Source organism: Asterias rubens, chromosome 16, assembly GCF_902459465.1.
Source record: "Asterias rubens chromosome 16, eAstRub1.3, whole genome shotgun sequence".
NCBI classification, from domain to species: Eukaryota; Metazoa; Echinodermata; class Asteroidea; order Forcipulatida; family Asteriidae; genus Asterias; species Asterias rubens.
This window is the reverse complement of record NC_047077.1, coordinates 4,507,509-4,564,791: the sequence shown is the minus strand read 5'-3', so window position 1 is coordinate 4,564,791 and position 57,283 is coordinate 4,507,509. Positions and strand designations below refer to the sequence as shown.

Here is a 57,283-nt window from a genome sequence, read left to right as displayed (position 1 = left end):
TATGCATATGTTGAGCTACACAAAGTAAGAAGACTGGTCTATGACTGGTCTATGACTGGTCTATGACAATAGTGTCCAGTGTCTTTAAGAGTGATCACAAAACGTATACTTTACCTGACAGGAACCAGACATTTATGAAGCATTATGACTGAACCATGGAAGAATTATTCCTCCATGATTGAACCATGATTCATTGAACACCCATGAATCTGCAACTCCTGTGATTTTGTGTTCACGGCTGCATCACCATTAAGCTCTTTAAAAATACATGCAAACGACTGCAACTCGCCGCAAAGGTGTTTGTTTATGGTACGTTGGCCTAGTGTATAAGCTTGAGGTGTTGTAGTATACATTGCACATTCTATACCTAATATAAGCCAAAGGTGTTAACATATTTATTGCAATTCTCGTTCGACGTAATCAAAGCATAGTTATATAGTCTACTGCCAATGAGGGGAAAACACGTGACTAGATAGATTGCACAAAGCGTCATCGACCACCATATTAGTTTTTCGTAATACTATACCTAATCTTCATGACCGAGAGTCGAGTTCTCACTGGTCCATTCATCATCACGTGCCATGTGCTACATTTGCTATTGCACATGGAAGAGTAAAAATGCGCATGGCAAGTAGACTAACACCCGACTTCGCCTCGGGAACTAGTTATGTCAACTTCGGCTTTGGATTCGGCTCAGGTTTAGCTTGGACCCGTGGTTGTTTAGACAATATTGTGCGTGCTTTGCGTGCTTAGGGCTTCAGACGAGAGGGTGGAGCCTGAAGCCGAATCAAAAGCTGAACTCGTGGTTTCGAAAACGGCCTTAGAGTGTAGTTCTGTCGGATGCGTTTAGTTTTCCCAGTTCGAATCCCACCTCGGACAGAGCTTCGCTTGTTGGTTTTCTCTGACTGGGCCCCAATTTCAAAGGGCTGCTTAAGCACAAAAGTAGCTAAGCACAGCTTACCAGATTAAGGTTACCAGCCAAAATACCATGTCATGTGTACAGTTTGTGACTGGTATACTGCCCATTTTTGTGCTTATCACGAAACTGTTAAGCCAAATCTTCTGCTTGAGCAGCTCTGTGAAATTGGGCCCTGGTTGCATGGATTGTATTGAGGTTTCCCACGTCTAAAAACCGACTAACTTCTCAATCATTATTCGCAGGCACTCGGGTTACAATATGTTTAGTTACTTGTGAGCACTTCGTTTAATAAGTGAAAGAAACATTTAAAAGAAAGTTTTAACCACTATTTCAAAGTATTTCTTCTATTTTATCTGTAAATTGATATATCATTCAAAATAAATCGAAAGTGTATGGTTTACTCGATATCTGTGTAAACTTAACCCATAGTGTCAAATTTAACCTCAGATTCCAATGGGGATAAAAACGTTAATCTTTCCTTCATAAGTACAGACCATAACCAGCTAACATTAAGACAACCCCGAAATTAGTTAAGAAATTAGAGTAGCTTAAGTATTAAATATGCTACACATATTACAGTGACAGATTTCTTAAAGGCACATGGACACCTTAGGTGATTGCCAAAGACCAGTCTTCTCACTTGGTGTGTCTCAACATATGCATAACATAACAAAACCTGTGAAAAATTGAACTCAATGGTCGTCGAAGTTGCGAGAGAAATGAAAGAAAAAACACCCTTGTCGCACAAGTTGTGTGCCTTCAGATGCTTGATTTCGAGTCCTCACCCGAGGGCTCGAAATCAATGCAAATATTTGAGTGAGAAAATTCTTCTTTCTCAAAAACTACGTTTTTTTACTTCAATAGCTCTCCATTGCTCATAATACCAAGTAAGTTTTTATGCTAAAAATTGTTTTGAGTAATTACCAATAGTGTCCACTGCCTTTAACGAATTTCTGTCCTGTTGTGAACACAATCTGTTTTACACACCGGTTTCCTTCATGCCCAGAGGAAATGGCTCAGTATTCACTTGTTCTTAACTCCCTATATATGGTTAAAGACACTGGACACTATTGGCAATTGTCAAAGACCGGTCTTCTCACTTTGCGTATCTCAACATATGCATAAAATAACAAACCTGTAAAAATTTGAGCTCAATCGGTCGTCGAAGTTGCGAGATAACTATGAAAGAAAACACACCCTTGTCACACGAAGTTGTGTGCTTTCAGATGCTTGATTTCGAGACCTCAAAATTCTAAATCTGAGGTCTCGAAATCTAAAATTAGAAAATTGTGGAAAACTACTTCTTTCTCAAAAACTACGTGTTTTATATATCAACACCCCTAACCAATATTCTGCCTTTTCATTGGTTATAGCGCGTCACATGATATGTCTTAGTTTTACAGGACGACAGCCGTGTGATAGTGCATCGGTTTGCCGTGTGATAGTGCATCGGTTTGCCGTGCGCTAGTCCGAAGACTATCACACGGCGTATGTATGTGTATGTATGTATTCTAAACGAACCTGTAATTTCTTAAAGGCATTATATACCTTTTTTTTAACCGATCGATTGTTTTAATCCTATGTATAAATGTAATAGATGTTACATTAATGTAAAACCTAAATTCATATATAAATGCAGTTGTTAATACAACAAAATTAACCTGTACAAATTTCATTTCTAAAGGTGTTCACGTTTTTGAAATATTGCCGAAACTGCGGAGGAAATATATTGCCGAAACTGCGAATAGACCTTATGCACATGACGTCATTTCAGTAGGGCGCCCTCACCTATAGATCAAAAGGCGGTTGTTCATTGGTCAATCGTGCGCCCCACGCGTACAATACTGTGCGTTTCGATTGTTTTTGTCATCGTATTTCTACTAAGACGGCGGCTGGATGACGTCAATAATCCCCAATATACAAAAAACCCAAAATAGTACCAACATCCTTTAAGCAATACACTTAACCAAGATGCGTCGTACTTTGGATGGGACGTAAAGCCGTCTTCTGCCCGTGTGTTGTGTAGTGCACGTAGAAGAACCGAGGGCACTTATACCCACGGGGTTCGCGCCGGTGTCGAATGCAATTGTGTCCGCCATGCAATCTGTCCGCTCCGGACACCTTTGCATATGCAATCGTGTCCGGGGGTATGCAAAAACCGTCCGGTGGACATGTACATGACTGTGCATGTATGTGCGTGCGCCAAGAAGCGTGCATGAACTGAACCTAGGTCTATGCAGCATGAATATTCACGTAATTTATGATTGCAGCGAATACCCAACGGCCGAACATTTCCCATGTCGTTCATGACATGCACTTAGCTTGTACAAAAATGGCGAACGTGTTCCGTTGACCAAGGGCGTTTAATTTACTGCGGACAGTTTTGCACGGGGCGGACACAACTGCATCGTCTGGGCGGAAAAGATTGCATATGCAAAACCGTCCGGCGAACATTATTGCATATGCAATATTCTCCTCCGGACAGTATTGCATTGATGACATAATTGCATGCGCGTCGGTGTTCACAGTTTCATTGGAAGCATATTGCCCCACAGCCCCTTGTAAACCATTACATGTGCTAGAAAAAAGCCCTATGGGAGTGTGATGAAGCGCATTATAGCATAGTGAATCGAGCTATATTACTAAATTATACTTTACACCGTGATACACGATGATTTAAACTAAAAATGACATTTCCCCAATAAGATATTTTCCCGTAACTCGATCTTCGTGTTGACTGTGCATAACCACTGGAACGGATGCAGTCACATGACGTATTTATAGCTGAGCTAACGGATTTTACACTCGGGTCTAGTAGTATACAGAGCACTGTAGAGGTTCTGCTTAAAAGAGTACATTCTGAAGTACCGAATTTCATCTCTGCTTTGTGTTTCTTTGTTTTGCTGTCCTCTTATAACACTTTTATTGTTATTAAGAGGTTATTTGACTAGTCCCAACTTGAAGTCATTGGACCCTTTCGGTAAACAGTATTGTCCAAGGCCCACACTTCGTGTATCACAACTTATATATAAAACAACAAACCTGTGGAAATTTAGGCTCAATCGGTCATCGGAGTCGGGAGAAAATAACGGGAAAACCCACTCCTGTTTCCGCGCGCTTCGCCGTGTCATGACATGTGTTTAAAATAAATCCGTAATTCTCGCTACCGAGAATTTGTATTGTTTTACCGTTTTCTCAAAAAGTAGAGCATTTCATGGACTAATATTTCGAGAGAAGTCTTTCACCATTACCTTCTGTAAACCCTGTAAATTATTTGTAAATATGTGAACTTTTCTGTTTTTCGGTACCGAAAGGGTCCAATGGCTTTAAAGGGAAGGTACACGTTTGGTAATTATTCAAAACAAATATTAACTTAAAACTGACTTGGTAACAGGCATTGGAGAGCTGTTGATAGTATAAACCATTGTGGGAAACGGCTCCCTCTGATTTTGAGAAAGAGGTAATTCCTCACTAAAATTTTGAAAGACTCTTAACTAGAAGTCGTTTATTCCTATCTGAAAGCACACAATTGTGCCCAACAAGGGTGTTTTTTCTTTCATCATTTTCTCGCATCTTCGATGACCAATTAAGCCCAAATTTCCACAGGCTTGTTATTTTATGGTAAATGATGGGATACGACAAGTGAGAAGACTCATTGGTCTCTGACAATTACCAAACGAGTACAATGCCTTTAAGCCTCGTCCTAAATAATTAGGACGCGTAACTCGTCCTAACTTGAAAAGCATTTTGAAATCGTTTGTTATGAAATGCAAATGGTTAGAGAGATAATTTAAACGTAGAAAAGGAAAACCGTGCAATTTCGAGTGATGCTTGTGTGGATCATAATTCTACTTTTAAAATATCTTTCTATTAAACATTTTTCAAACGCTTTTCAAGACCAACACGTCTGATCCAAGGCAACGTGTCCTTTAACTCTTTGTGAAAACCCACAGCAATGCCTTTAAAGGTCCACGCCTATCATCCGTTGCACTTCGTCAGTGTTTGAACCCTTCTTGTCACTTGATGATAATACACTACAGCGTCGTATGTTTTCGCAGTACGATAGTGTTGTCTCTATGTTCGGTACAGTGTTGCTACACAAAACGACATTCTATCCCGAGCCCCATCACTTCAACAGACAAGTATCTTTGGGCAACTGTAAACGCATGTCGCCAGGCGATAAGTGTCAAGAGTTGAACACCGTGCAGCGTGCATGTTTACCCGTCTCAGCTGGCATGCGGCTTGCCCCATCTGCATTCTACCCCCAGGGCCAAGTTTCATCATAGTGCATGTGCCACTTAACAAGCAGATGATTTTGCTTAACAAATTCCTGCTTTTGAGCAGAAATAAGCAGGGTACCCGTCATAAATGGTACATGTGACATTGTATGTTGGCTGGTAACCTTAATCTGGTAAGCATAATGCATTTAGCATTAGAGTCCAGCTTTCTCCAAAAGACGATCCTAGCATGATTGAAACGTCGAGTTGAAACGGTTCTTTTCAGAACCACCCCTTTATAGGTAATCACGGTGCTACCTCAAACCTTTACTAAGGGAATCAATGTGTGGTGAACAGGTTTTCAACTAGTGGTTTAATCCCAATGAGGCCTGGTTCTTGATAATTTTACCGAGACGAAGTCGAGGTAATTATCAAGAATCAGGCCTCGGCGGGTTTAAACCACTAGTTGAAAACCGATTCAACACACTTTGATTCACATTCATAAATACCTTTGGGTCAAAAAAAGCATCAAAAAGTAAAACAACTGCAAAAATTATAATTGTTCAATCATTTCTTTCTACACAACACCCCTCCAGCTATGAAATGGTAAGGCCCTCCGCCGCTCTCGGGTAAACAACTCCTTATCAGAAAATGCTGTGCGCGTCGCGCGTATCGTGTGATGTGGCACAACACTGTCCCGGCCGTTGCTCTCGACAAATAGGAATGAAGAAACTGTCTTATAATCACAAGTGCAAGCTTGCGTGTCACGCCCATGTTTCAACACTTTTTACTGGTCATAAACAAAGGTTTATACACACCCACGTGACGCGCTCTCCGCCAATAGGAATAGCGAAACTGTCTGAGGTATTTACGAATATATCATAATGTTGTTGTTAGCTCATTTTTGCAGCTCTATATGAAACCATGGAGGTAGAATATGAAACCGGGCCCTGTTCAACAACAGTGCACGCCTGAATCCCAACCTTATCATACACTCTTTCTTCATATATTCTCTTAATGATTTATGACCGGTTCGTTCTCGAGGTTTTGTTTTCTTCTTTCTAAAACCCCATTTCGACTCTTCCGTTATGCACCAGCACGATTTGAAGCACGTGTATTTAGGATGCGTGCTATTGGAGAGCTACACGGCCAAGCGTCAAAAATGGCGTATTATTTATCTTGCTAATGGTTTGTACAAGGAGAAAAACAGGTTCACCCATTAGTCTGGTGGGACTAGTCCCTTTAGTGTTTTACGTGTATGCTGCTCTTTGGGGAATTGCTGTTGAATTATTCACTACCTGTAATGGCGAACAGTGCGATGAGTACGAGACTGGAGAGAGAGTAGATTTGAAGTACAGGCCGAAACTGGGAGGGAGAGTTGTTTTTAGATGTCAGTGTTAAAGACCTACTTGGACGAAAATGGAAAGTCGTGATCTATGCTGAATTTCGTTTAAAATGTTTTCAATCAATAAGAAAATGAGTATAAACGTGTTATAATTTTTTGAATTGTTTATTTTGTATTCATTCGAATAGCCTAATTATATCCATTGCTTTTCTGGAAGATTTGCAAAGAGCTCCGTCAGTTACTTCATAGTGGGAGCTCCAATTTGTATAGCCGCTTTGTTGCAGCGTGGAGGTATAACAAAGCAAACTCCCACACATGACGTAAAAGTATTTTCCTTTCCGACGAAGTGTTTATAGTTTTTCAAACCTTGATTTTTTTAATCGATAATAACGAAAAATTCAGAAGTGTACAAAAAACATTTAATTGGTAAACAAACACGGTATAAACAAGTTTAAATATCATTCCCGTCAAAAACAAATTCGCTAAAGTACTTAATCAGAATCGTTAACGGTGATGACACGGCCGTCTGACCGAGTGCTCTCCGCTTGTGGTTTGACCGGCCCAATTTCAGAGAGCTGCCTTCAGCACAACAAGTTGCGAAGCACAATAAATATGCTTACCAGAATAAGTTTACCGGCTAAAAAATGGTTTTATATGTACAAAATGTGTCTGGTATCCTGCTTGTTTTCGCTTAGTAGAATATTGCTGGGCATAATCCTCTGCTTTAATAAGCAACTCTATGAAACTGGGTACTGACCAAAACTGGTCTTGAGCACCTTGTTTAAAAAAGTGACCGATATTGATGGCCACTTTCTACAAAATGGTGATGTATTTCGAGGCCGGGAATTTCATGTTTAAAGGCACTGTACTGTGGACACCTTTGGTAATAGTGTCACTTGGATGTATCCCAACAAATGCATACAATACGAAATCTCTGAAAACGTGGACTCAATTGCAGTCATCGAAGTTGCAAGAGAATAATGAAAGAAAAACAGCCTTGTTGCAGAACATGTGTGTGCTTTATTTAGATGCCTATCGTAAACGGCTTACAAGGCCTCACGTCTTATAATATTTAGTGAGAAATTACTTCTTTCTCGAAAACTACGCTACTACAGAGGGAGCCGTTTCTCACAATGTTTTATACTGTCAACAGCTCCCCGTTCTTAACAATTATTTCCAAAAAGTTATTTCCAAAAGTGTCCAGAGCCTTTAAAACTCTTATACACCTACAGTTATGTACAGTGACTCAGCCGATTCGCCTAGCCACCGTCACTTATAAGCGAGCCGCCCAAGCATAGCCGCCTTGCTTATAAACCCTCTCATTATGCTATCATGGTATCATGATACAGCATCCACTCTTATAAGCGAGGCGGATTTAGAACGGGTTATTTGGAAGAGTATGGGGAATGTTATCATGATACTTCGGCCTCGCTTATAAGCTATGGTGGCTATATGTGACGGTGGCTACGGATATAGGGTACAACACTTCATTCAACACTTCAGTGTTTAGAGTACAACGCTTAAAGGAAATACCGGTATCATCTCTCGCGAATGAGCTGAGCCAAACGACACTATTGGCAGATTGCATTTCAGAAGTGCATTTTTTCCTTCTGGGCGGGATCTTATAGAAAGTGTGTCTAACTGATGTCTCGGCAATATTTAGAGAAATTATACAGTTTGTAAGTGTTGAAAATTACCAAAGGAAATATTCACACTTAACCCAACCCCGTGTAATATTCACACTACCTCACCCCGTATGAGTAGCACGATGCATCGTGAATTCGATATTGGGGCTTATTCTCACTATTTGCACTACGGTGAACGAAGCGGGCGAATGATTTAAATCATTCGCGTTTAATATGGCGTGCTCGCAGCTGGATGTGTACTGGTCCGTCTCCGGTTGATGGTGTTCCCTAAAGACGACAAATAATGTGCGTCGCGTCGTGCCGTTGCGTCGCTTGTTTTGTCGCACGTCGCGTTGTGCGTCGCGTCGTGCCTTCGCCAATCGCGTCGTGCGTTGCGTCGTGCCGTTGCCAGTCGCGTCGAACCATTGCGTCGCCCGTCGCGTCGTCCGTCGCGTTGTCGCGCCATGCCGTCGCCTCGCCCATACCGATTGTTTCGATGAAGGTTTAACCTACGCAGAATTCTTTACACCAGTTCATGAGAACTAGCATAAGTATTGGCACTACAGTGCCTGCACTACCAATATAAACACTTTAATGTAATGTAGAGTCCAATACATCAGTCTAGCATAGAGTCCAACTCTAATTGTATAAATCAATAGACCGTATTGAATAACCCCTTTTTGCCATAAAAAGTCGCCATCAGTGTAGGGCAAACCGTATGCGCGTCCAAACGCATACATCATCGAAGCACGCAGCACGCAACATTCCAGGTTTGATTTCTACGGCACGTGCACGCACACCCACACGCACACGCACAGACGCCATCTTGTAGGTCAGAATTATTTGAGCCGCGTGACGTCATATTCAATACGGTCATAATCTGCAATTTGATTTTATGTAACAAGCAAACTCATTCATTTCTGACTTCATTTCAAAAGATAATAGAAATGGCTTTTGCAAACTGCTGCCAGCCAAAACTTCATGGTGTACATCATAATGATGTGCAAAATAGTGTTGCTGGCCTTCTGTTTTGATCCTACTAGCTGCGTTAGAAAAACTGAGATAATAAATCACGGGCGATGGGACGGACAACGCGACGCGGCGGACGACGGCACGACGCAATGCACGACGTGATGGGCAACGACACAACGCGACGGCACGACGCGACGGAACAGGCGTTACCAAGTAAGTTTTATGCCTACAATTATTTTAAGTAATTGCCAAAAGTGTCCAGTGCCTTTAACAATAAAAGGGTAAAATAAATATGCACACACAAAATCATAGTTAAGAAAATATAAATTTTCCATAACAGGTTTATTGAGAGACGAGAACAATTTCCAATAGTATGTGGATGCTAATATTATACCCTCTGCATACCATATCCACTTTCAAGGAATCTTTTGAATGAAGAATTCGATTTAATTTGGGGGGGGGGGGGGGACACAGAAAAATCACTTGCAGTAAATTCTTGTTGTGAATTCTTTTGATGAATGGCCCAAAGACGCGGCCGGGTGTACATCAAGAATATCCTTAGAAAGACTATCCTATTCATCTTGACTATTGGTGCAGAACGCATTGTAACAAAAGGTTACTGATTCGGCTTTCAGGCCTCTCAGCGTACTAACCTAAGATTATAGAGGGTGTTTATAATATAGCGGTTAAGAGCACCGGATTCACACTTCTTGTGGTAATGGCGTCCAGTGGGAATTCACATTTCAGCCCGAGTTTTGCATCTTGCGCCTTCGGCGCTCTATAATCTTTGGTCCTACCTCCAACAAGCGAGATTCGCCCTCAGCTGCACTTGCTTGATCTTACAGGGTGAGTCAAAAAAAAAATTGTTGACCGAGATTTATAATTTAAAAAAACCCAAAACAACAACTGACACTCAAAACCCAAGTGATGAAGCACATATTAAACAAGCATGCGTTCCTGCTTGTTAGTAAACAAGAACGAAACAAGTTGATCATTTTTAAAGGAACATTACAGAATTTGTTTTTGCTAAGAAAACAGTTGCTGGCAGTGTAGGCACTTTATGTAATCCACCATATACATAAACTGACTAATACGTTGAAGTTTGAGATCGATCGGCCATCTGGGTCAAGAGAGAATAGTGAAAAATCGATTACACATTTTGCATTGCATCGATGCCAAAATAAACATGAATAAAACGCTCACCGAGCGATAAACTCCAAAAGCGAAATTATATTATTTGTTTCTCATCAAATTTGAAATTTCAGACAGAAATATTTCAGGGATGTTTCCAATTAAAGTTTTATGTAAATTTGTGACCTTAACAATTTTTGTTTCTTACCAATTCTGTAACGTTCTTTTAAGAGAAGCTATGCCTATATTTTTACTGAAAGCACTCATGGCGGTAGCTGATGTCCATGAAATATTATAGTGCTTGACTGAATCTAATCATCTGTGTGATTATACATACACTAAAATGGTTACTTTGTTTTGTCAAGTATTCCATTGACAGCTTTCAAAATGAGTACATTTATTAAAGCCATTATACACTTTCGGAACAGAAAACAAAAAAGTTCACAGATTTACAAATAACTAACAGGGTTTACAGAAGGTAACGGTAAAAGACTTCTCTTGAAATATTATTCCATGAAATATTTTACTTTTTGAGAAAACATTGAAACAATTTATCAAATCTCGACATCGAGAATTACGGATTTATAGTAAACACATGTCATGACACGGCGAAACGTGCAAAAACAAGAGTGGGTTTTCCCGTTATTTTCTCCCGACTCCGATGACCGAAAAAATTTGATCCTAAATTTGCACAGGTTTGTTATTTTATATATAAGTTGTGATACACGAGGTGTTGAACAATACTGTTTACCGAAAGTGTCCAATGGCTTTAAAATAGACGTAACTCTTCTTAGGAATGATACATTTCGTTCATTCTTTTTTTCCACCAAGCAGGTTAAATATATGGTTTACTTAACTTTTGAGTGTCATTTGTTTGTCTTGAAAAACATCACCAATCCTGTCAATTTGGTGAAATCAACGACTGGACACCTTTGGTAATTTAACAGGTTATTTATTTGAGTTATCTGTAAAGCGCTGAGAGATAACTTTTTATTAGGCGCTATATAAATCAACTATATTATTATTATTATTTGGTAACTACTCAAATATAATATATTAGCATAATCCGCATGAAACTTACATGGTAGTGAGAAACAGGGAGCTTTTGATAGAAACGTTAGAACGTAGTGGGTGAATTAAACTCAACACTTTGAACCGGATACCTGACTAACATGATGTACCTGGCTTGTATGGTACCCTGACAACCTCTATATGGAACTACAGCAGAATCTGACTACCAGTTAGGTTTTCTGTGCTGTTTTAAATATGATTGTTTTGTGTCAAGTGACAAGAACTTTGGTATCCATCATTTTCGGAATCAGCACCCCTAGGTAAACTAGGTGTTCCCAACCGTAACTAACAAATGCCTCTCACCCCCTTCACCAGAGCCCTTTTTTTTAAAATCGGGTCTAGACTATTGTACCAATTCTGGATTTCTGCATCGTTTCTGGAGGGTCCCACCACCAACATTTAATTAATAACCCGATGTGACTAGACTCTTTTGGAATTAAATATCAAAAGTATTACAATTACGTATTATGTTATAGTATATAACTTATAAAATGAATACTTTCCAATAATATACACCAACAAAACTTGTATAAAACAAAAACGACGAAGACAAATGTTGTACAAAACAGTTTTTTTTTAAATCTCACCGCTCCCTCCAAAAAAATATCCTATGAAATAATTGCATCCAACGAAATCACTCACTGGTTTCGAAAGCAAGTACCTGTCTTTATCCTTGCGAAAAAGAAGAAGCTATTTTCAATGTAAAACTGCAACGTTCAAATTTACAAGCCCACAGTGTTACAAAAGTAGCCAACTTCGAAAAAAAAATACAAACTGCCCACAGAGTCGCTGATTTCAGGGTAAACATAATTGAGTGTCAAACCGTGTGGAAAATAATGTTCCGTTAAATTGCAAACAAAATGGTCGCAATATAGTAATGTTTTGCGGTTACACCATGTAGGGGCCTAAGGATAACCTCTAAATGAGTTGGGGTGGTTCTGAACAAAACCGTTGGTTTCAACTGATGGACGTTTCGATCAGTATGCTCTGATCGTTTTTCTTCTGGAGAAAGCAGTGGCCATTGGGAAAGTTTTTCGACGTGACGTCATGCACCTCGGTGAGCCCCAAGTGACCCACTCGACGAGTAGGACACTTGGGGCTGACCCGGGTGAGCCCCGGGATTTACGCCAAAGCTATTCATTCGAATGCGACCTAGGTCGACCCGGGGAGGCTAATCGAGCCTACCAATTTTGTTTTCATGTTCAGCCAAAATTTGAGCTTAAACTCAAATTCTACGCCAGTTGCACGGACCCATGGTAGACTTGATTCAAGTCCTGTTTTCGTGTGAGAGGTCCCTAGAAATATTGTATTTCTAAATGTGTTTTTTCTGTAAATTTTCACATTGGGGGATGCCGGCCGCGGACATTTTTTCTGACGTTAGGCGATGGGAGTGATAAAATGACTGTCACGGGATTGGAATGGGCTAACATTGAAACAAATATTGTGGCTACGGTCTCGGAACCGACCGTTATTTTGCGTGATGATGAGTTGTTTTGTTTCTCTTGAGTTTAATGAGAGTCCCTGAACAGTTTCCATTGAAAGTATTTTGTCATGTTTGTGCTTTTATTTTGTTTAATACTTCTCGTTGACGATTAAATATCTCAACTCCCTTTTCATATAATAACAAGTCCGGTCTTAATGCTCGTTGAACCTCTGGGTCATTTCGTAGTTCCAGAAGTTTCTTTTTAGTGATGTCACTTGGTGACGGTTTCCCCTTTTTGGTGACTGCTGTTTTGTTGTAAGTGCCGCCGTTGCGATGACTTCCGGAACACAGTTTGTGAATCGGTAACTTGAAAGCTTCGTCGGCCATTTTGAGCGACTCGTCATATTCGTTTACGAGCATGATGAGAGCGAACCAACGCTCTAGATTGTCCAGGCAGTATGTTAGTAGAGTCTCCTCTTCAGCTTGGGTGAGGGTCAGATTCATAATAAGCTTCTGTCGGAACCAACACGGAGCCACTCGCAGAGAGTTCTCACCCCGTTGGAACTTGTGCGGAAACGGGTCCAAGTTGATATACGGAACCCACTCTGTCCTATCACTGCAGAATTCCGGTTGGAACAGCAGCTGCCGGAAGAAGAAACTTCCTTGATGGAGTGCCCATTCGCGAAGGGACAGGTTTCCCGCCACTTGGGCCGTACACAGCTGGTCCCCTTTATTGCGTTTGCAGTACGTATGTGATGACAAGCTCCGGTCGTATGGATCCCGCATAACAGTAAAGTATGCACACGGTTTCACGAAATGATCACACCACCCAAATGAGTACCCTCCGAAGTAAGTATTGGGCGCTCCACTCCTCGTTAAGATGTTCCTGTTTTGAGCGAGGCGTAGTTCAGCGGCTACCCGGCCGCCACTGCTGAACACGGGTGCGTTATGGCGACCTTTACCTGCCTTCGAAAGTGTTTGGATACACTCTTTAGTGGTCGTCCCCGCAGCCTTATTGTGGTGCAGGAACACGAGAATGTTGCTCGCGTTGTCGAAGCGAACTTGCTTCGCCGTCGATGTTGCAGAATTTCCCCGGTACGATGTGAAGTAATTTGGAACTACGTTTTTCCGCTCAGGCCAAGGGAATGCCTTACCAGCGAATCTCACTGTGTCTACTTCCACTGCCGGGTGAGCCTGAACGAGGGGCCGTGGTGGTAGCACCAGCTCGCTGTCTTTGGTCTCAGTGTCAACCTCGTTCTTTTCATTTCTATCTCCGCTTATGTCGTGTTCTGGTGAGTGTCCATCAAGGTAAGTTTTCCTACAAGAAACAAGGGTTAACATACAATTAGCATTGTTTGAAGCTTTGCATGTTGTGGATAGTTGGGAAGAAACTATAAATAAATAGTAAACTTCGAGCAAGTTCGAGTGGGCCCATTTAGTCGACCCGTGATTGACTACCGACCAGAACCAGCAAAATGCGCAGTGACACACTCGAACGACTCCTTTGAAAGCCTAGTCAACCATCGGTACTGGCACTGGTTCCCCTCTGCGCTTTACACATTTTACAATATAACAAACTTCGAAATGGTTCTGCGTTTTTATTACCACAGGAGATCTCACCACGATGCCACCACGCTGCGCGTACGATAATGGCGTTCCCACTACGACTTTTCCCCGCGAACTGTTAGCTTCGACCCGGCTATGCTTATTTTCGCTTAATAATCTCCCAATACCTTTACTTGTTGCCAATAATTTGTGTGCCATTATATCATATGCGTTTTCATATTCAGTAAATTTAAAACAGGCGTAGGCCTCCATAATTTAAAAACTTCCATAGAAAATCTCGAGCATGTTTTTATCCCCATGGGTGATGCCAACCATTCCGTACTCAAGAATATTTCTTTGTGTTCGTTTTCATGGTAAATAATAATGGAATATCTCATGCAAGTTTAATTGAGTGTTCTCTTATATTATTAAAAGTTGAGGGGGGGGGTCTGCCAACCGATGTCAGTGCCCCTTTATGGGTAGACTTGATTCAAGTCCCGTTCTCGTTTTAGCATTATCCGCAATCAAAATGGAGCTAATGCGACAGTTTTCTTATTATTAGGTGATTAGGCAATGGGACTGAAAATAAACGGGATTAAAAATTGAGTCAAATCTACCTTGTGGTCAGAGATATCACACGCCACTGTTGCTGAGCGATGCATCATTCCTCAGTACCATAATTTTGTCAGGACTATAGAGCAGCAGTTATAATAACACTCGGTTATTATAAAGATCTTCATAAGGGGCGTATTAAAGCGCTCAGTATTTTTTTCTGCAAGGTATGTGGACCTACGTTTGAGATTTATTCCTTTAAAGCACCGTACTCAAGGCGCTTAGTATATACATGTGTACAGAAAGATGGGTTATTGAAGTTATGAATTCTAAGACCCCAGTTATATAGCTCCTTATAAGTGTTTGCTGTGGCACAATATGCAGCCAATCAAACCAGGAACACCGGGGCGAACCCCTTTCTCTTTTCGATATTAAGTGCATTGGGTTCTTTTACGTGCGTTACACAACACACGGGACCAACGGCTTTACATATCCCATCCGAAGGACAAAGCAATGGCTAAGTGTCTTGCTTATGGACACAAGTGTACAAACCGGCTCTTCTCAGAGCCGCCACTACTGAAGATATTCAACATGGTGTCACTGGGTGTCACCGCACACCTTACTTACCTGGGACATAGTTGTTTGGTTTGAGTGGCCACGTGAAGTATACTAGATGATGCCAAGTGTATAGGGCAAACAAAGCTGTATATTGAGTGAGTTGCAACACAGAGGGCCAAAGGTTTCGGTCAAAATGCAGCACAACCACCGGGCTCAATTTCAATAAGCAGAAAACACTGCTTAATTTCTTCGCTAAGCAAAATTTGAGTAGGGCAGTAAAAAATTGATGCAATTTTGGCTTGTAAAACCTGGTTCTGTTAAGCAATACTAGTCTGTGGTTAGCAAGTTTTTTTGTGCTGACAGGCTTTATGAATGTTGGCCCTGATCTCTACTATAATATCAGTATTTATATTTGTCTGGTTACGGTTGTAAAGCAGGCAGAAAGTTGTCTGATCGGTTTTTATCAAAAGCATTCCGATGGGTGCGGGGGAACAAAAGAAGGTATTTGGGGAAATTGCTACCGGAAGAGGATGCAGAAGGGCGTAGGCCCTTACGGTTCATTCTGGGTTGAGAATTCGGTACAGTTTAGAATACAGTTGAAAGTAAATGTAATATATCACACACAACAAATGTTAATGCCAAAAGCAAACCTAAAAGAGGTACAATTTTGCTGGTGCGCACAAGGTTTTCCCAGGGTGGTTTGCTCATTGAGTTTTATCCTGTGGGAGATGGAAAGTTGCCGAAAACAAAATTAGCAAGGAAGTTACGGTTTGAATGTTATTGTAAGTAAGTTATACAAAATGTCAGTCAAAGTGAATAAATAATTAGGTGCCAGCTCCAACTGGTGGACGAGCATCCTGGCAAGCCATAGGCATACCCCTATATTGGTGTAACAAATTGTGTAATTCTTTAGAGTGAGTTTTAGAGGAACATGTTGTAATAGTAGAGATCATTATGATTCAGCACAACCCAATAGGCAGAATAGTCTGGCACACTGTGATGCGTGAATGTTTTTAAAGGCACAAAATAGCTACTTAAAAAGATTACTCTCTCACGACTCTGGTGTAGGGGGACCGAGTTTCGCCCCCTCGAAATGACCGACAACTTTAAATGAGGATAATGTTTAAAATAAAAACTTTTCTTAATTTTGCAACAATTTTGTAAACTTTGATTGGTATCAACCCATTTTTTTTTATTCAAATAAAATAAACCATTTAAAATAAAGAAAGATACAAAAACTGGTGCTCCGGCGTAAGAAAAATGATCTGGGGGCCATAAAAAATGGAAGAAGCTGTTGAAGTTTAGGATGAGCAATGAATGTTGAGATGATCGTAAAGTTTGAGTAGTGGATTAATGGTGAACAAGTTGAGAAGGAGAAAACCTGGAATGCTTCTCGTTTTCTCGAGGTACCCAAGAATTCCGTTGAAATTTCAATCACCATCGAACAAACACCTCTGCTATAATTCTATCAAATTTACGGACCGGTTCGTTTGGGCGTGAAAGAAGCTTCCGTCGCCGTGCGGGTGTCTCTGGCTACAGTCTCTACATAAAGTGTCTCTTCAAGCGATCCGCGATGCGCGTCACGTGCATCGCGCACCTAGAATTTGCGAATTTCACGGATGCGGGAAGGTGAGGAAACCCAGCGAGAATTACAACAGCCTAACGGGAAAATCAAATGAATTGGAAGAACAATGTGTCTGATATATTCCTCAGGGGATTGTACACCAATCCTGGTGTAAACGTCTGCAATGGTTTAAATACAAAATACTTCAGAGTCACAATAGATTATGTAAACGGTAATATTGTAACTCGCGAAAATTCAAATATTTATTAACCGGATACAAGCAACAATTGCTTTTGGAAACACTTTGAAATACATAAAGGTAACAAATGAAGGTCATACTTTAGGCTCAGAATTGACCTGTCACATAGTTCACGTAAATCTAATTCTGAGGTCTCAAAATCAAATTACTTCTTCCTTGAAATCTGCGTTACTTCAGAGGGAGCCGTTTCTTTCAATGTTTTATATTACCAACAGCTCCCCATTACTCGTTACCAAGTAATGTTTTATGCTAACAATTATTTTGAGTAATAACCAATAGTGTCCACTGCCTTTAACATAACGCTAAATTGACAGGAGAGATATATCAGGATTGGTAAAGCTTACAAAGTAGTCGCAAACAGACCAGACAATCAGACATACACATGAAATGAAAAACCTGTAAAAATTATTGGGCCAAATCCGTTGAGCCAGTCAGAGAGAAAGGGTGAACATTCATGCACAATTTTCAGCATGAGTTCAAAATGACTTTCCCGAAAGAATCGATTGAATTTTCTTCTTGTTTTCTAACCGAAAACCCCACTGTGTTTACACGGCTTCTACGAACAGTTTGCAATGTCTGTCCTTCACAAAGTGTATGTACCAGATTAAAATATATAGCCAAGTGAAATTGTGTTTGTGATCAATAACTCCCTTTAAAGCCTTTGTTGAAATCACCAAACAAAAATATTTTGCTTCCTTGTCCAAATTTTAAGTTGTACAATTTCTGAAGGTTTACTTTCAGGCTTTACTTGAAATTTGATCCAAAGAAATGAAAGCACTTTTATGATGATGTCTACCAATTTCTCATATCTAGTAAAAATTTGATTTAATGCATTTAAGATCGTAGTGAATGTACTTTTTGTTCAGTCATCATAAATACCTATAATAAATAATACGTGCAATGAATGATAATAATTTTTAAAAAATACCTTCTCGAATCCACAATTATATTACTCTGCAATTACTTGTCCAAATTTTAAGTTGTACAATTTCTGAAGGTTTACTTTCAGGCTTTACTTGAAATTTGATCCAAAGAAATGAAAGCACTTTTATGATGATGTCTACCAATTTCTCATATCTAGTAAAAATTTGATTTAATGCATTTAAGATCGTAGTGAATGTACTTTTTGTTCAGTCATCATAAATACCTATAATAAATAATACGTGCAATGAATGATAATAATTTTAAAAAAATACCTTCTCGAATCCACAATTATATTACTCTGCAATTACTACCAGCGGGAAGTGTTGCCACCGTGTGACTTTAAATTAAGGCTATTTGCATATTCATGAGAAAGATTTTGTTGTCAAAGTGTAGATGCATCAGGTGCAATTAAGACCTGTTGTTTGCACAGGCTGAGTGCGTGAGTAGTTTTATTTATACACGTAATTACTAGATCTATTCTGCCCAAGTTAAGTCTCTGCACACAGAGGAAAGATTACACAACTTGTGTAAAATATTACCTGTTTTAGATGTAGTGGGCGAACACCATAACTATTAGGTAAAACTTTACCCAACAGGCGTTGGGTAATATCTTGCTTAATAGCTGTGTAAAAGTTTACATAAATATTGGGTAGTTTTCTTTACTGAATTGTTGGGTAAACCCACTCATGTAAAATATTACTTAATTGTGACGTAAGACTTTACCGCTTTACAATGTAAATAGTTGTGTAAAACTTTACATCAATATTGGGTATTTTTTTTTACTGAATTGCTGGGTATAAATCCACTCATGTAAAATAATTACTCAATTTTGAAGTATAGATTTTACCGATTTTTAATGTAAACTGTGTGCCTTTAAAACTGGTAATAATATACACAATGCTTGTGTTGAATACTAGCAAAGTGTTATTTCATGGAGTTTAGGGCTGTAATAAATGGACACATCATAAATACTGAGACTTGGCGACTACAACATGAATTTCAAGATAACAACTTTTTAATAAAAATTTAATGGTAATAATATTAACAATCCAAAACATCACATGTGCAAAAATGGGTTTTCTGTATGTTTCATAATCAGTCAACAATTTCAGTGAATTTAAAAAATTACAAAAAATCTACCTAATTGGCAAGGTCAGAATAAATACTTCCAGGCTAACACAGTTTAAACTGTAAGGTTGTTCCATAAATCAAAACTATCACATCTCTTATGATTTTGATACTTTATTGCAAACAATTTGTGCAAGAACTTCTTTAACTACAATGCTTCTGGAATGGTCAAATTACATTAATTGGCAAGGTCAGAATAAATACTTCCAGGCTAACACAGCTTAAAGAAGAACTCCAAGGTCAAATTCAATTTTGGGTTTGAACAATTTGTATGGGGAATTATTGGTTTATCCTAATTGTCGCTAAGCAATCAAAACGGTGTTGAATTTGACATTTTGACAAATTTGACAAAAACTGGAAGGGTATTGAATACAAATTTGAATTTGACCTTTGAGTTCCTATTTAAACTGTAAGGTTGTTCCATAAATCCAAACTATCACAACTATCACATCTCTTATGATTTTGATACGTATTTGCAAACATTTTGTGCAAGAACTTTCACTGCACCACCCGAGTTTCTGAAAACCAATTTTTCAAGATTCTTGCAGTAAACAACTGGAATCGTAGTTAAATTTTTAACAGATAGCTTAATATTTATGCACAATTTTTTACCCTTTTGGTAATGTTTGTATAAAAGTACAAGCTCCCATTGGGAACAATAATCAGCTCTCGAATATTTTTTTGTAAGGATAAAATGGACACAATAGCTTTTCAAGGCTTTTATCTGGCTCAATGGTCATACTAATTAAATGCGAAGGCGTTAGTTTTCGACAATATCATCAATCATTAATGATGAATAAATACAGTTTCCTTTGTGCTTACTAATTAGTATGAGCTAAATTATTTCATCGAAGCTAATGACGATGAAATAATTTAGCTCATACCAATTAGTAAACACAAAGGAAACTGTATTTATTCATCATTAATATTGATATTGTCGAAAACTAACGCCTTCGCATTTAATTAGTTTGAGCATTGAGTCAGATTAAAGCCTTGAAAAGCTATTGTGTCCATTTTATCCTTCCAAAAAAATATTCGAGAGCCGATTATTGTTCCCAATGGGAGCTTGTACTTTTATACAAACATTACCGAAAGGGTAAAAAATTGTGCATAAATATTAAGCTATCTTTTAAAAATTGAACTACGATTCCAGTTATTTACTGCAAGAATCTTGAAAAATTGGTTTTCAGAAACTCGGGCGGTGCAGGGACTAGAGGGTTAACTACAATGCTTCTGGAATGGTCAAATTACATTAATTGGCAAGGTCAGAATAAATACTTCCAGGCTAACACAGCTTAAAAAAGAACTCCAAGGTAAAAATTCAATTTTGGGTTTGAACAATTTGTATGGGGAATTATTGGTTTATCCTCATTGTCGCTAAGCAATCAAAACGGCGTTGAATTTGACATTTTGACAAATTTGACAAAACTGGAAGGGTGTTGAATACAAATTTGAATTTGACCTTTGAGTTCCTATTTAAACTGTAAGGTTGTTCCATAAATCCAAACTATCACAACTATCACATCTCTTATGATTTTGATACGTATTTGCAAACATTTTGTGCAAGAACTTCTTTAACTACAATGCTTATGGAATGGTCAACATTAATCAGATGCATCATGAGATGAACAGTAAGCCCTGAACTCTCGAATAGTGCTGCTCTTCACACCGCCTTTGAGTTCAAACACAACCAATTCAATGAACTCCCAAACGCCAGAACACTCCTCCTGGTAGCTCAAGTCGAAGACAAAATGTGTTTTGAAACACACATCCAGTGCTTTCACAAGGGATGACTGTTCAAATGCATTTGCTCAAAAATTACGAACACTTGCTGTGGAGCCAGTGCAGACCCACCTAATATCAGCATGGTTGCGATCTGGTGTCCCTGTTGATGTCTTTCAAATACTGGTCCAAACTTGTGTTTTCCTGCATAAAGGGGAATAATATTAAACACAATAGGTTAAATTTCAATGGGGGTGCAGTACAAATTGTATGACACGTGTATATTGTCTGTAATGAACTTAAAGTATTGTAATATTACAATTAAACCAATTTTGCTGTAAAATAATGATTTAATCTGATTGTCTTAAGGATGGGGTACACACAATGTCAGATTAAACCATTATTTTATATCAATAGTGGTTTAATTATCATATTACAACACTTCAATAGAGACAACGTTCCAGTACTGCAATGTATGTGCAATACAATTTGTACATGATGTACATGCACATAAATTTAAAAAAGTACAAATACAAATTGAAATAAAATAAAATAAATAAACAAATACATAGGGGCTTAAAAAATAAACAAATCAACAAAAGGTTCAATGATGGAGACTTGCAGTTCTGGAATAAGGTGATAGGATCCCAGGAGGAGAGATAATTTTGGTGCTATATATGCAATCCCACATAACAGTAGGCTACCTGAAAACTTTGATTTTTCTTGATCTTTATCTGATTTTTCTTTTTGTTCTTTTTCTTTCGTCCTTTTTTTTTGTGTGGGGGGGGGGGTGAGATTTCTTGAATAATTCCTTTAACAGGTTAAAATAAACAAAGGGTAGATGTGTTTGTGCGATTCCCCTCTCCCAGAATTTGCATTTTAAGTCAGTTGTATCATTTGTCAGTATCTTGTAAAGACAAAATGTTGAAAAGTTATTTGATTGTTCTTCTGAACAAATGAGAGATTAAAGTTAGCCCAATCATTGGCCTGATGCACCGTGGCTGTATGCAGTGGTGGTGCTTTAACACAGTGGCGATGTACATGTGTACAATGGTCTTCAACGATGCATGCTGTACGTGTACTATGTGCACAATACGGGGACCATTGATCAGACCTACGTATGTATTTGTGATATTCAAGTCACTGTTCAAAAGTGTTGTCAGTCAAAATATGACGTTCAACTGTCCCTTTATCTGTGCTAACTCGTGCTAACGAGTCGTGTATAGTCTATCACTACAGATAATAACATCAATACAGAAATATGTTATAGTACTTACCTTCAAACGTCTCAACTAAATGAGGGAAGTTCCACTCAAGAAGGTTTTTTTTTCATGAGATCCATTTCGTTACGTTGTGTGTGGTTACACTGTGGTACTGCAGAGCGCGACCCCAGCAGACAAGTCACACGCTGCGTATTTTGCACAATACTTGAGTAAAATATCGTGGTTTACTAAACACCATGTAAACTTTTACAACCAGTTCAGTAAAATTTGCATAATATGTGTTTAAAGTTGCTAAGTTATGTAAACTATTAGTTTTACTAACTATTTGAGTAGTTTTTTATTTACACAAACATTTTGTTTAAATTTTTCATTAATTTTTACTTATGTTAAGTATTTTTTCACTTAACACATTTAACATAACTTTTTTTTACCATTCTTTTTCTGAGTGTGGTGTATATACAAAAATACATTTTCTGAAGGTTTAAATGCTGTATTTCAAAAGTTTCACAAATGCAACTGCAACAAGGCTCAGGAAGGAATTTTTATCCAACGAAATAAAAGCACTTATTATGATGATGTATACCAATTTCTCATATCAAGTAAAAGTTTTATTACTCAAAATATGAGTGTACTTCTTTTCAGTAATCATAAATAGTTATAAATATCACGTACAATGAATGTTAATAATTAAAAACAAATACCTTTTCGAATCTACAATTATATTACTCTTCAATATTACCAGCGGGAAGTGTTGCCACCGTGTGAATGTAAATTAAGTGAAGATGCATCAGGTGCAATTTAAACCTGTTGTTTGCACAGGCTGGGTGCGTGTAGTTTTATTTATGCACCATTAGTACTAGATCTATTCTGTCCAATTTAAAGGCAGTGGACACTATTGGTAATTACCCAAAATAATTATTAGCATAAAACCTTTCTTGGTGACAAGTAATGGGGAGAGGTTGGTGGTATAAAACATTGTAAGAAACAGCTCCCTCTGAAGTGCCATAGTTTTCGAGAAAGAAGTAATTTTCCACGAATTTGATTTCGAGACCTCAGGTTTAGAACTTGAGGTATCGAAATCAACCATCTAAACTTCGTGTGACAAAGATGTTTCCTTCTTTTATTATTATCTCGCAACTTCGATGACCGATTGAGCTCAAATTTTCACAGGTTAGTTATCTTATGCATACGTTGAGATACACAAACTGTGAAGGCTAGTCTTTGACAATTACCAATAGTGTCCACTGCCTTTATGTCTCTGGTGTCACATTTTAAACAGAAAGTGTAATTACAGAAAGTGTAATGGAAAGTCCCATCTATGTCTGCTTTGCCATTGAGACTTTTCTGTTTCCGATTTTGTCTTGCCTCTTTTGAGGTTTTACAAGTGTCTATTATGTGCCCCATTTGATAAAAACCTGTTTTAGCATAAAGTTCTGCTTGACAAAATGTTCTGCTTGAAGCAACAAGATAGTGGGGTACCAGTCGCAACAATGTAAACTTAATGTAGTTTTGGCTGGTACCTGTTTATACTAAGCAAAACTATTCTGTGGTTAGCAAGTTTTTGTGCTTACAGGCTGTATGAAATTTTGCCATGTATAAAGCAAAGCAAGAACCACACTATAGAAAAGAACGCACTAAATTTCCATTACGGTTGTAAAAAGATATGACAGCTTGCTGAAACCTTGGCGAGCATTTCAATGGAAGCAATTGGCGGTACTCATCATTAATTCATACGTGGTGGGTAATTGAAAGTGCATTACTCTTGATTTGAATTATTTATCCACAAAAAAAACCTTCGAGGCTTTGAACAATTATTTCAAGCACAGAAAAAATAGGCTATTATAAAAAATAAAAAATAAAAATACAACTACAAAATACAAATATTAAGTAATAACCCAAATTAAAAGACCAAAAAAGCAACACAAAGTACAGGGTTTGTAATAAACACAAATTTAAACATAAATCCTCCAGAGAAAAGTATCGGACAGAAAGTCTTCAAATTGTCATAGATGGTGCTCAGTAAAATTGTATCCAAAGCTTTCCACCATTAGCCGTTTTAAAGTTTAGTGGACTCAGTACAAGTGCATTGTTTAGTTGGGTGTAGGCCTATCATAGATTTTCTTGTGAATAGTAGCTGTGTATGGTTCATGGTTCGCTGAATAATGTGGCAATAACAAATTAACCCAAAACCTAATAGCTGTCATATCATTGTGTCCATCAACTCAGGCCTATAGGGTCGAAATAACCCCCATTCAAAGGGAAACCATTTGTCGTTTTCATCACTCAGTGACCTCCGAATTTACTTAAATTTTCCCCAGTTGATTGGTTTGTGTTTTTCATGGGAAAGGGACTTAAAGGCATTGCCAAGGACACTACCGGGTATATTACTCAAAATAATTGTTTGCATAAAAACGTACTTGGTAAGGAGCAATGGAGATCTGTTGATAGTATAAAACATTGTGAGAGACGGCTTCCTCTGAGGTAATGCCGTTTTCAAGAAAGAGATCATTCCTCACTCAAAAGACGTCAGGTCTGAAACCTTTTTAGGCATCCGGAAGCACACACATTGTTGTGCAACAAGGGTGTGTTTTTTCCTTTCATTATTCTCTTGCAACTTCGATGACCAATTGAGTCAAAATTTCCAAAATTTCCACAGGTTTGTTATTTCATGCATATATTGGGATACACCAAGTGAGAAGACTGGTCTTTGACATTTTCCAAAGGTGTCCAGTACCCTTTATAGGAGATAATACAGTTACTCTTTCCATCAACAATGCCATCTTAAGTGCTGACTCCACACCTAGCCAAAACATCGCGCGTATGGAACGCCAAAGAGGCATTTAATCATCGGTGATGGTCTTTTGCAACCGGTGATCAAATTTGTCATCGGTGGTGGTCCTATGCGATCGGTGATCAACTTTAAGCAATCGGTGATAAAACACGATCGGTGGTCCATTTTAGCGATCGGTCATGCATATTCATGATCGGTGATGGTATATAGCGATTGGTCATGCATATTCACGACCGGTGATGGCTTTTTGCAATCGGTGGTCAACTTTAGTGATCGGTGATGGCTTTTTGCAATCGGTCAACTTTAGGGATCGGTGATGGCTTTTTGCAATTGGTCAACTTTAGGGATCGGTGATGGCATTTTGCAATCGGTCAACTTTAAGGATCGGTGCTGGCTTTTTGCAATCGGTCAACTTTAAGGATCGGTGCTGGCTTTTTGCAATCGGTCAACTTTAGGGATCGGTGCTGGCTTTTTGCAATCGGTCAACTTTAGGGATCGGTGCTGGCTTTTTGCAATCGGTAAACTTTTGCAACCGGTGATGGAATTTTGGGATATCCGAATTTTGCGTCCGGTCGGTGCAGGCCTACTTCAAAATCTATGATTGTGTAGATTGTTGTTATTTTCTAGTTCACACCACCATGGAGGAATAAATTACACTCACCAGCGGGTTGACTGACTTGCCAAACATTTTTAGAAGAGTACCATTTTATAACTATAAGGGGGAACGCAACAAACATCAAATTAATTAGCTCTTTCTAACAAATAATAATAATAATAACAAAGGGGTAGGAGAGGGTGTGCAAGCGGATCTATGTCCCACAATTGGTTGTTGTCTTCCGGAAATGGTGTATGCCGGGGGAAATACAAATAGTAATATTCAGTGAAGGGAAATGTTTTTTAACAGGAGTCTTTACCGATAGTTTTGTGTGTTAGGGGAAATCTGAAATCATACAAGTAGCCCTGTGTAAACAGACCCGGAGGTGAGAACATTATGACCATTCAAAAACCGTTTTTGATCGAAAAAACATAATTTTTATGTGCATCTTATGAATGTTTTTTTTTAGGACAAGCACAGATATAGTAAAACCGGGACGCACTCAACACGTTTTATAAAAGGCTAGGTAAAGTATTATACAAATATTTCCTTTTAAAGGGAGAGGCATGTATTAATTGAATCCAAAGTGAAAAACGTACTGTATAAAGTTCTTAATTTAGGGGGGGGGGGCAAGGCGAAACAGGTGTTATAAAGTACTAAAGCGGAAATAATACAGGAGCGAGAAATTCTCAACCAAATCCAGTGTCAGGGGGGTGGAGGTGTTTGGAAAAGGAAAACATGTTATCGGTGTGGTATCTGACTGTTTGAGTCATTGATAACATAATCATAAAAAAAAAAATGTTTACGTTAAAACCTAATTCAATAGCATTGGCAATTCGAGAAAATCGCCAAACTCTGACGTGGTATGACACTCTCATGGGGGACTGTACTTCACTGAATATTCATTCACTTGACCAGTTTATCTCATAGTTTATCTCCCAATCATGGAGGAATGTCCCGATCAACACCCATCTCTGGACGTCCCCAGCAGGAGTCTTTCTGTGTCCATGTACTGTACTGTAGTATAGGTATCTTTAACCACCTGGCTGCATATCATTTTTGTTAAACCGTACCACGTTTTAATAAGAACTAAGCTTTAGTGCAGTGGCTATGGGAAACAATAACTTAACAATACCCAAAGGCGTGGGGACAACTTGAGTGACTGGTCTCACTTCATTGATCATCTGTATGTCTATATCCTCTAGAATTTGGAAATCTCCAGTTCAAATACTCATACAAAAACTAGTGATTTCCTTTTCCAAACTCAATCTGTAAGTTTCAACTTCTCCTCTGAACAAAGCTAACTTCTCCTTTGAACAAAGGGGCAAAATTTCATTCCCTGAACTATATGCGCACAAAGACACACCAACCATGGCCAAACAAAAGCGAATATGTGAGAAATCTGAGTAGGGTCCCTTGTCAAACAAAATGAGAGTATTTTGTCATAATTTCATAGAGCAATCATGAAATTCAGAAAAATTATCGGTACAGACTCGTATTAGTTGTTAAAAAACATTTAAAAATATTTGTACTCCCACACCATTTCTGGAGGACGACAACCAATTGGGACATGGATCCCCTTCCGCACCCTCTCCTACCCCGTTGTTATTTTACATTTTAGAAAGAGCTAGCTAATTTGATGTTTGTTTCGTCCCCCTGACATAGTTATACAATGGGACTCTTCTATGAATTTTGAAATAGGCTTGCACCGGACGCAAAATACCATCACCGATTATTATTTGCCGCTTTGGCGTGGCGCCAACGCCAAAGAGGCAAATAATCATCGGTGATACTTGGGCGTAAAATGTGTCACTGACCTCATTACTATAATAAGCGAAGAGTTCCCACGGTCAACTCATTACCATATTGTCCGCGAAAGACGAGACATGTTTACATCACACCACCACCACGGACGCTCAGTGAGCATGATAGGGTCCAAAGATTGTGATAAGAGAAGTGCGTGATTGGACGTCAAAATTTTACTTCACATCCTGTGTTGTCTGATGTTTGACGAAAGATATACATATTCATGAGCTGCATACTAGCATATCATAAAGCCCCCCCCCCCTTAATTTCCTCGTGTGAAAAGGCCTAAAGATACCCTAACCCACACCCTCTCCTACCGATTTGTTATTATTATTTTTTTTTTACAAAGAGCTAATTAATTTGATGTTTGTTGCGTTCCCCCTTACATAGTTATAAAATGGTACTCTTCTAAAAATGTTTGGCAAGTCAGTCAACCCGCTGGTGAGTGTAATATTCCTCCATGGTGGTGTGAACTAGAAAATAACAACAATTAATATCCACAATCTACACAATCATAGGTTTTGAACGCACAATTCGGATATCCCAAAATTCCACCACCGGTTGCAAAAGTTGACCGATTGCAACAAGCCAGCACCGATCCCTAAAGTTGACCGATTGCAAAATGCCATCACCGATCCCTAAAGTTGACCGATTGCAAAAAGCTATCACCGATCACTAAAGTTGACCGATTGCAAAAAGCCACCACCGATCATTAAAGTTGACCACCGATTGCAAAAAGCCATCACCGGTCGTGAATATGCATGACCGATCGCTAATACCATCACCGATCATGAATATGCATGACCGATCGCTAAAATGGACCACCGATCGTGTTTTATCACCGATGCTAAAGTTGATCACCGATCGCATAGGACCACCACCGATAACAAATTTTATCACCGGTTGCAAAACGACCATCACCGATGATTAAATGCCTCTTTGGCGTTCCATATGCACGATGATGGTCCATCCATTTCCATTGCTGGACGTAAATTCCCAGCGGTGCAGCGCGCGATTATGTAAACCTAATTGCGGTACATGTTAGCATTGATGACTCGAGAACATCATTCGTCACTGTAGCGCATCAGTTGACCGGCTTCAACGTATAGGCTGGTGCATCATTTTCAATTACTGCTGGCCGTTTTGTGATCTTCCCAAGAAATGTTGCTTCCATTTAAAGGCACTGGACACTATATTAATAATATCAAACGTATTGCTTAGCATAAAAACTCAAGCCTGAAGTCTTCTATTAGGCAGCATCTGAAGAGAGCACACAAAATATTGCGCAACAAGGGTGTTTTTTTTTCTTTATTGTTCTCTCTTCGATGAAAAATTGAGTCCAAATTTTTCACAGATTTGCTATGTTATGCATAATATGTTGGGATACACCAAGTAAATATACTGCGTCTTTGACAATTGCCAAACGTGTCCAGTGCCTTTAAAGTGACGCCGTGTCACTTGTTAAATACATTTTATTCAATTATTGTCACCATCATTATTGCGACCTTGGTCGACCATTATCATCTCTGTGATAGAGACGGTAGAAAAAAGGGGAAAAAAACAATACCAGTTGATCATCCCCTCTCTCATCCTTTTTGGAGGCCGCATCCGTTTTTAGATTTTCGTTTTATTTCTATCTAACTGAACTACTCTTTTAAGAACTCTGTAACTACATAAAGTAAGTTGTGACTTTAAACTGAAAAAATTGGTGTCCAGTTTGTATTAAAATGCCTGGCGGCCACCTTTGAAAACGAGGAGAAATAAAAAGTCATTATAGACCTCTTGTTTTTGGAAAAACCTGGACGATGAACTAGTACTTTTGTTTACTTGGAGCCATCTTGAATTTCTCCCATTGATATCAATGTTACCAAACCGAGGCTGGAAGAACAAAATAGTCTGGTTCCTATTTTCAAAATGATTGTTAGTTGTGAGCATTCATTATTGTTATTCGATGCGAGGAACATGACCAAGATGGAGGCAGCATGAGAGTTCTACTCTTGCACCTTTCCATATGCCTTTTTGAGCCATGGCGGACACATAGAAAGACACTATCATGTTATGGTTGGGTCTGTTTATACCCAAATCAAACGGTGTACTTCTGTATGTATTTATTGATTTATTCGTTCAGGCTTTAAAAACATCAAAATCACACAGCAACAAAAACTAGAAATGTATAGTTTAAAAACATTACGAAAAACCGCCACACACCGGGTAGACCCAGTGCAGCTAAACGAACGCACCCATTATTTGTGTTATTGATCACATACACAATTTCACTTGGCTATATATTTTAATCTGGTACATTCACTTTGTGAAGGACAGACATTGCAAACTGTTCGTAGAAGCTGTGTAAACACAGTGGGGTTTTCGGTTTAGAAAACAAGAAGAAAATTCAATCGATTCTTTCGGGATAGTCATTTTGAACTCATGCTGAAAATTGTGCATGAATGTTCACCCTTTCTCTCTGACTGGCTCAACGGATTTGGCCCAATAATTTTCACAGGTTTTTCATTTCATGTGTATGTCTGATTGTCTGGTCTGTTTGCGATTACTTTGTAAGCTTTACCAATCCTGATATATCTCCCCTGTAAATTTAGCGTTATGTTACAGGCAGTGGACACTATTGCTAACTACTCAAAATAATTATTAGCATAAAACCTCACTTGGTAATGGGGAGAGATTGATAGTATAAAACATTGTGAAAAACGGCTTCCTCTGAAGTGATGTAGAATTCGAGAAAGAAGTAATTTTCCACGAATTTGATTTCGAGACCTCAGATTTAGAATTTGAGGTCTCGAAATCAAGCATCTGAAAGCGCACAACTTCGTGTGACAAGGGTGTTTTTTTTTTCATAGTTATCTCGCAACTCCGACAACCAATCGAGCTCAAATTTTCACAGGTTTTATGCATTTGTCGAGATACACCAAGTGAGAACACTGGTCTTTGACAAAATAGTGTCCAGTGTCTTTAAGGAGAATGGACGAGAATTGTAGATAGAATGTACGAGCCGAAGGCGAGTACATGTAGTCACGGATCTATACTATATAAAGTCTATTCTCTCAATCTTTGTACTTTGTCAAACGACGTTTGGTCACGTTTATAACTATTTTGAAAAATTTATAAGCATACAAATTATAAAATAGTGCTTGCAACAGTATCGAGAAAAATGTTTTTGTTAAAATTGGGTCATTTAGTAAAGTAAAGTCCTGGAAAATGTTTGTGCACATTAAAGGCAGTGATGGACACTATTGGCAATTATCAGCATAAAACCTCACTCTTGGTAACGAGTAATGGGGAGAGGTTGATAGTATAAAACATTGTGAAAAACGGCTCCAAACAGGCCATTAGTTGCACAAGTTGTGTGCGTTCAGATGCTTGATTTCGAGCCCCGCAAAATCTACCCCTGAGGTCTCGAAATCAAATTCAAATAGTTATTTTAGTGAGAAATTACTTCTTCCTCCAAAACTACGTTACTTCAGAGGGAGCTTTTTCTTACAAATGGGTATACTATCAATAGCTCTCCATTACTTGCTACCAAGAAGGTTTTTAATGCTTATAAATATTTTGAGTAATACCAATAATGTCCAGTGCCTATAATTGTCTAACAAGCAATGGAGAGCTTTTGACAGTATACAGCATTGTGAGAAACTGTTAAGTAGCGTAGTTTTTGAGAAAGAGGTAGTTTCTCACTCAAATAATAATAATAAAATAATTCAGAAGCTGAAGCCTTTTTGTTGTGCATCTGATAGGCACACAAAGTAATGCACCAAGTAAAATTTTGTTTTGCTTCCACCATCATTATCTTGAAACTGTAAGTTTAATGTCAATCTGTGGACACATGTGCTGTCCTATAGAGTACATCAAGTTTTTCTTTCATGATTCTATATTGCAAATTTGATGGCAATTGAGCCCAAAAGTTCACAGGTTTGTTATTTTATGCATTTTGTTGGGATACACCACGCGAGTCATTGACAAAGGTGTCCGGTGCCTTTAAATGGTATCGGATACCTTTTGTAGAACAAGTTTTTGACCATGACCGGTTGTGCTTATACGAGTTTGTTCGCGTAAGTTCCGTTAAAAAGTAGTTAATAAACCTGAAACCGGAAAAATGAAACCATGTGTGTATATCCAGCACCAATATCTTGGTATCTATAATGTGACAACACCGACAAGGTTTTTTATTTTACCAACGATATAGTAATGGGGATAAATAAACACCATGTTGGTGTTGTCACATAATATAGGTTTTCTCGGTCAAATTCGGCAAATGAGCATTCAATTTATCCACCAAGCTATTCTATTTCGCACGAAATCGAAAGCTACTACTGAAAAGGGTCACTCGATTTCGTTTTATGATTAGTCAAATGTAATTTTGCGTCATTCGTTTTAACAAAATAATCATTAAATTTAACAATTCATCAAAGCAGCATTTCAAATTCGCAGACGCTTCTTTAGGCTTGTGTGTCACGAAAAAGAATGATGATGTACTAATTTGAACAGAGTGCTAAAGGAATTTGACTCGACTCAAAACGAAATCGAAAGGCCGAATTCTGAATTTGAAACGCAGTAACAACTGGAGAGGCAAAACAGCTTTAACTCGAACGCATGGAAATTAAATTGGCTGCTCATTTTCTGAATTTGATCGAGAAAACCTATAACTAGGACCGAAGAACCAATTTAGCACCCCATTTTTGCAGTGTAGGCCTATAGGTTTTTATACCTTTTGCATATCATGCTTTTGACCATGATATCAATCCTTACTCACTGTGTGAATGAAGTTGTAAACCTGTGGAAGTTTCAGCTTCAATAGTCGTCAAGATTTTGAGAGAGAAAAAGTGAAAATCACAGATCGGTGTTTTCAGGAGAGTTGCGTACCAGCCGTCGATTTCACCAAACTCTTCCTGACTTAAGATTAATCTTAGGACTTAGGACGAGTCCCAACCCCGCACTGACAGCATGCAGACCGTAAGATTAATTCTAAGTTTAGAACGGGTTACTCGTCCTAACTCTAGATAGGATTAATCCTAGCGTTTCGTGAAATCGGCTGCAGTACTGGTAGAGACACTTACATGCTAAACTAATTTTCGTGACATTGTTTCGCTTTCTCAGAAAGAGCAACACCTCATCAAGTATTTAAGGTCGAAGCATGTATCTTCAAACCGTGTAAGCTAAATGTAAATCTGTGTACATTGTGTTTCGAGTCGTACAAAAAGTACCAAAATCCTTTAAAGGCACCGGACACCTGTGGTAAATAATTTGTCAAAGACCAGTATTCTCACTTGGACTGAACTGCATGTCGTCGAGTCGTCGAAGTTGCGAGTAAATATAACGGAAGAAAAACATCCTTGTCGCAAGAGGTCTCTTATTGTTAAATTCAAATAATTTAGTGAGCACAATTACCTCTTTCTCAAAAACTACGTTTTACTTCAGAGGGAGCCGTTTATCACAATGTGTAATCTACCAACAGCTCGGATCCATTGCTCACTACGAAGTAAGTTTTTATGCTAACAGGTATTTTGAGTAATTACCAATAGTGTCCAGTGCCAAAAACGATACGGGTAGGGTAAAGAATTATGTATTTTTAATTTTGAGACGGCACTTCAGAAATTATTATCAGAATAAGTTGGTTAGGTTTGTGCGATTATAAACTAACAGTGTTGGCCTACCTACCGAATGGAAACATCATGCGCATCGATTCCAGGTACCGAATCTCCTTGGTCCGCGTTAGCCGCCGCCAAGTACACGCCGTCAAAATCGCCAGGAAAATTGGAGAAGATGTGAACAACTGCGAAAAGGGAAACACATCCAAGAAAAGCACCGATAGGCCGGCAAGCTGCCACGGCCCGTATTTGCCTCCCATACACCGTCATGACGAAGCTGTGTTTCGGTCCGCTTAAAAAGCCAGAGTGGAGACGTACACAGAACGATCAAATTAATCAACAACAAAAGTCACTTGTTTAAAGAAAGGAGGAGGAGTTGACGTATGTAAAAACCCACGTGATTACTTCACTTGTTTCCAATTGCATGCCGTAAATTAGTGTTTGTTTTCTCGGCTTTATTATACCGTGATCCCCGATAGGCGCACAACATGCAGTGATCCAGAGTCTCCGCATAGCCTTGTGACAAGGCCTTGCCGAAAGGCTAGTCTCCACACAGCACCGTCCGTAATTGTTAAATATATAGAGGGCGCTATTTTCCTTTCAGGTGCGCTCACGTTCAACAACGACTGCGCCACGAACGGACCGTTTTTCCACCGTTTCAACTTTAAGGCACACACATTTTGTGCAACAATATTGTGTTTTTTCTTTCTTTACTCTCTTGCAAATTCGATGACCAATTGAGCACAAATTTTCACATGTTTGCTATTTTATGCATGTGGGGATTTTTGACAAATGTACGTGTCCGTCTGTGCCTTTAAAGGCAGTGGACACTATTGGTAATTTCTCAAAATAATTTTTAGCATAAAAACTTACTTGGTAACGAGTAATGGAGAGAGGTTGATAGTATAAAACATTGTGAGAAACGGCTCCCTCTAACTGAAGTAACGTAGTTTTCGAGAAAGAAGTAACTTTCCACGAATTTGATTTGGAGACCTCAGATTTAGAATCTGAGGTCTCGAAATCAAGCATTAGAAAGCACACAACTTCGTGTGACAAGGGTGTTTTTTCTTTCATCATTATCTCGCAACTTCGATGACCGATTTTCACAGGTTTTTTTATTTTACTGGTCGTTGAAAATTAGTGTCCACTAATTTGACAGTGAAATCTGGCCTGCCAAACACCACCAATCTCATTCAGCTCATGAACGTCTCTCCTGATCTTCTTATAATAATTGCAAACAGTAACCCCCGTAACGTCTGTACATCAACTTAATTAGACCTTTCTTTTGCAGTGACGTCACAGCCCGAGTTTTTGCCAACCCAGGTCCAATTTGGAAAAACTTGGAACGCGCACTTGCTTTATAATGTAAAGTAGGCCCTTGGGGATTTGACTGCGTACCTTCATGTGAAATTAATGTAGGTGAAAGGTGACTATGGACGGGGATTGACCGAAGTTCAATGGCAAATCTCTTTGTGCGCAATTATTACGAGCCTGAAAACACTTGAGTCAAAGGGTGATGACGTCAGATGTTCAGGCTACACAATATCGAACACTCGTCAGTGATCTTTACAAGGATGATATTGTACGAGCTATTTTTTTTTTAAGGAGTGAATTCATCATACGGGTTGCACCACTACATTGCAATGTATTTTGTACATGGGCAATGGGGATAAGGGGACAATATTGTTTTAGGACAGTGGTGTAAGTGTAGCGTAACCAAAAGCTGGAAGCCACAGCTGCATAGTTATCAGTTGGGGCAGTGAACTTCATCGATAGTGAGAGAGATCAATGGAGCACGAAGACTCTGTTTGCATTGAATTACAACTTGATGTGCGTTGACAACATTGATCAGAGGATAGGCCCTACTGGTCCCCTGTCTTTATCCGCAAGGTTATAGACAGATGTTGATTTTAAGAACGAGGAATTTCATCGGATACCGCAAGCCTGATATCCTAGAGCGTAAATATGAAAGAGTTAGATCCTATATTAAATTGGAGCTTAGAACATAAACTTTAACCTTAAAGTAAAAAATGTAAAAATTCTTCATTAATTAGCCACTTACAGCGAGGTGAATATTTAATTAGTCAACATTGTTGGCACCATATCTCCAAAAGTGTACCCCCGATCGTCAATGTTTTTTCAGTTTCAGACTTCTGGAATACTGTAGATGTGCATTCCGGCCTAAAATCACGGACGACGTCACAATGACGTCATTTATAGTGCGTTTTCGAACGTGTACAAAACATATGGAGATTTGGTAAATGCCATACAGTATGTACCTATCATGAGTTGTGACTTCTTGAGATGAGTCTACGCATTTGAATATAACTGGATGCAGTCGCTTCCATGGTATTGTTAAACATTCTCTATGGTAAATGCAATTCAGTATGTACCTATCATGAGTTGTGACTTCTTGAGAGGAGTCTACTCAAGTCTCCTTTTCTTGTTTTTCTACTTACGTTCTGGACCACAGCGAAGTGTCTTTTTATTCGTTTCCTAACCGAGTTCTGGACCAATATACTTTGCACACGAATGTGTAGGGTTTTCGTTTAACGAACGTGCGTATATAAATAGGGGTTTTTGACGACGACGACATACCATGGTGTCCACAGAATTACACTAAACTTCAACAGTTTGAAGATAATGACAGTTGAAAGCTTCCATTAAAATATTACTTGCTGTGGTGTTGTAGTTTTTGAGAAATGAGTGAAAAAATAAAATGTCAAATTTAGACTCCGTCCGAGGTGGCGTCCTGCGTGGACGAACGTGCGTAATTGAATAGGGGTTTTTGACGACGACGACGTCCTCGTCAAAACACCTAAAGGCATCTAATACTACATTTCAACTCTACTTAATAGTTAAAGGCATGAGCAGTTCATATTTAGTGACAATGTTCGCAAAATCGTGACACGAGAATTTTTTCGCCGGATCATAATCCCCTCTGTTGATATAGATACATGTTAACCCACTGTTAGTGCATCGGTCCTCATAGCCAAGTGGTCATCAGTCGCGCTTACTTCTCTGACACATGCAAGTTCGAATCTGCGCACGGGAAAATTATTTTTGTTATCCCCAAAAACTAATTTTTTTTCTTTTTGTAATATTTAAGTTAGATTCTTATCTTTATATCGATAGTGTTACCTTTTCTTTTTCTTAATTTTTAGCCCAACATAACATGTGTGCATGCATGACACGATGATGTTTGAAAAACACAGTAAGCGGAAAATGGTGATCATAAGCGCAGAGTTTGGTGGTTAAGAGTTCTGTGAAATCAAATCGTACTAGATCAAACATCAAACCACCGACCCCCAAAAATGTTAAAACTCGTAATTAATTAACCACGTGACCCATATTTGCATATTTAATTGGGAAATCTTTGTAGCACCATATCTCAAGAAGTAAACCGCCGTTTTTTAGACTGTTTGTAGTTAAAGACTCCTTGGGGACTGGAGATTAATTTTGAAAAACCGTGACCTCAAGTTGACCTCTACTTCCGGGTCAACCCAAAGTGTGGCAATATCGATTTTCAAACTATTCTCAGTTAGAGACTCCTTGGGCATTGGAGATTCGCCTTAGGTTACCATGACCCCATGTCGACCTCTACTTCCGGGTCAACCGGAAGTTGCACCATAACTCATTCAGCATTTTCTTCTTTTTTTCAATGATAGACTCCTTGGTAATTTTAGCTCATAATCCAAGCAAAAGAACACAGAACAGCTTTGTGTTTGTTCACAAACCCCTAATGTCTAGTTTACACAAGTTTTGTTTCACTATAATTAGGGGAAAGGCACTGAATACTAAACTCCACAGCGGTTCGGCCCATTGGAGAATACCCGAGCGAGATTGACCTTATGACGTCATTTTGCATATGCTTGCATCTTTTAGACATGAAAATATTAACAACCAGGTCCTAGTGGTTAGTCCACTCTTATGTAACAACTCCCCAAACCTACTGCTACAAATGTACTTGAATAAAGAGGTCTGAAGCAGTGCTTGCATCTTTTAAACATGAAAATATAAACAACCAGGTCCCAGTGGTTAGTCCACTCTTATGTAACAACTCCCCAAACCTGCTGCTACAAATGAACTTTAATATAGAGGTCTGAAGCAGTACTGATCTTTTAGACATGAAAATATTAACAACCAGGTCATAGTGGTTAGTCCACTCTTATGTAACAACTCACTAAACCTGCTGCTACAAATGTACTTGAATAAAGAGGTCTGAAGCAGTGCTTGCATCTTTTAAACATGAAAATATAAACAACCAGGTCCCAGTGGTTAGTCCACTCTTATATGTAACAACTCCCCAAACCTGCTGCTACAAATGTACTTGAATAAAGAGGTTTGAAGCAGTACTTGCATCTTTTAGACATGAAATCCGTTTTAAAAAACTACAATAATAGGCAATGTTTATACATGATAAAATAACTTGAGCGATCGCACGTAACCCTCCCCCACAGTAGATTTGAAGGCAGTACATAACAAGTTAATGATATTTTAACAGTCGGTTTTAAAGTGTTTTGGGTTGGGTTTTTTTTTTATAGTAAAAACACTATTTTGTTTTCTTCATAAAAAAGTTCTTCTTACTTAGGAATACTTTTATGTCGAGTGCTTACAATTAACCGTGGACTAAAAAAAACTACCTAAATGAAGACATTTTAAATTTTGCTCTGACAAATAATTTGACCTGTTTTTAAATTAATTTTAATAACATTGTCATTACATTTTTAAAGAAAAAAATCTCTAACATTAATGAGCCCCCTTACGAACACAATAACTTGGTACACATAAATAAAGTATGGCTTCCAGTGCAGTTAAGTTGACGTTGCAATTCATGTTGAATTTTGAAATAGCGAAGATCGGAAATCGAGCAGTTGGTACAACAGTATACTATTAGTTAAACAAAAAATAACATAAAAAATTGACGGACCAGTCAAAAACCTGGCGGACCAGTAAAAAATCAAGCCAACTGGTCCTGCTGGCCAGTTGAAAAAAAAGTTGAGGGCAACCCCTGTTTGCTCTGCAAAGCAGTTAACACGGACAATTTTGTGAAGTTTTGTGACTGTTATGAATCTCCCTGTCAAAATTCTTTTGTTTTAGGTGTTGTGATCTTGCTCATAAGTATTGATATATCGATTACTGTTACAGGGCCTTAGCTCAATTGCTATGCGCCAAGCAGAGCAATCACTCAGCGGAGAGCATTGGGGTGTACGTAAAGTGAAGCAAGCTATCTCCACAACGGCAGCTCGATTCTCTGGATTTATGCAACACGTAAGTCATCAAATCTGCATTATGTTAATGGTGCTGCTTCAGAGAAAATCAAGCTGACCTGGGTTATTGTACAATCAATCAATCAATCAATCAATCAGCCAATCATTCAATCAATCAATCAATCAATCAATCAATCAATCAATCAATCAATCAATCAATCAATCAATCAATCAAGCTCTATCAGGTTCCACCTACTTTGTATAATCCAGATTAGCCGGCAGGTTATTGAAGAGCAGATTATTATAGTCAAACCTTTTCCGTTTTTTATTAATAAGGTATATGAATTCCACTCCCACTTGTACGTTTTTTTTTGTAAAGGTTGCTTATGAAAGGCTAATATTAAAGAGCCATTAATATTGCTGAGTATTACATTGTTTCTTGCTAGAGTGTTGTTAATATCTCAGAGTACATTTGGTTGCCGGAGTGTCGATACGAATATCAGAGTAAAACACCTTTTCGCAAATACTGGGGTGCGTGCGTAAAGCTTGGAATTAGGTGCATAGTGGTCTAGCTGGTGATCAAATTGTATCCATATCTATCCCACTGATGCACCTCATTCAACAGTCTGCGCTTGCGCAGTGGTATTTGCGAAATGCATCTTGCCATAATTGTTGTTAAATGAGCAGTGGTGCCATACTTAACTGCCTCAAAACTTCTGCGTGACAATAGAATATTGTCAAAAGGACATGCACTACAACAAAGTAATCCAACCAACTCTTAAAGGCAGTGGACACTATTGGTAATTACTCCAAATAATTATCAGCATATAACCTCACTTGCTAAAGAGTAATGGGGAGACTGTTGATAGTATAAAACATTGTGAGGAACGGCTCCCTCTGAAGTGACGTAGTTTTCGAGAAAGAAGTAATTTTCCACGAATTTGATTTCGAGACCTCAAGTTTAGAATTTGAGGTCTTGAAATCAAGCATCTGAAAGCACACAACTACGTATGGCAGGGGTGTTTTGTTCTTTCATAGTTATCTCGCAACTCCGACGACCAATCAAGCTCAAATTTTCGCAGGTTTGTTATTTTATCCATATGTTGAGATACACCAAGTGAGAAGACTGGTCTTTGACAATTACCAATAGTGTCCTATTCTGGATCCATCTATCCGTTTTTTAAATTGCGCCCTCTATTGCCAACAAGTTCATTCATTCAACGAATCACGTTTTGTCAATTTTCCGTCAAAAGTTTGTTCCGACATTTTCACACTTTGTGACTAGTTTAATCCATCCCAATCTACTGCCTTCTCAGATAACGCCTACGAGAAGCATTGCCTGTAAGTTTATAGCTTTCCTTGCCTTGTTTTTGGACTTCAAAGGGTGTTTTTGTGGGTATTTAGGCCTCGTTAATTCATGGGATTTGTGTTCACATTTAGCTTACATATCGTTTCTGGTTAAGGGGATATGCATGTGGGTTTTTACTGCACGGGTCACGCCCAATTTTCCATTTGTGTGAGGTCTAGTTCTGTGTATTATTGCATTTTGGCTTCAGCATTCTTTTAGCCATTCGTTACAACATGTAGTCATTATAGTTTTCCTATTCTTGTAGTATTACAGTTTTACTCCTTGTTCATCACTGACGTCATATACCCCCAGCTTGAATAAATCACTACAGGAGCTTGGAGGCTATTTCCTGACTCTCATGTCGATTATTAATGGAGTTTGGCTGGCTGTCTAATTTTGGTTTCAAACACCTCAAGGAGGACAGTACATGTCCATTGTCTTTAAACCTCTGCATTTCTAGGATGCGCAAGAGTTCCTCTGTCAGTGCCTGGATCAACTCAAAGACGACACCGAAAGGGCCAACAAGAGGGCGCTAAACTCCCCCTTGGACGAGACCCCAGGGACGGATGATGATAAAATGAAACTGAGGTCTCGCTATCCGCACGACTGCCCGATTGTCAAGAACTTTGAATTTGAAGTCATGCACTCTATCACCTGCAAGCAGTGCAGGGAGGTTGTGACCAAGGCGGAACAATTCTACGATCTCTCGCTGGACATGCCCAGAAGGAGGTTTGGCAATCATTTTTACTCTCTTGAGAATACTCTTTTTTTTTTTTTTACTTTCGGCTCTGGCTCAACAAAGTTCTAAAATATTTTTTCCGTTTTGTATTCCTCCCCGTTTTGTGGCCACATAACATTCAGTTGGGAGGGTTCTGATATTATGCTATGATATTATACTAGAACTCTTGTATATAAGATACTTTCGCATCTTGTATATAAACCTTTATGTTATTCCTGAGACGATGTGATTTGTTGGGCTGCTTCTAGTGCGGGTGTTGTGCTGACATTTGTTTCCTTTAGTCTTTAAGTGACTGTTTTATTGTGTCCTGTATTGTGCATTGTATTTTTATAATTGTGTGCTATGTTACTGGAGTGTTAAAAACAGTACAGGAGATCTTGTTAATGTCATAATGTATTCCCTAATTTTGAACGATATATTGTGTATTTTGAATGTCTTTTTAAGCACGAGATCCAAGGCAATATATCTATTGTAATCTGTACATGTATTGAGAATGTTCTCCTTTTTGGATTACTTTCGGCTCTGCCTCAAAGTTCTCAAATGTCAGAATTTTTTTCCCCACATGACAAGGTAAACTGGACTTCACTCAGACTCGACTGCACCTCAATAATTCTGTGTTAGCGAATGCATTTATATATCTTATCTATCGCTTTTTCTATAATTTTTAATTGTTAATGACTAATGTTTTATCTTTAAATTATTCTAATATACATCATAAACTCTTGATGTCACTTTTTGTAAACTGAAAAATTGTTACCGGACTTGTTGTTTGGTATTTTTTAATAAAACCAAAAGGAAACAAAACTAATGTGATTTTTGGAGAAGTTTCCTTCTCTATAAAAGTAAATTCATTGCCATACTTTTTAAATTTTAAAATGTTAATTGTCACAATTCAATATTTGTATCAATTGTTTTAAACTTTTCCATATTTCAGTATTTCTAACCCTATCGGGTCGATCCAGGTTGAGGTATAAGGCCGTGTCCAAATTGGCGACTTTGGCTACAGCTACGGCTAGATCAGCGCGTCTGTCAGTGTTGAAGAATGGCCGTAGCCGAAGTCGCCAATTCGAACACGGCCTAACTTAGAGAGGTTTGCGGTGACAACATGTGAATATCTCTATGTGACTAGTGTTGGTTCCGAAAAGAACCGGTGGTTAGGGACTCCTATTAACGATTGTTATTATTGGTCCATGTTTCAGTCATTCTAACCCGATCGGGTCGATCCAGACGGCGCTGGAGCAGTTCTTCAGAGAGGAGGGTATAGAGTATGCCTGCGGAGAATGTGACTGCAAGCAGGCTATAGTCACGCATAAGTTCACTAAGCTACCAAGGTAATAGAAGTTTTTGTTGGGATGTGTTTTTTGTGATGCTGATTGGAAGCTGTTTGTTGCTGTTTTCTTAACAACTAGGCAGTGCACTCAGCTGAACTTTGACATGTGACTTATAGTGTATCAGACCTGCCAACCTGTACGCATTTTGCGTACCATGCACGCATTTTCACCCCTGATTACGGTGGTACGAGATATGCTGCAGAATGTACGCAAAAGGCTAAATCTAAATCGCGGTGTTTTAAAACTGCAGCACGAACGGACAATTTTGTTCTCAATTTAATCAACTGTTATTCGTTCAACCCCAAGTGCAAAAACAACAGATCAAAAACACCCCACATCTGAGTGATCATTATGCGCTTCGATAAAAAAGAGGTTGTGCTTAGAATTATTTTTAAAATTCTTACTCCCGCTGGAAAACTAATGAACCAATGCGTAACAGAGGGGGTGGGAATGGCGCATACCAGTTCGGTCAACCTGGTATAGTACATGTACAGCCTTATGCATGGATGTACATGTACGTGCACACAACTCGGCTCGAATTCGTTCGGCGTCGCCGTGTGTTTATATCTAGGGACTTTTCGTTTTCGACGACGGATGGTTCTGCGACGGTTGTTCACCTAAACGTTGTCGTTTTCAGCACAACGAAGAATCATCCAAAGTACTGTTGTAGAAATTGAGGGCTCCCGTCCTCAAAGCCGACGCATGCGCAGATGACGCCAAATGTCATCTTACCCGTCGCAGAACCATCCGTCGTCGAAAACGAAAAGTCCCTACTATGCAACATGGACGCCGATCGAAGGCGAAGTGTCAGTGATGGGGGAAAAAGTACTCCTTCACCCGGAAAAAAAGAGAATGCACGCGTGCACATGCAGTCGGCAGTCCACACACTTAATTTGATTTAGACATCTCACTCAAAGAGCGGCAGCAGTTTAGGTCAGGAGGTAGTCATGTTATTATTTGCGTCACGATTTTTCCCAACTCCCGAGAATTTGGGGAGAATAATGGGAAATTAATGGCCTGTAATCTTTGTATAAGCCTGATAAGGGAAACAAATGATGAATTGAAGCATGCCTGAATTGAAGTGGAACTGGAAAACTCTACGGTGGGCTTTCGTTTGTCCGCTTACTGGGCAACCAAAGCTGGATACCAAGTTATAATATTTGCATGCCGAGTTTAAGTTACTACTGATTTAGGAACATTGTTCAACAGAGCTTGTCAATGAAATTAATATATGTTATGGATCAGAAATATGTGAAAATGGGCTCACCGCCCATAGGGAAACCCCTGGCCAATTTTTTTGTGATATTAAAAAAAAAAAAAAAAAAAAAAAATATTTGCCCCTTCAGTTTTAAATCCTTGATCTAGGCATTTGGAACATAGTTTCCAGTCAACTGGTTATTTCTTTTTCATTTTTTTTCCAGACTTTTAAGGTCACGAGCACAAAAAGTCAGAAAAGGCCACACAAACCACCCTAAGATAAACACTGATATCATGATACACCTTTTTTTAATTTTATGAAGTAGCCTGTATTTTGTGTGAATATGATATATAATTACATTAAATGAATGGTTCATCTAAATGACGTGGTCCATGGTTTTTGCTGACTGACCGTAAGCATTGTGCCATATGCCGACGTGCACTGGGCGATCTGGCTTATGCCGCTGCGATAATGTGGTACTCAATTTTTTTTTACAAGGTTGGCAGGTCTGGTGTATATTTCTTTATATTTTTGCCTATAAATCAGTATTTAATGGACAAAACCCAATATGAGTGCCAATGTCTTTAAAGATTGATAATATTGAAGAATTATTTATTTTTGTCATTTACAAAATATTGTTTTTATATTGGGTTATAGTAGCCCTATTTTGTACCTAGATTGAGGATTTATGTATATACATATATGTCTTGCCTTTTTAAATACCTTTGTTCATTGGTGTTTGTGCATGTTTTTTCATGCCCTGATGTCCATCTGTGTATTGTTTTTTTTCCACCAACTGTTACCACTGTGCAATTATCCTAGTATAATCCTAGGTAATCGAAGTAACAGAACAGCAAACCCTGTTTTTTTTACCTTCATTTTCCTCCTTGCTGAGAATTTCATGTTGTCAATAGTAATGATAAATTGGTATAAGAGTTGTCTTCAGAAAACCTTTTTCAATTTATCATCAATTGCAAAGCTTTTGATGGCAAATTGGTCCAATGGTGCTCAATCAAAGGTAGTGCTGTCTTTCATTTTCACTTTTTTTTCTAAAGAATTGATAAATTTGTCTTCGTAAACCTGTTTAAATTCATCATTGTCACTTACAAAGCTTTCGAATGCAAATTGGTCCAATGGTTTTCAATCAGACATGTTATGTCTTTCATTCTCGCCTTTCCAAAAACCGCAACCTTACAAACGGACAATGAAGATCGCAAGTACTATGTCTCGAGTCATTCTTAACTTCTGCAACCGTTATAAATTATAAGTGGTGACTGATTGTTTTCCAATAAATCGCAGAGCAAACCAATCAGCTTACAGAAAACATTTTCCCAACATGTATTCTCCTGTCCTTGTTTGATTATTTGATCATTCATCACCTCTGTCCGACCTGTCAAACCAAATGAGTTTTCTGGACTTGATAGTGGGGCAATTTATCTTGTTCTTTCAGGGTAATTATCATTCATCTTAAGCGCTACAAATTTGACGCTGACGCCTTCCAGTACTCCAAGCTCCGTCGTCACATCCTCATACCCAGGTAATTGTCCGTCCACTACCACTGCACCAAGGAAACCCAGAGTCCAACCTCTCTCCCAAAGTCATTAGTCAACGGGACGTCATCTCCAAGGCCACAACAACTCAATGCCGAGAGAACTCAAAGGTTGTCCCTCACAGCCCCGTCGACGAGGGAATCTAATTGGTCTGCAAGGAGCGAGTCGTTTAAGCCCTCACGCTTCAGTTTTACGCCCACTGCGCCCTCAAGGAAGAGGCTGAACTATGACGACAACAGGTACTTAAATATTTTCTCATCATCGATGTGATTTCATGTCACTCAATAACTATTTATCTACCAGCCTAATCAAGTCAATGAGGTTAGGTTGGGTTTTTGTTTTTGGTGTTGCCATGCAAAGTTCAGAATGTAACTTTTGCACTGACCGTATGCGAAGCGTGATACATTGACACTCACAATACTCAGAGTGCAATATGAAAACTGTGATTGGGTTATCGCCTGATATCACACTCTGGTTTGATTGGATTATTAGTGCATACTGGAAGGTAATATAGTAGAAACAATAATACATGGCACCCTGAACTAAGATATTGACAAAATGGAGAGCCCGCCAACACAGGGTTAGCAGGCCTGTATGCTTTGTTTGTGAAAGGGCACCGGCACCAAGGCATTTTTCCCTTGGTAATGGTTTCCCCTTATGTGGAAATTGTAAATTACTGGAGCATTTCAAAGGCAATGACCAGAGGGGCAATCACCCTCGTTACCTTTCGTGAAGTATAAGGCCTTGAGTGCTGGCACGTTAATTTGGAGTTCGTTGGTTCAAATCCTGCTCCCGGAATCATTAAAAAAATTTACCTGATCGGTTTCCCTTGGGGTTTATTATTTGATATTATACATGTACATTACAAGACTTAAAATTGTGGTTTTAATTGATCGTTGTTCATATTGTATACTTTTGTTTGAATATTGTTGAACGTTGATAAGGCATTAATTTATGTAAAATGCCTGCACATGTCATTTGATTTCTTGTTTATAAAATGTTTCTTATTTTGGTTTGTAAATTTATAAACATATTTTTCCCTCAATACTATTTAAATGGATGCTTTTATCTGTCACCCTCATATTGAAACATGTATGCATTTTTCATTCATTGTTATCTTCCAGATGATTTTTATAATTAAAAACCCATTGCAGACTTCTTATATGTTTAAGTTTTGTCCTTTCAGATGACTTCCTCTTTTTGGGTTTTGATTTTCCTCCTTTATATTTCACTTTCTGTGTACAAAAGTACAGGAATATTATCTTTTCTTCTGTTTTTCTTGCCTGGTTTTCTCTTTTCCTCATTTTTGTCATGGATAGTTAATACTAACATGCCTGGGGTTGATTTCACAAAGAGTTAGGACTCGTCTTATCTCGAGTTAGTACGAAACTCGTCCTAACTTAGGATAAATGTAAAGGTCTGCATGCTACAGTGCAGGTTTGGGACTCGTCCTAAGTCCTAGGATTAGTCTTAAGTTAGGAAGAGTTTTGTGAAATCGACGGCTGGTATGTCTTGTGCCTCTTTATCAATGTTGTTTTGAGACTCGTATACGTAGTTTGCTTTCTATTGTAACAATTGCTTTGTGTATATTTGTTTATTGTTTTATGTTTTGTGTTGCGCAAATGTTGCCATATAAATGTCTGGTATTATTATTGATACTATAGTTTGAGTGTATTAGCTCATCAATTAGATTAGAATAGGAGCTTTTACATCATTATCCCGCAATTAGGCCTAGTTAGAGTGTAAGGTTAGACGTCACATTACATTGATACCACTGCTTATTAAGTTTTCTTCACTTTTAATACCTTTATACTGTATCCGATTTTTGTTTTTGGCCTGTGGTGTCACTGTTGGTGAATTTATTGCCGCTTTGTAAATGATAAATAGGTTAAATATGTATAATATGGAGTTTAATATATTTGTTTTCAACCCTTACCTGACAATATGCAAACAATTGCGGTAGTAGAATATATAGCAAGACAATTTCTCAACTTAATGTAATCATGTAACCAGTAAGTAGATTATACACATGGTGTTACAGTAAACCAAATATAAATTGAGAACAAAACATGTGACAATTTGTTAATTGATTTTTTTTTCTCCTCACTCTTTGTGGCAGTAAACAACCAAGGCAAACCATTCTCCTGGAAAGTAACACAGACTCAGACGGTGACGAGAACAAAAAAGTCTTAGAGATGAGTAAAAAAGAGTCGGAGAGAAAAAAGCGAGAAGCAGATGAGAGGTTGCGGCTTGAGGAAGAAGAATTGAAAAAGGTTTGATGTCCCCCCAACCCCCTCCAAGTTTATTTTTTGTGTTAGCAAGGCAGGTTTAATACCTTGAATAGGAAGAAAGTTTCTGTTTGAGAAAGTCAGAATGTTTTTATGTGGACATTAATTTTTTGCCAGCAACCCGCCTGGGCTTGGGATAAGGCTCTGTTACTTGAAAAACATTTCACTAATATTTGAAATTGCCAAAAATTTCAAATAATTTTAGTAATGAAAATGAGTATTTGACCCACTGCGTCATTGTCATTTAAGGCTGCTGATTGCAGCATTTGCCATTATGGGAGTAAAATTGCATATGAATTTTATGGTAGGCATTTAAAAATCTGTTTAATGGATTGAGTGTCACCTAATATGTTCATTAACTGCACAATCATGGAGAAATTCATTGTACAACACTCTCAAAATGGCGCAACAAAGATTTTCCTGATCATCAAATTTAAGTTCTGGTGGTTAGGTCATCGGAGTGTGTATTCAAATTCCGGTCGGGACACTATAAGTGGGTACCAGCTAGGGTAGAGGTTGATACTGTGTATGAAAAGCCCTTAGAGCATAGGGTTGCCCAGGTTGTATACCCCCAAGGGAGCTGAGACAGATTAAAAGAATGTTATGGCCAATTGACCAATGCAATAATGTAAAGCGCCTTGAGAGGGTTATTGTGAAATGTGCTCTATATAAGAACTAGTTATTACTACAAATATTATTATGACATCATGTCGTTTGGGTCAATAAGTTGTTTTATCATGTGTTGTATTTTTTATTTATTTTACTTATCAAATAATAAACCTCAAGGTAACCAGACTGGGCATTTTTTTCTTTGCTCAATCCCAATATTTTTTTTGTTTTACTTGTAGGAATCCTTGAGAAGATGACACTCTGAGATGTGCAGGAAGATGTGTGGGGAGGCAGCCCACCTGCAAGGCCTCCCCTGAAATGGCTGCTGAAGAGACTGCTGAAGAGACACGAGTACATAAAGTGCCATAGAAGCTTTACTGTAGTGAAATATTTGCCATCATCCTGCAATACACACATGGTAAGTTGCAGTCAAGTTTGTTGTTATTCTATCTTTAAATAAATTAGCTTACGACAGGGCCCAGTTTTATGGCTCTGCTTACTGTAAGGACAGAATCAAGGTTACGGAGGTTACAGCACGCGTATTTCACGGGTTAGCGGTTAATTTTGGCTTCTGCGCGTGCGTACGCCCTGTTACTAGGCATTCTACACTTACAAGGCTAGGGCAGAAACTCGGCGCTTGCTCGTAAGCAGAGAATCGTGATCGTTAGCACAGAATTCTGCAGTAAGTAGAGCCATGAAATTGGGCCCAGTATCGCTAACAAAAAAGTTTTACTGAACTCCTGTATTTGAGATTTGCGTCCAGAATTAAAACAGTTTTCATTTTAATGATTTTGTTGTGGCATGTTATGGCCACGTTTCTGCGACTGGCTAGTGCCCAACTTTATGGTGTGTGCCAACCAATAATGTCTGTAGGTATGCATGAATATATTCAGGGTGTTTCATTGTCACCAATTGAATGATTTCACTGTTTTTCTTTATCAGAATGCCTTGTGCGATCATAACCCCAGCGGTGCGTTTTGGCGGTTGTAACCAATAATTTTTTTGGTTGAATTAGCCAACGGTTAATCACAGGCCAATAATCAAAATTTGTATTGGTTACTGTCGCCAAAACACACCCCTTGAAGTGTAACTTTGAAATATCCTATATTGCATATTTAAGTTAATCCTGTGATTGATCCATCTTATGGTGAAGACTATACAGAGCGTACTGTAAAAAGATGCATCAAGATAGAGCTACTGGTCCCCTCTCAATGTTTTTCAATCTTGCGGAATGCTAATTGCATACAGTTTTAGGTCATCATATAAAAGCATGATTCATTTGAAATGTTTTGCATCGAAACACAGGCAATTTGACACCCATGTACTTTAAACATAAATGTTTTTAATAAATGGATTAAAGGAGCACGTTGCCTTGGATCGGTCGAGCTGGTTTTTGAAAAGTGTTGTAACCGTTTGTTATTAAATGCATTGATCAGAAAGATGTTTTAAAAGTAGAATATAATGATCCACACAAAGTTGCCTCGAAATTTCGTAGTTTTCTTCATACCTCGTCGACAAACACCATCGGCCACTTATGGGAGTCAAATTTTGGACTCCCATAAATGGCCGACCGTGTAAGTTCACAAAGTAAAAGGAAAACCATGCAACTTCGACGCAAATATGTGTGGATCATTGTATTCTACTCTTAAAACATCTTTCCAACAATATGCATTTTATAACAAATGGTTACAAACGCTTTTTATAGACCCACTCGTCCGATCCAAGGCAACGTGTTCCTTTAATGTGACAGCACTCTATACCAACTGAGCTATCTAGACCTATGTCGGTGTCCCTATTTTGTACATACATCGTTTTAAACTGTCGTGTAGCCAGGGATCATATATGACACAGTTGGTAGAAATGTCTACACGTTAATCTGGAGGTGGTTAGTTCGAGTCCCACTCTACTCAATTTTGTTTTTCAACCCAAAATTGTTTTCTTTACAGGTCTAAAAGAGAAATGACAAGACAAGCACATAAGAAAATGAGATGATGGAAAACCTCTTTAGTTGTTTGTGTTCTGCTCAGATGTTGCCTAGAGACAAGGGATGCTCAGGTAATACTGCTCAGAATTATTATCACAACAAATCCTTATGTAAAAGATAAATCGAACATTGAAAGGGGCAGCAGTGTAGACCGACTCATGAGCAGGCCTGGAATTTCATGTTGGAAGGGCAAGGCCATTTGCATTTTGCAAAGGGCACTTCAGTGGGAAACTTTTGAAGGCACCAAGGCCAATACATGGGGCAATGGAGATCGATGGTCTCCGTAGCAAGCATGTTATTCCAGGCCTGAGTGCAGATGCTATAGGGAAGGTATTTTGATGGTGTTTATATAAAACCTTTGATCAAAGTTAATTGCATCAGAACAACCATGTCAAATCTGCATGTAGATCCTGCAAATATTACGAAAGTGCCCCATGCGAAAACTGTGCAATTTTGTCCATACATTCTCGTTATTTTAACCATGTCTGATGGTGTATAAAAAAAAAAGTAAAATCTTATTCAAACTAGCTTATGTTGGCCGACTTATAAACGCCCGGAACAACTCAGAGTATCCATTTTTTTTATGGTCAGTTGACCATATTATTTGAACCGGGAAATCTATTGTGCTGCATGCACAGGCTAGGCAGGCACCTATACCATGCTATGCTTTAAATCCCTCATGAAAATATATGGAGGGTACTTTAATCTCCCTTTCTGGGGGATATTGTGTAATTCCGGATTCCAGACCTATGTCCTTAATTTACAAATGATGGAGCAGGTTGCCATCACTGTATTTGGCTCAATGAGAAGTTGTCCGAATGGTAAATTATTAGTATTAGATTATCATCCTTAGCCTTGGCCAAGGTTTTACGATAAAGAGTGAACTCATACCTTTTTTTTAAAACACAAAACAGAAGTAAGTTCATTATGTTTCCATAATAAAGCTGAGGGGGTGGAAAGTCTCGATTACCTACAGAGGTGAGGTAACCAATAATTATTTCTACTAGTTATTTGTTTTTCTTTGATTATCTTGCAGTACTTTGATAATATCTTCTCCACATTGGGAGAGATTGAAAGAGAACAGGTGATGAGGAGGGTGACTCCAGGAATGCGGCCCCATTACAATGTGAGCATGAGGCGACCACGGACACATGTTTATGCCAGACTGCAACACTGTACTAATGAAACTCAATGCATGCATCAAGGACATTCACCAAAGAGCCACTGCAAACAAGATGATGCTTAATGCTGCAAAGCATTGGTTCTTCATTTTACATCAAGATTTTCACAACAGCCACTTCCAGTCATTTCCATCACATTTGGTGATGTGAAACCACTCAACGAAAGCCAGAAATCTCTGTGCAGTCATGGATGAACATCTACATGTATCACTGAAGGCCCATGTCTCTACCCTATATGCCGCTCTTAAATTACTGTCATCCAAAGATGTTTTAAATTTAGAAAATAATGATCCACACAAATACACCTGGAAATTGTTTGGTTTTCCTTGGCTGTCTTGAACTAACATGATCTGCCATTTTGTTGAAACAGTAGTTTGACTCCCCAAAATGGCAGACCATCATAGTTCACAAAGTATTTGGAAAACCTCACAGTTTTTAGGATCACTTCTTCCCTGACATGTAAAAAATTCTGAGATTAAATTTTGAATAGTCTACCAACTAGTAGTTTCAAAACTAGCTAAACTTAAAATGTGGATTTCTCGAAAAAGACATATTTAGCTGCTTTTTTGGCCCTTCGTGAAATTGCTGACAATATGATTGAAATTAGAAAATAATTTTCCACAAAAATATACCTGGAAATCGTTTGTATTTTCTTGTAACCCTCCTGAACTATAACACAACCTGCCATTTTTGTTGAAGCAAATTCATGACTCCTCAAAATGGCAGACTATTTTAGTGCACAGTATAAGTATTATGGAATTTTTGACTCCACAAAGTAAAAGGAAAACCACACAGTTTTGAGGCACCTTGGTGTTGATAATTACACACAAATTTAAAAGCAATGTGTCTCTTGAAGAAGGTTTTGATGACTATGTGATTGAAATTGTTGAAATTTGAGATGTGATGAATTTTCAACAAGGTTTGATAAAAAGTACCGAGTACGACTTTTTATTGTTGAATTATCCCACATGCCTAAAGGGGACACGTCGCTTTCAAATGGGGGTGTTACTGTTTTGGGCTTTAAAAAGTGCTTGCTGTGAAATGGATATGGTTGAAAATATGTTTTAAAATAAATAAATAAATGATCCACACAGATTAACATGTACCTGGAAATTGTTTGGTTTTCTTTTTATACTCTCTTGAAGTAACATAGTCTGTCATTTTGTTGAAGCAAATTGTGGACTCCTAAAAATGGCGGACTATTTTAGTTCACAAAGTAAAATGAATTTTTGACTCCACAAAACACAAAGTATAAGGAAAACCACACAGATTTAAGGCACCTTTTAGTGTTGATAATTATACACTACTTCCAAAACATGTTTCCAACCAAGGCCCTATTTCATAAAGCTGTTAGGCATGCAGAAAACACTTCTTGACAAACTTATTTGCTATGTTATTTTGGGTGGAAACCTGTTTCTGTGAAGCAATACTTTTCTGTGCTGAGCAAGTTGTTTTGCTTTTATGCTTTATTTAACTGGGCCCATATTCATATCATACATGTGGGCAATTCCACACTAATGGACCAAAGGGATAACTTTGTAAGACAGGCACCTTTTTTTTGTTAACCACAATCCTCATCTGCTTCTGAATGTACACAGACCAAAATACATGACAACAAACTGAATTTTGTGACTATCCAACATTCCCTTTCCATGTCGCACTTTTTTGCCCATTAGTGTGGATATAATTGCCCATGTACATGTAACAAATAATGTCATAGTCCAAAGCGTTAAATCTAACAGCAATGTTTCTCTTGGAGAAGGTTTTGATGACAATGTGATCGAAATTTGAGATGTGATGAATTTTCAACAAGGTTTGATAATAAGTACTGAGCCTGACTTTTTAATGTTGAATTACCTCACATGCTTAAAGGGACATGTTGCATTTGGGTTTGGTGTTTTGTGCTATAGGAAGTTCTTGCTATGGAAAGAATAGGCCTACATGGTTGGAATGATTTTTCGATTTTTGAAAAAAAATGACCCACACATAAATATACCTTAAAATTGTTTGGTTTTCTTGTTATGCCCTTCTTGAGCTAACAGTACAGGCTGCCATTTTGTTGAAGATTATTCTGGACTCCTCAAATTAGCAGACATTTTAGTTCACAAAGTAAATGGAAAACTTTGCAGTTTTGAGGCAAATAGTGTGAATGATAATTTTAAAACATGTTTTCCAATTAGATTTATGTCCACAAACACTTCACAGTCCAAAGAGCCAAATATAAAAGCAATGTGTTTTAAGGTTTTAATAAATAATATTATTGTTGAAAATTGAGATGTGATGAATTTTTACCAAGACAAATTTTGATTTGTGTACTGAGCCTGACCTTCTAATTGAATTGGGTACATTATACAGTTGTTGCAAGCTGTGACGGGTCCATGGCGTTTTGTTCACCAGAGGGGGGAAATGGAATCCGAGGCGAAGCCAATCAAGCAAAGCAATACTTATAATGAGAAATATTTCATAAAAATTAAGAACCATAAAAATATGTTTGGGCTATCATTATATTTAAAAAAGAGGTATGATAAGATACAAGTAAAATTCCCCTATAATAAATAGTAGAAATTTTCTTACACAAACTGCAAAGGAAAGTTCATTTTCTAACATTTTGTTTCAGTTCACCTGAATTATGCTTTAGAAAGATGTCTTTTTTAAACGGTGATTATTATTAACTTCTGAGATAATGTCCAAAAATCATTCTCATTGTTATTTTAGTTTTGCACTTAGAAACTCATTATTAAGCTTTCCACCAAGTGTCCACTATAGAAACAGTTAGTCTACGATTTGTTGTAAAATGTTACATCTGTAATTCAGTAATTGCTATTTAGCCTATTAATATTATTTGTTAAAAAAACCAAAACAGATTAAGTATTTGTTTGGTGTTAAAATTTAAATTGAGCGACGTTAATAAAATCATTTACCAAAAATTTGAACTTTGTGCATGGAGTTTATTATTATTGATGACTTTTTTCCTCAAGCAGACTTTAACTTATATTCTTTCCAATACAATAATTAAGCCATTACCGAAAGAATAATTTCCACAAAGTATCCACCATAGAAACAGTTAATTATTTTCTGGGGGCGACTTCGTAAGGGGGCGACATTGGCCGGGGGCGACATTGTCAGTAGGCTCTACTTTATATTCTTTCCAATACAATATTAATTGAGTACACATTGTACTACCGCAAGAATCCTTACTTATTTTCTGGGGAGACTTTGCCAGGGGGCGACATTGTTTGGGGCGACCTTGTCGGGGGCAACTTTGTAACGACCCGTGCGATGAGCCGGTTAGGGGGAGACTTTGCAGGGGGCGGTGGCGAGCTTGCTGGGTGGCGAGATGATGACCAGCATTCCTGAAGGTATACCTGCAGTCTACATAGTATCAAATCCATGACAAACCATAATACACCATTTTTTATTTGCTTTTGAATTAATTGTGGCCATGGATTTGATGAAGTTTTAATCAATAATGATGAATAAATACAATGTCAAAGATTTTATTTATGATGTGCTTATTCATAGAGCTGATTAAGCAGAAAATAATATTGCTTCAAAATTTACTGCTTAGCAAAACTGAACAGGGTCAGTACTTGTCACAAATTGTACACGTCTTTGGCATACAATTTTAGCTGGTAACCTTGTCTAGTAAGCTTATTTGTTTGTGCTTGGCTACTTTTTGTGCTTATCAGCTCAGTGCTTCAAGAAATTGGGCCGGGGTCAAACCAACAGAAGCAAAGAGGCACCGCAGTCTACCCGCAGTACATTAATAAGTCTCCTTTGTGATTTTTCTGCGCGAGTTGGCGTGATTTTTCATGCGTGACCTCGGTTTGAATACTAATTAGTCCAAAGGGCTTCTGAAATTCAGTCTTTTTCGGCCTTATCTGAAAAGTATTGACATAAATAATGTAGAAGTACACTGAAATGGAGAGCATATCTGTCGTGTTGTATGAACAAATATCTTGTTGCGTTTGAGTTGAACCGCTTGTTTTTATACATGACGACAGATATGCTCTTCGTTTCAATTTACTGGTACATTTAAATATTTTGGTTGAGACTTTTCAGAAAAGGCTGAAAATGACCGAATTCCACAAGCCCTTTTGACTAATTAGTATACACATGATAGAGGTCACGCATGAAAAAACGATGCATATCCCTGCAGATAAATAACAAAGGAGATTAGTGTACTCCTGCGGGTAGACTGTACTGACCGACAAGACTTAATTCTTCGACGACCGACTTACTTGTTTGTCTCCCTCAACGTTCATTTACAAATAGCAATTTCGCGCCAATTCAAAAAGGCTGACCGAGCACTGAAGTCAAGGATTTATCGCTAGCGGTGGAGACGGAACTTTAACTCGTTGTAATTGATGAAAACAAGCTTTATACGGAAACGTTTCCATATCATATGTGGTAACCCCTTCTCAGGTAAGAAAACAATTCAGTGGTTTTGGAGTTAGTTAACGCTAGATAAATTGGTGGCGACCCACTGGGCATTTTACCCGATATTACCCGGGTTGTAACGAGTAATAACGGAAGTTATTACCGGGTAACATCATACCAGTGGGTAATAACGGGGAAATAGTAGACCAATCTTTCCCCGTTGCAACCCGTTATTACCCTATTTACCCAATATTACCAGGGATATACTACCGATATTTCCGGCATTACCCCATTTACCCAATATTACCAGGGATAATGTAACCAATATTACCCCCATTTACCCAATATTACCAGGGATAATGTAACCAATATTACCCCCATTTACCCAATATTACCAGGGATAATGTAACCGATATTACCCCATTTACCCAATATTACCAAGGATAATGTAACCGATATTTCCTGCATTGCCATGTTATTACCACACGATATTACCCTATTTACCCAATATTACCAGGGATATACTACCGATATTTCCGGCATTACCCCATTTACCCAATATTACCAGGGATAATGTAACCAATATTACCCCCATTTACCCAATATTACCAAGGATAATGTAACCAATATTACCCCCATTTACCCAATATTACCAGGGATAATGTAACCGATATTACCCCATTTACCCAATATTACCAAGGATAATGTAACCGATATTTCCTGCATTGCCATGTTATTACCACACGATATTACCCTGTTTACCCAATATTACTAGGGATAATGTAACCGATATTACCCCATTTACCCAATATTACCAGGGATAATGTAACCGATATTACCCCATTTACCCAATATTACCAGGGATAATGTAACCGATATTACCCCATTTACCCAATATTACCAGGGATAATGTAACCGATATTTCCTGCATTGCCATGTTATTACCATCCAATATTACCCCCATTTACCCAATATTACCAAGGATAATGTAACCGATATTTCCTGCATTGCCATGTTATTACCACCCGATGTTACCCCCATTTACCCAATATTACCAAGGATAATGTAACCGATATTTCCTGCATTGCCATGTTATTACCACCCGATGTTACCCCCATTTACCCAATGTTACCAGGGATACTGTAACCGATATTTTCGGATGTTGATCCGTTTTTACCCACAGTACCGATTGATATTTAAGACCATTATTACAGATATTACCTGTGGCATGTGCCCATGGTAATAACTAAACATACGTATCCGCCTGGCTATAACAAAGGAAACACTCTGCACACATTATTTTTTTATAAATAATTTTTTAACCATTTATTTACAAAACAAACTTATACTTTTAAAATATGGTCCAAAGAAAGAAAAAACTACATGTACATGACCTTGAACTCACACACTAAACAGGCAAGTATGGTGGCGCATGCGTTCTGCTGATGTAACGCACAATGCGACAAGTTATAAAGGACAGAGTGAATCTGGAATCATTGGCACTAGCTGCGCAAACATCGAATGTTACACACATGGGAACAGATACATGACCAGCTAGCCGGTACTTTCTAAACCGTTTATGACCAGTCATGTCATGGCTCGACCGACCAATGGCTAAACTGTCTCAGTATTAATGATTATATAATTATTTAACAGAGGTCCTTCCCTCAATTGTAAAATGCATTCTGTACATGTATCCAAACTACGAACTGTCAAATAAACCCCCAACAAGGGAATGACTATAGGTACAATTTTGGCGATTTTAAAGTTGAACAAAGAATTGACTGGGGCTGGACTCGAACCTGCCACCTCCGGTTTACCATACCAGAGCTCTACCAACTGAGCTATTCAGCCCTATGTTGGTAGTGTCCCAAATTGTCTGTCATCTTTGTGCTCAGGCTGCTAGTCAGAAGCCATGACACCTATACATACTGTGTGACCAAGGATCACTAGATACATGCTGCATTAGCAATGCTGCAACTTGGGAAGCAGTAGTAGGTTATCACTGTGAAAGGATACGGCTTTTTAATATCAAATTGTCAGCTTAATCACAAAAACTGACTAGATTCAATTTTGGCGGTTTTAAAGTTGAACAAAGAATTGACTGGGCGGGAAACTGACTATAAGGTTCAATTTTTGTAAATTACAAACTCTTAATAACACGAACAAGTTTCAAGTTTCCTTAAAATCCACCTGAATGTGCCTCTTGTACATACTGTACAGGGTGCACCACAGTCAAAGACCAATTAATAAAGGTACACATGTATTGCACGCAAGTTTTGGAATTATTTTAAAATCACCTCTTAAAGTCAGATAATCAATCTACCTTATCAACTTGATTTCGTTCAAATCGAAGCACTGGAACGGACGCTATACTTCATCAAAATCAGAGGATGAAAATTGCCTTGGGCCACTTCACTTGAAAATGAGACAGCGCAGTTGAAACACACAAAAGATGGGCCAAACGCAATTAGATCAAACACCCACATGCGTAT

The 57,283-nt window shown here is 38.4% G+C and overlaps 3 protein-coding genes across 7 annotated transcripts in view; 1 reads left to right on the top strand and 2 right to left on the bottom strand.

Moving 5' to 3' along the window:
- Nucleotides 1–12,601: 12,601 nt before the first annotated feature.
- On the bottom strand, nucleotides 12,602–33,446 carry LOC117300965. The gene is made up of 2 exons (XM_033784835.1): nucleotides 33,041–33,446; nucleotides 12,602–14,021 (listed from the first exon to the last, which is right to left on the bottom strand). Exons 1-2 carry the CDS (start codon nucleotides 33,238–33,240, stop codon nucleotides 12,830–12,832), a joined length of 1,392 nt encoding a protein of 463 aa, XP_033640726.1. The 5' UTR covers nucleotides 33,241–33,446; the 3' UTR covers nucleotides 12,602–12,829.
- A 6,758-nt stretch (nucleotides 33,447–40,204) lies between these two features.
- Nucleotides 40,205–51,240, top strand: LOC117300928 (ubiquitin carboxyl-terminal hydrolase 37-like). Of its 4 annotated transcripts, XR_004520243.1 has the most exons (7): nucleotides 40,205–40,257; nucleotides 41,467–41,598; nucleotides 44,247–44,585; nucleotides 46,466–46,619; nucleotides 47,483–47,661; nucleotides 49,190–49,298; nucleotides 50,264–51,240. XR_004520243.1 is itself a non-coding variant. In XM_033784793.1 (3 exons), exons 1-3 carry the CDS (start codon nucleotides 40,244–40,246, stop codon nucleotides 44,335–44,337), a joined length of 237 nt encoding a protein of 78 aa, XP_033640684.1. In that variant the 5' UTR covers nucleotides 40,211–40,243; the 3' UTR covers nucleotides 44,338–44,449. The 4 variants fall into 4 exon arrangements, 1 of the variants encoding a protein (XP_033640684.1); XR_004520244.1 differs by lacking the exon at nucleotides 46,466–46,619; XR_004520245.1 differs by lacking the exons at nucleotides 44,247–44,585; nucleotides 46,466–46,619.
- A 4,823-nt stretch (nucleotides 51,241–56,063) lies between these two features.
- LOC117300605 overlaps nucleotides 56,064–57,283 on the bottom strand; it is a 5,704-nt gene continuing 4,484 nt past the window's right edge. For both annotated transcript variants that reach the window (XM_033784267.1, XM_033784265.1), the window contains one exon: nucleotides 56,064–57,283. This exon is cut by the window's right edge and continues 773 nt beyond it. The gene's annotated coding sequence lies outside the window, so the exon portion shown is untranslated.

Coding starts and splice junctions, on each gene's coding strand:
- LOC117300928 (XM_033784793.1), top strand. Junction 41,599..44,246: donor AAGTTCACTAAGCTACCAAG/GTAATAGAAGTT, acceptor TTGTTCTTTCAG/GGTAATTATCATTCATCTTA.
- LOC117300965 (XM_033784835.1), bottom strand. CDS start 33,240: ATGACGGTGTATGGGAGGCAAATACGGGCCGTGGCAGCTTGCCGGCCT. Junction 14,022..33,040: donor GCGCATGATGTTTCCATTCG/GTAGGTAGGCCA, acceptor TGTTTCTTGTAG/GAAAACTTACCTTGATGGAC.